The sequence below is a fragment of the Bos grunniens genome, chromosome 5, assembly GCF_055505025.1.
Source record: "Bos grunniens cultivar Pamir isolate PY7600 chromosome 5, Bosgru_T2T1.0, whole genome shotgun sequence".
NCBI lineage: Eukaryota > Metazoa > Chordata > Mammalia > Artiodactyla > Bovidae > Bos > Bos grunniens.
The window spans coordinates 6,250,149-6,312,267 of NC_141169.1; the positions used below are offsets into that span (position 1 = coordinate 6,250,149).

A 62,119-nucleotide genomic window follows, 5' to 3' on the forward strand; every position below is an offset into this window, starting at 1 on the left:
TTGAGAATCCCAGGCCATGCTTAAAATTTGGAAACAACAGTGCCAGAATTAATTATGTAACTTGAATAAAACCAGACTTAATTCTTCCTTTGCACTTGACCCCCATCACAGGCTCATTAGTAAGGACAGAAATCCACCCCCAAGTGAATTAAATGTATGAAGGGTTATTCGGCATTCTTGGGGGATGAATGGTGAGTCTCCCTGTCCCACCCCCAGTATCTAAGGGCACTGAATACATCGATAGCTATGGTCCAAGGAGAGAAAACTCCTTGGACAGGAAAACTGTTTTTTCCTCTGTCTTGGCCCGACTGGTGTTGAACAGCAGGGACCAAGTTCTTGGTCACAAGCATGGCCCTTAACCCCCAGGGGAACACTGACTGGCTTGACCGGCGTGTAGTCAGCCCTCTTGGGTGAGCAGACAGAAATTGCCTGTACTGGAGAGAATAGAGCACACCACATGAAGTCCACAGTCATAGGTGACTTTGGAAAAGATACGAACTATGTTTTTAACATATGCTGGACTGCAAGGAGATCCAACCAGTCCATTCTAAAGGAGATCAGCCCTGGGATTTCTTCGGAAGGAATGATGCTAAAGCTGAAACTCCAGTACTTTGGCCACCTCATGCGAAGAGTTGACTCATTGGAAAAGACTCTGATGCTGGGAGGGATTGGGGGCAGGAGGAGAAGGGGACGACAGAGGATGAGATGGCTGGATGGCATCACTGACTCGAGGGACGTGAGTCTGAGTGAACTCTGGGAGTTGGTGATAGACAGGGAGGCCTGGCGTGCTGCGATTCATGGGGTCGCAAAGAGTCAGACACTACTGAGCGACTGAACTGATCTGAACTGAACAAAACTCTAACCTGTGAGCCAGACAAGCCAAAGCTGTCAGAAGAATCTGATGCGAACAGTGAATTCAAAGCCTTCTTTACTGCCCCCTCTTCCCAGTGGAAGCAATAATCTGCAACATTCACTCACTCAGTAGATATTTATTGAGAGGCTACTATACAAGAGACATCCTTCCAGGACCTGGGCAGCAGTGAACAGGACAACAGCAACGACAGAAAGATTCTTTGTCTTCCGTATTACTAATATATGCTTATTTAAGAAAAATCATAAAATGGAGATAAATTGAAAGGAGAAACCACTTGAATTCTCCTAATCAGAAAAAAAAAAAAAAAAACCTGTTAACTTTGTGGGCTATATATTCTATTCAATCTATTTTCAGTGTACATGACCCATAAGTATATCCTATTCTTCCCACAATAATACTAAAATGTACATAATATTGTTAATGGCCGCTCTTTTCCACCTGTCCCGTCTGTGCGTGCTCAGCCATGTCCCGCTCTTTGTGACCCGAGGGCTGTAGCCCGCCAGGCTCCCCATTTGCCCTAGTGTTACATACTTCCCTATGCTACAGTTTGATGAGAGGCTAATTTCCTCATTTCAAAAGCAAGAGTAAAAGCATTTTTTAGGAGATTCCAACCAGTGAGCTAGACTCCACAGACATGAGGAAGAGAAAAAGGAAGAGTAAAGGGAGCCCCTCGCCTTGCCCTCCCCTGGGTCGCTGGCAAGAGAGAGCGAGCGCTGCCGCCCGCACAGTGCCACACTGGCTGTAGGGCGGCGGGCGGGCCAGCTCCTAGTGGCAAGACCTGCAGGTCCCGGCCCCGGCCAGGTGGGACGGCAGTGCCATCAGCGGGTGTGACAGCACCGCAGTCTGGAATGTTTGGCCTTGCATCAGGTTTTACCCGAGAGGGTGGCTAAAGTTGACCAGGGTGCGGTCAGGACCCAGCGAGAACAGCAGGGCAGGCGTGGGCTACTTGGCCACGTGTAAGTAACCTGCAATTCCTTCCATGTTGTGCGCGCGTGTGTGTGCGCGTGCGCGCGTGCGCTAAGCCCCCTGAGTCGTGGCCCTATAGAGTGTAGCCCACCAGGCTCCTCTGTCCATGGGGATTCTCCAGGCAAAAACAGTGGAGTGGGTTGCTGCGCCCTCTTTCAGGGGATCTTCCCGATCCAAGGATCGAACCCCTTGTCTCCTGCGTCTCCTGCATTGGCAGGCGGTTTTTTATCGCCAGCACACCTGGGAAGCCCTTCTTCCATGTTCTTTGTTACTAAAAGCCAATCAGTCCTATTCAGCTTAGCACTTACACCTAAATTTAATCTACTGTACTTTGGCAAAGTTGCAAACTTAAGGTCTAAATCACTAAGCAATTGAAGAGAAGTCTTGAGTTTCTCAGTGGTCTAGTAGTTAAGGATCCGCCTGCCAGTGCAGGGGACAGGGGTTCAATCCCCAGTCTGGGAAGATCCCACAGGCCACAGTGAAGCCTGTGTGCCACAAGTACGGAGCCAACGCCCTCGTGCTCACGCTCCAAAGGGAGAGAAGCCACTGAAATGAGAAGCCCCGCACCGCAGTGAAGAGCAGCTGCTGCTCCCTGCAGCTAGAGAAGGCCCGTCGGCAGCAGCGAAGACCCTGCACAGCCAAATCCATAACTCTTAGAAACAAAAATGTCCAGTGCCAAAGAAAGAAAGCTTCCTCTCAAGGTAGGATTTGCTTGTGCGCACCAGACCCGCACAAAGGGGACCGATCCCAGGAACCACCCACAGCATCACTATCTCCTATTCCACTGTATCAGTACACCAAAGTTTATTTTATCAACTAACTGGCTTTTTTTGAAAACAATTTTTTTTTAATCTCCTAGTTTTCTACCTTAACATTCCTGCAATGAACATCTGGCTGTTAATTGTTCATTCACTTGCTTTATTATAACCTTTAGGAGAAATTCTTTAAGTAGAATTGTCAATTCAAAGGATATATTTATTTTTATGACTTTTGCAACCAAATTACCAGACTGCTCCCTCAGAGAAGTTGTAGCAATCTTTATTCTCACTAGTCTTGTGTGGAGGTGTTTGACTTCCTATAACTTTCTCTACACTCTGTATTACCATAAAACAAAATTGTTAACTTGATATGTGAAAAAATAATGTCACTGTGTTCCTTTATATCCCTCTATTACTAGTGAAGCTAAAGATATTTTTATATCTATGTTTGCTAATCACTTGTTTTACAAATTTACTATTCATATGCCTTGTAAGTGTCCTTTATACAGTAAGAATATTAACCTTTTTTATGTATCGACTTAGCAAAGAATGAACTTTTATAATTAACATATGTAGATGCCTGATTTTTGTCCTCTTTGCTCTGTTATTTAAATGATATCTTTCTTGTTGGCTGCATTTATGATTTTCCTCATTACGTGCTAAAAAGCCACACATTTTGAAAGAGCTCAATATATAATCCATGTTGTAGAGAAGTCACAAAATTGCAACACACACAACTCTTTTCAATTTGTATTTTTAGTCTCCTGATTTTCTTTCTTTGTTTCTTGAGTGCAGTTGAAATAAGATATCTTACATTGTGATGCAGGATAACGTTTCTGAGTTTATATGTTAATGGGCACATCTAAGCATGTAAGCAAATATACACAGTATATAACGTATACACATACATCAATAATACAAGCAAAAGTTTTATAGAACAACGCTACCCTTAATACCTGCCATGTGCACTGCCATTTTCCCTTTTTTCTTAGCCTCGGTGAGACCCAATTAAATTTATTTCATAAACCATTAATAAGGTCTAACCTACAACTGGAGAAATACTATAATAATTGAAAATGTTCTGGAACCTAATATGGCCAACCCTTCCCCTAGAAGACTCATCCTTATTGCTTTTGAGTCCAATTAATTAACAGTAATGATTATCATTATCAGGGCATTCTTCGATGCTTACTATGTGCTTATTACGTGTTTTACACATAAACCCTCACACTTTTTCATAAGGTAGGGATTGTTACCATCTCCATTTGACAGAAGAGAAAACTCAGGCAAAGAGATTAAGAAACCCACACAAACTCCCACGGCTAGTACGTGGTAGATTCAGATTTTGAACTGAGCAGACCAATTTGAGAAACCCTTATTTTCACTCTTCTGGCCTTCCACTCACTCTGCTGCAGCTGGATTGAGTCCAGGAACACTGACTGTTAAGAGTGGAAGAAAACGAAATGCAAAGTTTTGCACCAAAGCTGCGGAAACGTTCATTTGTTCTATTAAACTATAAAAGACTGGGAAAGGAAATAAGATCAGATAAAAAGAGAATAAAAGGTAAGCAAGTTTACATCATCCAGGTCATCAAGGATAGTTTCCAAAGAGCCTGTTGTGTTGCACAATCTTTTTTCTCCTTGCCCAAGGAAGAGTAGGTGGATGAAACATGAAGCCCACATAAACCAACTGCAGAAGCAGTCTTAGGACATCGGGGTTGGCTGACGTATCGGCACTAGATGGAAATCTGAAGTGAAACTCCACTCCAAACGTGTGTGTGTAGATAGCTGCCTCTCCTAATTTTAAAGATTTGGAGCCTATAACTTTTATTGGAACATGCAGATGAGGGTCGAGGGAAAGGGAGCTGAAGTCTGAACTTGTGAATAGAAGCAGCATCAAGTGCTACACGTGGGACTTCCCCGCAGTCCAGTGGTTAGGACTCTGCCCTTCCACTGCAGGGGGCAAGGGTTCCATCCCTGGTGGGGGAACTAAAAGTTTAAAAGAAAATTTTAAAACATTTTTTTAAATTAAAAAAACAAAACAACAACAACAACAAAAAAAGCAGAGAGGATTAAAAAAAAAAAAGGCTACCATGTGAAAAAAAAATGTTCTTTATAGTGTTATTGAGACATCAACACCCTGAAGAGTCACCCAGAATTTGGGTTTTCTTAGGTCACACATTCCAACTCTCTTCTTGTCTCCTTTAATACTTTACTATTTGTGCTTAAGTCCAAGATTTAGCTTGTGCTACTGCGGGAGGAGGATGGTTTGGTTTGGTGGTGAAAAACGCTCCATCAAAGTGACAGGAAAGACCTCAACCTGCAAGTTTTTAAAAACTGACACAGTAATTTAGTCCATCATTTAATCACCCCCCAACCAGGAAGTCCATTTTTAGATCTAATCTACATCCATCTTGCTGAAATTTATAAATAAACTTTGGCTTCCCACCCCAGGTCCAGAGTGCTGGATGCCCATGGAAATTTTAAACCAGATATTGAGTGCCTACCAAGCGCAGGAGAGCTCGTTAATTTGCATACAATGCATTGTGATCCTCAGATAAAAGGTGTCCCATTTAAACAAAGCCTCATTTTTTTTTTTCACAAATTAGTCCCATAATTAAACTCCTGCTAATAGTAATTGCAAATACTTACTTCATTACAAAGTAATTCCTATTCAGAAAAGAAAAATGCAGCTCATTTACTTATTTTATTGCTGGATGGATGTGTACAATGGATTTTTATCTAAAGACCCAGGGCACTGAGCTCTTGCTGAGATAAATCAGGAACAATGCTTTCAGATCCTCTGCACCACAGGAAAATGGGCTTTGGCTTCCCAGGTGTGGGTCAGAGGTGGGAGGACCGGGTTTTGTGGTTGCATATTAACTCTCTGACCTCCTCTAGATAGCCAGGTGACAGCTGCTGGGAGCTTGCTTTGAAGCATGACATTCTTGCGGTACTTCAAAGGGCACTGGCCTCTGGGGCTGGTTTGTTTGCAGGCCACACCTGGTACCTGCCAGCCCCAGCACAGCAGCTGGCCGGCAGGAAGCCCCAGAGAACCAGCCCAGGGTCTCTCTAAGGAAATGCCTCCAACTGATAACCGAAGAGAGAAAGCAGGGGGAGGGGGTGTTGCCCTGAGATGAATGAACAGCTTGAGCTCTGGCCTTCTCAGAAAACCTAATAACTTCTCGGCCCAGGTCAGTTCCTCCCAGCTCAGAAGGCAGCGAGTATGAAATTTTGCCTGGAAAATGCCCTTTGTGGAAATTCAACCTGATTCACACAGAGGAGAGGTCTGAGCTGGGGGGTTTAATCAAAAGTGTAAGGTGAAGGGCTTCCCTGGTGGCTCAGTGGTAAAGAATCCGCCTGCCAGTGCAGGAGACACGGGTTCGATTCCTGGTCCAGGAAGATGCCACATGCTGTGGAGGAACTAAGTCTCTGAGACACAAGTACTGAGCCTGTGCTCTAGAGTCCAGAAGTCACAGCAAGAGCAGCCCACACACCACAACCAGAGAGAAGCCCCGTCTCACTGCAACTAGAGGAAAAAAGCCTGAGAAGCAATGAAGACCCAGCACAGCCAAAAATAAACAAAAATCAATTTTTTAAAAAAGTGCAAGGTGAAGGACTTCCCTGTGGGTCCAGTGGCTAAGACTCTGCACTCCCAATGCCAGGGGCCCAGGTTTGATCCCTGGTCAGGGAACTAGATCCCACATGCCACAACGGAAGATCCAACACGCTGTAAGGAAAATTGAAGACCTTGCCGTGCCGCAGCTAAGACCCGGCACAGCCAAAGAGCGTGCTGTGCTTAGTCTTTTCAGTCCTGTCCCTCTGTGACCCCCTGGACTAGAGCCGGCCAGGCTCCTCTGTCCATGGGATTCTCCAGGCAAGAATACTGGAGTGGGTTGCCATGCCCTTCTCCAGGCAAATAAATAATATATAAATAAAAATAAATATAGAAACAAACAAAAAGTGAAAGGTGAGCAGAGTGCTAAGGCCATAAACTCTGCTGGGAAAGCTGATGGGGAAGCCACCCCAACCACTGAAGCCAGCTGGCCAAAGGGGCATATGGTAGTCAGATTCAGACCGGAAGTAAGCCCGGTCTCAGCCCCAGTGGGTTATGCAGCACTTAGCACATACATTATGCTCCACGCCATTGCCAGTCACCCGAAGCAAGCAGATTTCCGCAGTCCCACTGAGCACCAAGAATTAGAGTCCCTACTACATACGTATGTGTGTTGCGAAGGGGACGGAAACACAGAGTCCGCAAAGACGTTACAGCCTAGTGAGACTGTCAGCTGCAGAACTCCTTTTTGGTCATCTGGCCTCTGAAAACAAACATCCTTAGGTCTGAATCAGAGCCCTTGCATTTGCTTCCTGTGAGACCCCGGGCAAAGGCCCTGACGTTTCTGAGTTCCACCCTCAGATGGTAGCTGTGATGATTCAGTGAGCAAATGCAGGGCCCGCCGCTAGGATGGTGCCCGCACTTCGCAACCGCTCAGCAAATAGCTGACAGTCTCAGCGCTGTGGCAGGAGCAGAGGTCATAAGGTGGGATAGGGCCCACAGAAAGCATGTCCCACCCAGCTTACGGGTCTCGCTGATGAGCAATGAGCTGTGTCCGCACTCCCAGCTCACTGGCTTCTGGGGGAGGAAAGGGCGGACACCAGCTGTTTGTGGTCAGGCGGAGGACGCTGAACTGAGTAAGCATCCCGAGTCCTGGTGTAATTTTCTTGCTACATCCGGCCTGGAGGCCAGTGCAGCGGCCCCCACCCCAGTGAGGCCAGGCAGTGCGCTAGGAAGGTGCCGCGCTGATCCCAGCCCACTGCACAGCGCGCTCAGCCCACGGCCTTGTTCTTTGTTTAATAATTCTATTTATTTATTTTTTTGGTGGCACTGGGTCTTCGTTGCTTGCTCTGAGAGGGCTTTCTCTAGTTGCAGCGAGAGGAGGCGACTCTTCCTTGTGGCCCTTGGGCTTCTCGTGGCAGCGGCTTCTCTTGCTTTGGAGAGCAGGCTTCAGTGGTTGCAGCACACGGGCTCGGTAGTTGCAGCTTTCCAGCTCTGGGGCACAGGCTTAGCCGTTGTGGCATTCGGGCTTAGTTGTCCTGCTGCATGTAGCATCTTCCCAGACCAGGGATTGAACCAGTGTCCCCTGCATTGGCAGGTGAATTCCTATCCACTGCATCACCAGGAAAGTCCTCATGAGTTTGTTGTGAGGATTAAATGAGATCATAGATGTGATGCTGTTAGCAGAGTGACTGGTACACATTAAGGACTCCATGTTCACCGCTCTTAATGAGCTAAGGTACAGCCATCGTTCCTGGAACAGCAAGTGATTGCTTTCCCTCACTTCCCTCCTTCCCGTCACCGAGCCAGCCGGCCAGTCACTGTAGAGGGAAGAAGACAAAGGCAGAGAGTAGGGGCTGGTTGGGCTCTGAACCCTCACAGGCATTGCAGAGGACTAGAAAGAGCACTGGTTGGAATCCAGGAAGACCCAAGGGCCCAACCAAGCCACTTAACCCTACCAGGCCTCAGTTTTCCTATCTATACATTGGGGAGAGGTGTTGGAAAAATTAGACATAAAGTATGCAAAATCCACAGCCCGATGCCTGGTTTACCATGGCTAAAGAGATACACTGGGGGTACCCAGTTTCTCTAGGTGTTCTCTCTTCATGCATTTTATCTATTCCCTCTGAGCAATTGCTTTGTCAGTTGTAAAGGCCATGAAGACTGGCTCCAAACATAGAGCCAGATCACATTACAGCAAACATCATCATTTTTCATCAGAAGAATGAGTACACATCACACGGAAAAACCCATGTGTCAACAGCATCAGCCATGCTTCCCATAGGCAATGCCGTGGGTGAGGCTGGAACCAGACAGAAGAAAAGAAGAGCAGGAATTTAATGAACACACACCCTTCCCTTTCTCCCCACTACCTCCTCCCATGACTTTCCTGTCTCTATTGCCAACCAGGCAATGCCCTCCAGGCCTTTAACATACACACATGCCACACCAAGTCTTCACCTTGGACCTAGCCCCTCTTCTTCATATAAGTAGGCATTCGTGACACAGGGTGCCAAAAGCGGCCTGAGCTTTGAGGCCAGACGCATCTGTGACTTCCCAAATGCCAAACTCCTGTTCACACTGGCTCAGTTCTTCTAAGACCCCAGCTTAGCCATTTCTACCTTCTTTGCCAGACCAAAGCATGTAAGGTCTCTATTCTAAGCCTCTTGAAACACCCTCCGTGGGGACTCTTCCCCTCCAGGACGATTCTCCTGTTGACCCTCTCAATGGCTGCTGCCAGAACATGTACCCCATCATTTACTTCCTTCCTGAAAAGCAACCCTATGCTGTGAGCATGGAACTATTAATGTTAATACCGCCGCTACCACTATCATGATAAGGTCTCTTTACTAAGGCATTGTACTGAGCACTACAGATATATTAGATTGCTTTATTTCTTCCAACTACAAAGTAATTATTGTTTTCCAGTTTTGTAAATAAGAAGACTGAGAATCAGAGAGCTGGGGTCACCTGCACAGGGCCATAGAGCTAAAGCAGAGCAACTCTGGGATTTCCAGCAGCTTGGTTCATTCATTCACACGTGTGTGCATGCTCAGTGGCTCAGCGTGGCTGACTCTATGACTCCATGGACTGTAAGCCACCAGGCTCCTCTCCCCATGGAGGCAAGAATACTGGAGTGGGTTGCCATTTCCTCCTCCAGGGGATCTTCCTGACCCAGGGATTAAACCCCAGTCTCCTGAGTCTCCTGCATTGGCAGTTGGAGTCTTTACCACTTAGCCACGTGGGAAGCCCTGCCTTCTTTCATCCACCCATCCATCCATTCCCTCAACATTCAAAGAAGAATTACTGAGCGTATACTCTGTGCCAGGAACAGAGACAGATGTTGGTACATCAACAAATAGGACGGGTGCCATTCCTGCCCTAGAGGGACTTCTGCCTTCACTGTGACACCAAACCCTGTTTTTCTTTTTAACCATTACATGGATGCCTCTCAAATTAGAGACCACACTGTTGTCCTGATGAAATACAGTTCTGTATGTCCTACCCTGGAAAGGGACTGGTAAGCTGACTTACCTGCCTGATACACCAAATCATCACCTGGGACAAGCAAAGGGAAGACCTTCTACCTAGTTCTGGAAAACCCAGCCTGTACTGCGGAAGTTCCACTCTAGACAGCTGAGATCTCTCAGCTCCAGTTTTGCTCAACTGGACTCCAGCCCTCACCCAGGGGCCCTCACCCCCGTCTCCAGCACTGGGTTCCATCCTGCCTGAGAGAAGGCATCTCTAACAAGTGCTTCAGCCCACTTCCTGGTCAGGCCGGCTCAGCCGCGCTTCTGGGATTGCTTCTCTATCTCTTCCGTACACAGCCAGTCCAGACAGGCAGGCTCCAAGTTAGTGTTTACCGTGATTTAGAAACACTGAGACGCTAACACCACAATCTCTTTCTCTGGGGCCTCTGTGCCGCCCATTGCTCAGAGTACAGAGAATATGACATAACAGATGCACTTGGATGAAAGACACCCACAAAACACAATTAATTCCTTATATGTCCCGAATGCCCCCAATTGCACCAGCCTTATGGGCTTCCCTGATAGCTCAGTTGGTAAAGAATCCTCCAGCAATGCAGGAGACCTCAGTTCGATCCCTGGTTTGGGAAGACCCCCTGGAGAAGGGAAAGGCTACCCACTCCAGTATCCTGGCCTGGAGCATTCCACGGACTATACAGTCCTTGGGGTCGCAAAGAGTCAGACAGGACTGAGTGACTTTTACTTTCACTTTTCCTTCCACATCCAGTAAGAATATTTTAAAGGCAAATACTTTTTTTTTTTTTTTAGAGAGAGATTTTTTTTTTTCTTTTATTTTTTATTTATTCATCTGTTGGCTGCCCTGGGTCTTCATGGCTGCACACGGGCCCTCTCTAGTTGTGGCAAGCGGGGCCTCCTCTCTAGGTGCCGTGCTCAGGCTTCACTGAGGTGGCTTTTCTTAGAGCACAAGCTCTAGAGGGAGCTTTCAGGCTCTTGAGTGTGGGCTCAGTAGCTGAGGGGCTTAGTTGCCCCTCAGCACGTGGGATTTTCCCAGACCAGGAATCAGACCAGCGTCCTCTACACTGCAAGGTGACTCTCAGCCACTGGGCCACCAGGGAGTCCCCAAAACACTCTTCTAAAAGGTCACATTCACCGCGAGGGTGGGAGTTTTAGGGGAGGGAGGGCAGACTTCCTCATGGCAGCCAGGACTGAAGGAGAGTTTGGAGCATAGGGGGATAGTACTGAGGATGCGGGGAGCTACTTGGCCCACGTCAGAGTCCAGTACCAAATCTGGCCCCATTTTCAACATCACAAGCCCCTCAAATCAAGGGTCAGTTAAGTGAAACGTAAGATCTGCTTTCTTTTCCTCTTCTTCCCTCATAACATTTCTCTGTAGATAAACATCTGACATATTTTAGAGGAAAAAAACAATCTCCATAGTACCAAACCATCATATATTTTATAGTTTTCAGATGATTTATTACAGTGCACTGACATAGCATTTTGAGGAGACGGCTCAAGTTTTAGAAAAGAGGCCTTCCACATACATGTCCATAAGAAAATACAGTCTGTCTTCCACAAATAAGATGGGTTTCATTTAATATTCATTAAAGGGTAACTTGCTTTCAGCTCATAAATCTTGAAAACAGACTCTGCCCCACCCTCCTCCATGTACTGTTTTCATTGGCTAAGTTACTTTTTCTTTCCTTTGACACTTTACAATTTGTGTTTAAATATGAGACACAGCTGGTTTTGCCAGTAGGGTTTCTGGTTTGGCTTTATGAGAAAACACAGAACAAAATCCTCAAAGATTTACAACAGGTGTTCTGTTTTCTCCTCGCAGTGAAATAGTACATTGTGTGGCTACGAAAGGGGGATTAAAAAGGCAAGACGGTGAAATAACCTGCTAGAATGCAGGGTAGAAAATGTATGAGACTGGGCTGATTGGCAATTTCAGAGCAGCCACTGTATTTGAAAGGGTAGGTCTACATCTCTGGTGGCGCTAGTGGTAAAGAACCGCCCTGCCAATGCAGGAGACATAAGAGATATGGGTTGATTCCCTGGGTCAAGAAGATCCCTTGGAGAAGGCCATGTCAACCCACTCCAATATTTTTGCTTGGAGAATCCCACAGACAGGGGAGCCTGGCAGGATACAGTCCATAGGGTCGCAAAGAGTCAGGCATGACTGAAGCGACTTAAACACACATCCACTACATCTCTGTAGATGTGCCTACTCTATCTGTTCCCTTGAAAGAAATTGCCAGTGCTGAGGATATAAAAACTTTACAAAGGATGTCCAGATTCACAAAGTGGAGAGAGACTCTATGTGACAGAGTTCAGGGTGGGTGGTGATGGCAACGGAATTCTTAACAGATAGACTATTCTGAGGAGGTATGCACCATTTTCCTTTTTGCTCAGATGGCAAAAATGGAACAACAGTATACTATGTGGCCTAATAACTGACCAAGCCAAGTTCCTGTCAAGCCAGTGGAGTGGAATAGCCAAGCATTTGTCCGTAAAAACACACTACTGTCAGAAGCAGCCTGGTCTTGACATGTGAGTGATGCCCTGCTGCTGCTGCTGCTGCTAAGTCGCTTCAGTCGTGTCCACTCTGTGCGACCCCATAGACGGCAGCCCACCAGGCTCCGCCGTCCCTGGGATTCTCCAGGCAAGAACACTGGAGTGGGTTGCCATTTCCTTCTCCAATGCATGAAAGTGAAAAGTGAAAGGGAAGTTGCTCAGTCGTGTCCGACTCTTAGCGACCCCATGGACTGCAGCCCACCAGGCTCCTCCATCCATGGGATTTTCCAGGCAAGAGTACTGGAGTGGGGTGCCACTGATGGGGCCTAATTGTCAGAGAGCTCTTTAACTAAGGGAAATGATAAAAAGAAGAATGATGGGAACGACGATGATAACTAAGGTTTACAGGCCACCTAATATGGATCAGGCACTGTTCTTAGCACTTAGTGTAATTCACTTAATCCTGGTAACGACCCTGTGTGCAGGTACAATGACCGTCACCATTATATGTATTAGGAAACTGAGGCCCAGGGATTTAAGTGACTGGATCTTGGTCACACAAGCAGCAAGGAATGAACCAGAAAAAAGCTGCTAAAGACAAAAGGACTCATGACTAGATACCATGATGAATACCATCTACTCTCTTGTTTTATGTCCTCTGTAATCAGGTGGCAGGAAACACAAGCAATTTGGCCATCCAGGAAATCTTGAAAGGTCTTCAGAAATGTTTAACCTATTCCAAACTTTCCAATTCCTCTGCCACACTAACCACTAACTATAGAAAGTGCACAATAAATTTATCTGCATTCTTGTTCCTGTTCTCAGTGCTCTAATAAATGTATCGTTGTTGTTGTTACTGAGTCACTAAGTCATGTTCAACTCTTTGCAACCCCATGGACTGCAGCACACCAGGCTCCTCTGTCCGTGGGATTCTCCAGGCAAGAATGCTGGAGTGGGTTGCCAGTACAGATTTCTAGGTCATAGCAACCTGAAAAATTCCAATTTAGTAAGTCTGAGATGGGATCTAGCAGTCTGTTCTATAATCTACTTTCTAAGGTCCGATGTTTTTTCTCTGTGTTTATTTATTTATTCTTGCCTGTGCTGGGTCTTCATTGCTGCATGCAGGCTCTCTCTAATTATGGTGCATGGGCTTCTCATCGCAGCAGCTTCTCTTGTTGCAGAGCACGGGCTCTAGGCGCGTGGGCTTCAGGAGTTGTGGTGCATGGGCCTCGCTGTTTCAAGGCATGTGGGATCTTTCTGGCCCAGAGTTCAGACCCATGTCTCCTGCATTGGCAGGCAGATTCTTAACCTCTGAACTACCAGGAAAGTCCTCTAACTTCCAATTTTGAAATAATTTGAGATTACCAAAAAGTTGTGAAAATGGTACACAGAGTTCCATATCATTTACCCAGTTTTCCCCAATGCTAACATCTGTGTAACCATAATGCAATTATCAAGACTAAGAAATTAACATTTATCCAATGCTGTCCTTACTTGGAGTCATACTTCTTTGGTTTCCACCAGTTTCTCACAAACATCCTCTTTCTTCTCTAGGATTCCACATTGCATTGAGTTGTCATGGCCCCTTGGGCTCCTCCAAACTGTGACAGGTAGTCAAGGTTTTCCTTGGCTTCCAGGGCCTTGACACTTTCAAAGAGCAGTGCTAGATAACTGGTAACATGTTCCTTAATTTGTATTTGTCGGGTATTTTCTCGTGATAAAACTGATGTTATACAAGATGTTATACAAGGTGAAACTGACGTTGAGCAAGAATTCCACAAAAGCAGAAGTTCCTTTCCAGTGCATCATATCAGGGGCACAAGACACTGTTGTATCTTATTACTGATGATGATAAGCTTGATCGCTTAGTTGGGGTGGTGTTTGCTGCATTACCATTAATATTAATACTAAAGTGACATTTTTCCTTTTTTACTTAATAAATACTTTGAGGAAGGTACTTTGAGATCCTGCAAATATTTTCTTATATATATATATATATATGTCTCAATATATCCTGCAAATATTTGTCCTCAAACTTTCATGCACTAATACTTGCAATAATTATTACTCTGGGGTCCTAGTGGTAATTTTCTATTTCCTTCATCCCCTTTCTGTTTATGAACTGGAATCCTTGTGTAAGGAGAATTATTCCTTCCTTTCAATTCATTTATTTATTCAATTATTTACTGATTCACTATGGACTTGTGATATTAATCTTATTCTGAGTTTTAATTCAATGCTGTTAGTTTCTTTTGTTGCTCAAGATAATCTAGCTTTTCAATATTTACTTATTTAATTGTTTTTATTTTGGCTGAGTCAGGTCCCAGGAGGCAGAACCTCTCATTGGAGCACAGAGATTCTCCAATTGTGGCTCGTGGGCTTAGTTGTTCCGTGGCATGCGGGATCTTTGATCCCTGAGCAGGGATCAAACCCCTGTCCCCTGCATTGCAAGGTGGGTTCTTAACCACTGGACCAGCAGGGACAACCCAAAATAATCTTCCTTCTGAAGGCTGGTAAGGGAACCATTAACTTGGCCTCTCTCATCTGTTTTCTTATATGCAAGTTGAAAATGATAATAACGCTAGTCTTACAGTGTTGTGAGGATTTAAAATATCATATATCTAAAGCCCTCAGCTCATGGCTTAGCATACAGTAGACTCTCATATGTATTAGTCATATCATCGCTATGGCCATCACATTAATATATGTGTCAGATACAAAGAGGAGCCGGTGACACCATGAAGCTTGGTCAGTTGTGGAACAGATGTGAGAGAGTCAAATCAGGCAGGAACTCAATTCTGGGGACAGAAGAGCAGGACCAGCTGCCACTACCCAGTCGGTGATGTTGGGCCAATCGTATGCCCACCTCTTCGTGGATAAACACTCGAGGTCCCATTCAGTTCTAACATCATGTGATACTACACAATCTCAGATGTATGGAGAGATTTGATAACTCACACAAAGTCAGGAACAGTACCCCTCACAGTAACTTCACAAATTCAAAATCACAAAATGAAATCCACAAAAATTCACAAAAACAGGGACTTCCCAGGTGGTCCAGAAGCTAAGACTTTGCTACCAAAGCAGGGGGCCTGTGTTCAAGCCCTGGCCCACAGGACACCACTGAGAGAGGCCGCAGGCTGCAGCTAAGGCCTGGGGCAGCCAAGGAAGGAATCTAAAAAGCTCACAACAGCAAAACCCAAGACCTGCTGCCAGGATAGAAAGAGCGAGGAGAACGAGGAAGATGCCACAGGCAGCTATTTCCTTGTCAGGCTCAGGCTTCGTCTCTCAGTAAAAGCCCTCATTATCCCCTGATGTGCAACACTGGTCTCAGGGCCACCTTCGGCCTTGTTTCCTATCATTCCTATGATAAACTAGGGACATGTTTTCATAGCACTTGTAATTACATCACTGTATGCTAAAAGTTCATTTTAAAAAATGAACACTTTTTTAATTAACTTATTTTTTATTGAAGGATAATTGCTTTACAGAATTTTGTTGTTTTCTGTCAAAGCTCAACACGAATCACCGTAGGTATACATATATCCCCTCCCTTTTGACCCTCCCTCCCATCTCCCTCCCATCCCACCCTCTAGGTTGATACAGAGCCCCTGTTTGAGTTTCCTGAGCCATACAGCAAATTCCCGTTGGCTATCTATTTTACATATGGTGATGTAAGTTTCCATGTTACTCTCTCCATACATCTCACCCTCTCCTCCCCTCTCCCCATGGTCATAAGTCTGTTCTCTATGTCTGTTTCTCCATTGCTGCCCTGTAGATAAATTCTTCAGTACCATTTTTCTAGATTCTGTGTATATGCTTTAGAATACGATATTTATCTTTCTCTTTCTGACTTACTTCAATAAGTTCTAGGTTCATCCACCTCATTAGAACTGACTCAAATGTGTTCCTTTTTATGGCTGAGTAATATTCCATTGCATATATGTACCACAATTTCTTTATCCATTCATCTGTCAGTGGACATCTAGGTTGCTTCCATGTTCTAGCTATTGTAAACAATGCTCCAGTGAACAGTGGGATACATGTGTCTTTTTCAATTTTGGTTTCCTCTAGGTATATGCCTAGAGTGGGATTGCTGGATCATATGGTGGTCTTATTCCTAGTTTCTTAAGGAATCTCCATACCATCTTCCACAGTGGCTGTATCAGTTTACATTCCCACCAACAGTGCAGGAGCATTCCCTTTTCTCCACACCCTCTCCAGCATTTATTGTTTGTAGACTTTTTGATGATGGCCATTCTGACTGGTGTGAGATGATATCTCATTGTGGTTTTGATTTGCATTTCTCTAATAATGAGTGATGCTGAGCATCTTTTCATGTGTTTGTTAGCCATCTGTATGTCTTCTTTGGAGAAATGTCTGTTTAGGTCTTTTTCCCACTTTTGATTTGGTTGTTTTTCTGGCATTGAGTTGTATGAGTAGCTTGTATATTTTGGAAATTAATCCTTTGTCAGTTTTTTCATTTGCTATTATTTTCTTCCATTCTGAGGGTTGTCTTTTCACCTTGCTTACAGTTTCCTTTGCTGTGCAAAAGCTTTTAAGTTTGATCAGGTCCCACTTGTTTACTTTTGTTTTTATTTCTGTTACTCTAGGAGGTGGGTCATAGAGGATCTTGCTTTGATTTATGTCATCAATTGTTCTGCCTATGTTTTCCTCTAAGAATTTTATAGTTTCTGGTCTTACATTTAGGTCTTTAATCCATTTTGAGTTTATCTTTGTGTATGGTTTTAGGAAGTGTTCTAATTTCATTCTAAAAAAAATGAACACTTTTAAGAAGGAAATAAATGGTGCCATTCATCTGTCTAGTTCATTTGTGCATTATCAGGATCTAAGACAGCATCTTCATGTGAGCTCAAAAATCATGTGTTGATTATTAAATGAGCGAATCAAGAATGAACAAATCATTCAACATACATATTAGAAAAGTAGGGGGAAGCATTTCTTGAGAGGATAACAATAATAGATCACTTTGGAGAGTAGAGCCGGGATCAGGGACAAGAAAAATTATCCCTCATCTCACCCAGGTTAAAAGGGCCCAGAAGTGTGTTGATATGGGAGCTGCCACCACTGCTTTCTCTCCAACTTCCTTCTCTGAAAAAAGACCCTTTAACACTGGGTCCTGAAACTTACATGGTGAATGACAGACACAGGTCCAAGGTCCTGGCCCCAGTGACAGGCTCGGAGCCCTGTTCAGGATCCACATTCAACTCAGATGCTTCTCCCTCCCAAAGTGAAGGACAATTCATAAGCACCTCTGAAGATAACTCCAACATGCGCCATTAATACCATCTCCAGGCATACTCCAAAATTAAATCCCCGCCTTGTCTTTTTAACTGACCACACTGTTTCATACAAGCATTTAACCTGCTTGACTCTGGCGGGGAAACACTGGCTACAGGACCCACACTGGGGAACCGCCTCACAGCCAAGACACAAGTTCATGTCCATTGAATCGGTGATGCCGCAATGCAGAGATTAGCTAACTGTTAACATTCAGGATTACATAGAACTAGGCACTACCAGGATCCCAAGGTCTGATTCTAAACCCAAGTTCTGACTTCTTTATCAAACTGCCTCTCACTTCGTTTGTGGGCCTTCCGTGTCCACATCCTGGGTAAGATGCAGGATGGAGAGGCTCTACACAAAATTGTACCCTATGGTGAGCAGTTATGGCATAGTCGATGTTTCTGGGGTGATCCCAGTCCACGTCATCTTTGATGTCTTCTGGTTGGCTTTTCTCATGTTAAGCACATAAAGGCATCTACAGGCCACAGGTACCAGATCAGAGAGATAGCCTGACCTGAGCTGTCAGGAAGCACAGAAATTGGCACTGAATCGAAAGAGAGTTTCAAAGACTGACCAGCCTTCCTCCAGCCACAAGGGAACTACGATAACCTGAAGCCCATCATCCTGCAGGTAATCAAGCCTAAGCTCTCAAGAAGAAAAATGTTTGGAACCTTGAATCCATTACTACTAATAAACCCATGAACTTTTCATTCTAATAGAAATGGAAGCACTTTAAAAAGTGGTTACCAAGGGCACTCAAAGGTCATCAAGCAAATGAAGTGAGAGGCAGTTTGATAAAGAAGTCAGAACTTGGGTTTAGAATCAGATGTTTGGATCCTGGTAGTGCCTAGTTCTATGTAATCCTGAATGTTAACAGTTACCTAACCTCTGCATTGTGGCATCACTGATTCAATGGACATGAACTTGGGCAAACTCCAGGAGATGGTGAGGGACAGGGGAGCCTGGCATGCTGCAGTCCATGGGGTCACGAAGAGTCGGACATGACCTGGCAACTGAACAGCAACAAATCTCTGCAACTCAGTGGTCTCCATCACAAAATGGAGAAAATAAATAATTATCCCACAGCATTGTTAGTATTCAATAAGATAATGGACTCAAAAGCATAGCACAAACTGGGAATACAATAAAGGTTAGCTTTCCGTCCACAAACCTGCCTGAGCCAATCAAGGAAATAGAGGAAGACAATGTAAGAAAAACGTTAAGAATGAGGTTTTAAGCCCCATTCCCACTTACCTTTGTTTCTAGCTCAACAGAGAATATGTCAGAACAAAGAAAGTCAAAGAATCCATGGCGTGAGTTGCAATGAAGAGTGTGATGAAGTATTTGCAATGGCACGGCTGTTCTCATAGAAGGAAGCAAAGGGCAGGGGGTAGTCCAGGACAAAGTAACTGGGTATTTTTCATGCCCAAGTTCTGCATATTTTAGAACTTTCTGGGCTATTTCCCAGGGAAATTAAAGAGGAAATTTCCTATTTCCCATCACAAAATTATTTAACTCTACTTTCCTTCCAGGTGGCACCAGTGGTAAAGGACATGCCTGCCAGTGCAGGAGAAGTTAAGAGACATCGGTTCAGTCCCTGGTGGGGAAGAGCCCCTGGAGGAGGGCATGGGAGCCCACTCCAGTATTCTTGCCTGGAGAATCCCACGGACAAAGGTGCCTGGAGGGCTACCGTCCATGGGGTCGCAAAGAGCCACAACCAAAGCACATGGGCAGGCAGTTCAGAAAACCCAGAATGTGGGAGAATGGCCACGGGGAGGTTCATGCTGGCTTTACCTCTCCGCTGTCATTGTTTCAAACATGTGCATACCAGAATGTTGCTAGTTCATGACACAGAAAACACAGATCAGCAGGTCTTGGGGGTTTGCGGGTAAGGAAGAGAAGAGGGTGTATACACTCCAGCCTGGTGTCATCCTGTGGTCATTACTTACAACAAATGAACGACCCAGTGCCGCGGGCAGAAGATAGAAGTGATATTGCTTTAGAAAATAATAACCTGACAAAACAGGTGGTCAGAAAAGCCAGGAAGAGATTATCACAAAAGCCAGGCTGGAGGTGACTTCTAGAAGGGAGGGAGGGAGTGTGGTCTGGAAGGCAAACAAAGGAGGGGCTTCGGGTCTGGCCCTGTTCCCTTCCTTGATTGAGGGGTGTTCACTTTGTAATTACTGATTATACTACATTTCTGTTTTCTGTTTATATAGTCTATTTCATAATTTTCAGAAGGTTAAAGAAAGAAAATATAACCCGCCCTTCATTGAGGAAAAGACACCTTACTGCAGAGTAGGCTTTTAAACGTTGTTCTCTGTTGAGCTCTATGTTCTTGCCATAGATTGTTATTCTGGAAGAAAGAGAGGAGCAAGGATTTTTGAGGCGGCATGGGAGACTGCGGTTGATGCTCCAGTACAGACGGCATACCAGAGATTCTTTAAATACTGGAGTATGTTTGGGGTATATTTTTTTAAGAGAGTAACTATTCTAAAGTCAGAAATCAGTTGGAATTCACAAGACACCAGAAAGTTCTCCCTGGAGTAGGCAGTGTTCACAAATCAGTCATCAGACACAAAGACAGGGGCTGCAAACGAGGTTATGAACTCATCAGAATAAATGCGAAGTTTTAAGATGATATTAAGAACTCAGTTCTAGTTCAGGGCATAGCGGAGCCTCGGGGCCTCTATGTGAAGAAAATCCCTCCTGTGTTTGGCATCTGAGTGACTCACCCAGAAAACCATCCGCTGCGTGCAGCAAAAAGGAAATGAATCATGGAAGTTTCTGACCTTTGCCCTTGTCATCCCAGTACAGGGAAACCACCCACAGACAGTCTCAACAGAGCTGGAGACAGGGCAGCCACACGGGGCACAATAATGATGTAAATCTACTGGCAGAGGACAGTGAGACAACCAGGTCTGGATAGTGAGGCTCAGGAGCTGAGAATACGGATAAACACTCATTTCCTGATACAAAAAACCTGGCAGTGATACACTGAAAATGAATAACCAACAACAGCATGGCACGGCGAACTCTGCTCAGTGTTATGTGGCAGCCTGGATGGGAGGGGAGTTTGGGGGAAATGGATACATATGGCTGAGTCCCTTTGCTGTCAACCTGAAACTCTCACAACATTGCTAATCAGCTATGCTCCAATATATTAAATAAAAAGTTAAAAAAATATAGCAGTTGAACTGGCATTGAAGACAGTCAGGCAGGATCCACTGGCCTCTGCTGTCAGCAGTTATCAGAACCCCTCCCACCAGTTGCTGGGGTTGGGTAGGAGGGGTAGAATAGAGGAGAGCAATGATCTGGACGCCCCCTAGAATCTCCATCGTAAGTTTGATATTCGGAGAATTTGCTTTACTTGCTTAGAAGTAGGCCAAACTCATGTGAGTATGACAGTTGCAATGAGTTTGACAGAATCATTTACAATGAAGAAGGTGGGAGCCCAGTGTCTGCATTCAGAAAGGCAGAGAGTTTATAATAACTGGCAGAGAAGTCTCAACACAATCTAAAGAATGATCTAGTCCAATACATCAGGTGGTGATTTCATTCTTCAACCTACTCAGGATGCTTCAAAATGTTAATCAAAGAGCTAAATAGAGTTCATCCAAAAACATGAACAAAGTAGAAAGAAAAAGATGCACACAAAAGGAAAAAAAAATCCCTGTAAGGGACCCGAAGGAACGCGTCTAATGGCCTACATTACTCATCAAAAGTGCATTCGAGGACTATACTTGGAAGCGAGATTGCTCTCAGCCTCTCTGCTCACCCACCAAAGGCAAGGGAATAGGTGAGCTGTAAAGTTCAAAGTCCTCAGTTCCCTGCTGAGCTGTAAAGTTCAAAGTCCCCACTTCCCTCCACTCCCGGTGAGCTTTCTAGTGCAATTTTTCTCATAAGGGTCTAAGAAAGGTAGTACAGCTTCTATATACCTTATCACAAGAGAATATACCATCCCTCCAAAAAGCATCACCCAAGCTTTTACCCCCAGGATGAACTCAGCTACGAAACCTTGCCCTGGCTGGTTAGGAGAGTGGGAATCAGGCACTCATAGGCCACACAGCTTAAAGCAGAACTCTGACCTGTGCTTGGTGACTCAAGTTGATGGAGGACATTGGATACCAAATGGTGGTCCAGTCACAGGTCATGAATGCAGATTGGAGCTGACCTTAAAGCCTTTCCTCTCCTTTCCAGCTCCAACTTACTCCGACTCTGGCCACTGTGACATTCTCACCCACTCCAGCAGAATCCAGCTTCATTGCAGAAAGGAGATTAGTCACTACCAGGTAGACAGGATTTCTTGGACCGCGCCCTGTTACTGCCTTCAGTATTTACTGATGGATATGGAAGTGATTCAGCCTTCTCTCAGAGCACAGACTTAAAAGATGATCCTTTGCGCACTATTAAATGATTTACATACAATTGGTGTCAGGGCATCCGAGTACTAACTTCCCACTCCCTTTATGAACTTCTATCCCCATTTCTTCGGGGCTTCCCAGGTGGCACAGTGGGAAAGAAACTGCTTGCCATTGCAGGAGATGTCAGTTTGATCCCTGGGTCAGGATGGTCCCCAGGAGAAAGAAATGACAACGCACTTCAGTATTCTTGCCTAGGAAATCCCATGGGCAGAGGAGCCTGGCAGGCTACTGTCCATGGGATTGCAAAGAGTCAGATGCTACTGAGCAACTGAGCAACTGAGCACAGAGAAACCCCATTTCTTCAGTAATTTCAACGAAAAAACGAGTATCTTTTCTGTGATAATAATAATAACAATAATAAACTTTTAAATAGCTCCCATCTATTCAATACCCACCACATGCTAAGGTTTTACAAACATTCGTCCTTTGAATTTTCACTGTAATCATATTATAATAGGTACTATTTTCATCCCTACTTTATACATGGAAAACCACAAATTAGACAGGTTGTGTCACTTGCCCAAATCAAGCTAGGATCTGATTTTGGACCAAGCAAAGTAAGTCACCAGGATTTAAGCCCAGAGCCGTTCAACTTCAGAATCTGAGCTCTTCATCATCACACTCTAAGTCCTAGGAGACCGAGGTAGAAGAAGAAAAAGTGAATTGTATTTGTTGCCCCATTAATTTTTCTCACCTGTCCCTTCCATTCAGGTAGATGGCAGGCAGCAGAGGGGAAATATAATAAAGTCTTATTTCCGTGTGGACATCCCATCTGTCATCTATAAGTTTTTTGGTTGTTTTTTTTTTTTTATGTGTAAGAAATGAGAAAGGAAGAAAACTAATAGCGGAAGCCGTAGAGTTTCTAGCTTGATTTCCCTGCTCCTTGATAATGGGGATTTTGACCTTTCTGAAAAGATGATTTTTCAAGCTTGACCAATAAAAGCCCCATCAGAAATACCTCATCAAGCACATGCTGAAAGGAACCAATTGAGTTTAGCTTCTCATTTGGAATTCATGGTCTGACTTTTGCTGGGAGCAACAGGAAAGGGAAGCAAATGACCTCTGATCTTCTACCTCCATGTTTAACCCGAGCTAACCTCGCAACACGGTGCTATGTGTCTGGCATATGCTTTAGGATTCTAACAATCACTGTGTAGCAATCATAGAAGAATTAGATAGTTTGTCTCTAATGAGTACCTGTTCGCCAGAGCTTGGCATTTAATAGCTATTTTTGTCTGTTGCTGATGTACAGGACAGCTGGTTTCTGATTTAGGACTTCACGATGTTCAAAACAATATTTTCTTTTAATTAGCAGCTTAGAGCTTTGGAATTTCTTTTGGCTAATCAGGGTTCTAACTATGGGAATAGAGAAAAAGTATTGCCAAAAGAATCTTAACTTTTAGATTTCAACTGAGTATCCCAGTAGTTGGAAATAGTCTAGAGAAACTAAAATCTTTGGGGGAAGAGAGAAAGAATTATCTTGATTCTCTTCTGATTTGGTTTAAACTCCATATTGTATCAGAAGTTTTGTCCTTAACACAGGTTTTAGAATCAGACAGAGCTGGTTCAAATCCTGGTTTTCCACACTTATCAGCTCTAACTTAGGCAAGTTATTTCTCTCTGTGTGGACTGATCTCCACTTATAAAATGAGTTATGACAACTAAATGCATCTTCTGTGACAAAGATCCAGCACAGTGCCTGGCACAGATTAAGAACTTAATGCAGGGCAGCTTACACAGGAAGGGAAGGGAGGGCGGAGGAAGGGAGGGAAGGAAGGGAGAGAAGGAGAGAGGAGGGAAGAGGGGAGAGGAAGGGAGCGGGGCAGAGAGAAGAAAAGGAGGGAGGGAGGGAGGGAGGAAGAAGTCTATACTATTTCTCCAGCCAACCAGGTTGAAAACTGTAGATGCCAAAGACAGTATGACCTCTGCAGCCAGGTGAGGCACAGCAGCATAAGATTCACCTCAAAACACTGGCTACAGAGCAGACTTGGCTCCAAGAAAAGCCTCGTTAGGACCCGTTCACAGTAGCCTTAGAGATTTTCAAGGCATTTCTTTCCAAGAAAAACTCACTCATATCACATTCCCATGGACTGGAAAGGGGACACCAGAGGCCAAAGACAGAACTCGCCCCTTCATTGAGCGGTAGAGGGAGAATTTGCTAAGATAACCAACAATAACTGGCATCGAAGAAAAAGGCTTTTGAATCCAAACCCAGCTAATTGGCAGAAAGAGAGGATTGAACAAAGGGAGCCCAAGAAGCTTGCAGAACTAGAGTGTGAGTTCCATTTAAGCCAGAGCCATTAGACAACTTAAATGAAGTGACTTGAACCATGTAGGTCTCCCACACCCAGATCTCTGGGTCAAATAACTTCTTCCCCAAATAAAACCGGTGGGAAACTCTTGCGTGGAGTTTGATAATCTTGAAACAAAATAGTAATGGCAATTTTTATATATTTGATTCCAGCTGGCAGTCTCATCATGGACTTGGCGAAGGGAGAATCACCAAGACTTGCCCAAATGAAGTTTCATCATTAGGGATGCATAACTGATTTCTGAATGAAATTTAGAAACCCACAAGTACCGTAATGAAGGTTAAAGCACATATACACACAAAAAAAGACCCATTCTGAACCTTGTTGATTAGAGTGAGAACAAAAATGCAAACCAAATTTCAGTATATAACAAGCCATAAGTAATGAAACTGGGGAGGGGCAGGGGGTGGGGGGAAAGTCACAAAATGAGCCAAAGAGAAATTGCCAAGTTCTCACAGAATGTACAGAGAATGGGAGGGGAAAGCAGAGTGGCTGGGAGAAAAAGATTCAAGAAGGAAACTGTGGGAAAATGTGAAAGTGCCTTGAGGAGGAGCCAAGTTTTAGTGGGTGGGAGAGATGAATGATAGCGTCTACTGGCCACCTCAGCTCTGACCAGCTCTGACCTGAAGGATCAGGAGCCCCCTGAAGACCCTGAAGGAAGGAGCCAGGCTGTGGGCAGCAAGAGCCTCAGTCATCTCAGAGCCACGGGCCAAGGACATGATTGTGAATGCCAATAACGACAACAATTAACGTAATAATATTTCTTCAATCCCTCCATTGTTATTGTTGCTGTGCCTGACTCTGCGACCCCTTGGACTGCAGCTTACCAGGCTTCCCTGTCCTTTACTATTTTCTGGAGTTTCCTCAAACTCATGTCCTTTGAGTGCCATGGAGGGCTTTTTTCTTCTCAGGTCCTTTGTAGAAAGAGTATATGTTCAGTTACTCAGTCATGTCCAGGTCTTTGTGACTCCACAGCCTGCAGCCCGCCAGGCTCCTCTGCCCGTGGGAGTTCCCAGGCAGGAACACTGGCGTGGGTGGCCACTTCCTTCTCTAAGGGATCTTTTCAACTCAGGGATCAAACCGGAGTCTCCTGCACTGGCAGGTGGATTCTTTACCACTGAGCCACCAGGGAAGTCCGTGGAAAGAGTAACTCCCATCTGTTCTTCTCACAGTTCCTGTGTTCTGAGGGGAAGTGGCAGGAAGGGCTCACACCCCGGGCTGCAGCAGACGGAGGTGGAGGAGGCATTTAGCCACTCAGCTGGACCTCAGCAGCTGGAAGCGTGGAGCCGCGACACGCCGCTCAGCCCCTCCATCTGCCATCTGCCACGTGAGGCTCTGTCTTCCCCTGGGATTCAAGGATTGCCACATACTGGCAGCTGCCCGGGTTATCAGCTCCCTAGGATGACTGCAATCCCCAGTCAAGTCCTCCAAAGCAGGGCAAAGAACGTCGGTTTCTTCTGAACAGCCTTTCCTCACCCATTCCTCACCCTTGCTTTCATTTCCCTTTTCACTTGGGTGAAAGGGTACAGTTCCAGACCTTGCTATTTGAAAAGGCCTATCTCACTGCTGACTTGACAGTTTCACCCGGATGACTGAGAGATATCACGGACTGAACTCAACCACAAAGGACTCACAGTCCTCCCCTCCCCTGCTCCACCTTCACATCCCAACTTCATTTAACTCAGCCCCTTCCCTTTGGCCGGCACCCCGCCCTATCCCTCAGCAGATGCTGCCAGTTTCCTATCAGAAGAGACCCAGGCGCTCACTGCCTCTCCCTCCAAACTGGCCCCTGAGCTTCTGCCCGCTCTGACTGGTTCTGTTCAGTTTTAATAAAGGTCACAGCACCCCTATGTTCAGACCCTCCGATGATGGCCAGTCTCAGCTGGAGTAAAAGGTCAAGTTCTCACAGTGGCCAAAGGCCCAGCACACTCTGGTGCCCAGAGCCACTCTTCCTTGGTGGGTTTCTCCTTTCTCCCTTTCTGCCTCCACTCCAACCATCGGCTTCCTGTTGCTGCTTCAAATATGGGAGGTAGTCTGGGGTTGCCAGATTTAAAGACACTTTTACATTTTTTTCTTTTCTTTTTTAAAAAATGTATTCACTACTATTTGGGGCTGGGCTGGGTCTCTGCTGCTGCGAGGGCTTTTCTCTGGTTGCAGCGAGCAGGGCTACCCTCTAGTTGCCGTGCACAGGCTTCTCACTGCAGTAGCTTGCTTCTCTTGTCTCAGAGCGTGGGCTCTGGGGCTCGCAGCAACAGTAGTTGTGGCTCTAGGGCACAGGCTCAGTAGCTGTGGCACACGGGCTTAGGTGCTCTGCAGCATGTAGTATCTTCCCGGACTGGGGGTCGAAACCGTGTCTGCTACATTGGCAGGCAGATTCTTAAACCACTGAGCCACCAGGGAAGCCCGAATAGCCAGATTTAAGAAACAAAAATAAAAGACACCATTTTTTTTTCAGTATCATTATGCCTCCCAAATTGCATGGCACATACTTGTATTTTTAAGTTATATATAAGTGGTATGGAATTCACATTTCCTGAATTTTCTCTGGCAACCCCAGGTGCACCCCCACCTTAGTACTGCTTGTCCCCATGCCTGGATACCCTTCCTCTGATACACATGCGACTCACTCGCTCACCTTCTGCAATCCTTTGCTCAAATTCCACCTTGGGGAGGCTTCACTAGTCACATGAAAAATTACAGTCTGGTTCTTCCTACCCTCTTTCTTCTCTTTCACTTTCTCTAAAACATCCTTTATGCTTTATAGTATTGGTATCCCCCAACTGAAACATAAAAACCCCAGGAGGGCAGGCTTGTTTTTCGTTTCCGTACTGCTTTGTTCACTGCTGTGTCCCTAGCACCTAGAACGTTACCCGACACCTCGAAGACTGGCAATGGATAGTGTTTGAATGAATGAACAAATGAATGAACCTCCAAAGCTGCTGAGAATAAAGTGGCCAAGGTCAAATTGCCACTGATTCAAGGATTTTTATACTCTAACCCCCATTCATTTTGAGATGACAAAAAAGAAGCCCACCTCACTCCCAACTGAGCAACCTCAGACTAAATCACCTTTCTTGACTCCCCACAATAAGGATTGTCTCATTTGATATCAATTTTGACTCCCCTGGTGGCTCAGATGGTAAATCGTCTGCCTACAATGTGGGAGACCCAGGTTCAATCCCTGGGTTGGGAAGATCTCCTGGAGAAGGAAATAGCAACCCACTCCAGTACTCTTGCCTCGAAAATCCCATGGATGGAGGAGCCCATGGGGTCGTAAAGAGTCGGACACGACTGAGGGACTTCACTTCTTTAAGTCTGAAAACACCAGACATCACAGAATTCATGTAAGGCATTAGCTTACCTTGTTTAGTACTTTACAAAATACCTTCAGTACATAAACACCTTACAAAGGCCTTAAATACTATAGAACCAAATTCAAGAGAGAGAAAGATTTTCACAAGGGGAAAATGTGGTTTCCATCATAATGATTATCTCTGCAAGGACAGTAATACTCAACCCAATGTAAAATACTTCAGTACAATCTCTGTCTTACTAGGCTGCTGAAAATGTCCTCTTTAGAATCCAACTGAAACTGTTAATGTGATCATAAATAACTTGTGAAGATGTATTATAACAGAAGCTGTTATCTCAATGGATAACAGCTTGGCTTTGTATGTTGTGTGTGTGATTTTAAGAGACCTACAGCCTGCATCGCCCGTCCCGAATAAGGCAAGCTCAGTTAGTTATGGAACGTGTGACGGTTTTATAATCATCAAAGTCTCTTTGGTATTTATGTTACAGCATGTGAAAAGACGTATGCATTGCTCTGTGCTCCAGGGTGAACCAGCGTACAGCCTCTCTAATTTTCAAATAGAGAGGAAAAAAGCCACTTAGGAACTTAACTCATTCACACACTGCAAGCCACTTTTCTTGAGTCCTTCTGGAAGAAGCTGGTGAACATAGGTGTGTGCCTTGGGCTGTCAGTGCAGTGGTTCATAGCCTCGGCTACACCTTGGAATCACCTGGGGAGCGTTAATTACTCACTGATTCCCCAGACCCTATCCCAGAGTATCTTATATAATTGATCCTGGGTGTAGCCTGAACCCTAGGAGTTTTTAAAAAAACTTTCCAGGTGAGTCCAAAAAACAGCCAAGGGAATTCTCTGGCAGTCCAGTGGTTGGAACTCTGCATTTCCACTGAGGGGTTCAATCCCTGGTCAGGGAACTAAGATCCTGAAAGCCATGTGGTACAGCCAATAATAATAAATAAAAATTAAAAACAGCCAAGGCTTGAGAACTACTGTTTTAAAGTTTCCTATAAATGCACAGTGAAAAAAACCTTTTTCAGTTTGGATGAGAACCCATGTTTCCAGGTTTTCAAAGTTTCTTTCCAGTGTATAGTGAAGTATGTGAATTGGAAGGGGACAAAAAAAAAACTCTCTCAGATTTTATCTAAAATCAATGTGTACTGTGTGAGGGGGAAAAAAATTATCCAGGGTTTAATATAAACAAAGAAAGTTTCAGTTCAGCAGCCCTGGGAAACTCCCCAATTTAACGTAGCTTTTCAATGAGTCTCCAATTCTCACGTGCCATAACTGTGGCAGCAGAAAGAAGAACTGACAATGTGTTCTTTATTCACACCAAACACGCCAGTGGACTTCAAAAGAAAATCAACATTTACAGTTTAATTACTGTTTATTCCCTGTATTCAAATCAGCTTTCTGTGGCTGCCCCTTTCTAAATGTTCAGAAGGGGATTTAATCATCTGATCTAATTCTTACAAAGAATAGAAAGTTATCATTATGACAGCACACTGAAAAAAATCATTAAACACATGCAGACTAAACTGGATGAAGCATAACCACATTGGCTATAAAAAAAAGAAAGAAACTCTGTAAGATAAATCAAATCATTTCTTAATAAAAATCTAGAAGTTAAAAAAGCTTGATTCCAACTTCCTGAGTTTCAACCTATTTCATCTATACTAGCAGAATGAAATGTATCAGTGAAAAATATTAATGTTTATAGTCAAAGTAGTACCATCCAAAGCAGTGCTATCCAATAGAAATATAATGCAAGCCACTTCTGTAATTTGAATTTACTAGTATAGGTATTAAAAAGGGAACAGGTGACATTAATTTTAATGATTTATTTAGCATTTACCCCCAAATAACCAAAATACTATTGCTTCAATGAAATAAATATTTTAAAAATCATCAGTAAGATAGTCTACATTTTTTACTACATTTTTTGTACTAAAAAAATATAGACTCCAGTGTGCATTTTATATGCATAGCTCATTGGAAAAGACCCTGATGCTGGGAAAGATTGAGGGCAGGAGGAAAAGAGGGTAACAGAGGATGAATGGTTAGACAGCATCAGCGACTCAATGGACATGAGTTCGAGCAAACTTTGGAAGATAGTGAAGGACAAGGAAGCCTGAAGTGCTGCAGTCCATGGGGTCACAAAGAGTCGAACACAACTTAGCAACTGAATAACAGCAAGCATGTGTCAGGTGCTAAATGGGACCATGTGGGTCCATGGGGCTCCTATAGTGGAAAGTATGGGTCTGAATCAACCCAATAGCCTGAAAATTAAAGTGAAGATGTTCTCTTCTGGTTTTTACTTTTTGCCAAAGCACCTTTGTGACTCTGTGACCCCAGCGACAGTAGCCCACCAGGCTCCTCGGTCCGTGGAGAATCTCCAGGCAAGAATACTGGAGTGGATTGCCATGCCCTCCCCCAAAGCACCAGGGCTTCCCTGATAGCTCAGTTGGTAAAGAATCCGCCTGCAATGCAGGAGACCCTGGTTCGATTCCTGGGTCGGGAAGATCCGCTGGAGAAGGGACAGGCTATCCACTCCAGTATTCTTGGGCTTCCCTTGTGGCTCAGCTGGTAAAGAATCTGCCCACAATGTGGGAGACCTGGCTTCAATCCCTGGGTTGGGAAGATCCCCTGGAGACAGGAAAGGCTACCCACTCCAGTGTTCTGGCCTGGAGAATTCCACGGACTGTATAGGCCATGGGGTCTCAAAGAGTCGGACACAACTGAGTGACTTTCACTTCAAAGCACCTTTAGCTGTGCTCAATAGAAGTCTAGGCTTCATGACAAATGACCCATGCTGAGCACTTTCTACCTATTAAATATTCTTTGGCGGCTTTGCTAGAAATGAAAAATATAGTTCGGTCCTTTTCTGCACTATCATAATTCATGTCAGCTTTCCATTAGACAAAAAAGGAGAAATCTGATTGAGTTTGGTCTCAATAATCCCAGAAAATTAATAGCAACTTTCACCAACATATGGCCTATCCAGGCAGACACTTGTTTTAAGACCTTCTTTCCCTTTGTTAGTAATATTTATTGATTAAATTCAGACGACTCACTCTACTTTTATTAACTGCAATATTTGAAAAATGTTTACCTAGGAAGTAAGTACAAGCATTTTTCAAATCCTGGGATTCTAAATTTTATTACAAGATCCTTGTAGCAGAGTCAGCCTCTCATATAGTGTAAAGGACTACCATTGTAGACAATGTTTTTACAACACCCAAGACACTTAAGCTTATTCTTAACTTTCAATGACCTATCCAACAGGACTTGTTTAAATTTAACCTAAGTCAACTTCCCATAATATCTAGAAGAGATGCATGCAATCTTTATCTAGGCCTCTTTCCTTACCCTCTTTGAAGTTACATTATTTCTTAATCACTCTTCAGCCATTGGTAAATACACTGCCTTCTCCAAATCAAACAAAAAGTCTCCATGTTCTCCAGCTAGTAGATGATGTCAGAAGAAAAAAGTGAAGGAAACATTTATATTTATGCCACGAGTCAATGCATCATGACCTTTGCCTCTGCCTTTCAAAAAAGCAAATCAGATAACGAAAAATGGCATTGAGTTTATCACAGGAATGAATTTCAAGAACCCAGTTATCAGTTTTGTCATTTACTAAGAGCACTGGAGTGCAGTCATAATGTGCTGGGCAAACATAATTTGTCTTCTTTGCAATGGCTTCATTTGTCCATGCGTGAAGCTGTACATTTTAAAGAATCTTTGCACGTAACAGAGTCCCTATAAAAAGGAATGGGGAATTCTGAAGGTTGAAAGGTGTATTTTTTCCTCTCTTCCGAAGGATACAATCTCACCATTGGAAAGGATTTCTGTTTTGATATATGCTGCTGCTGCTGCTGTTGCATTGCTTCAGTCATGTCTGACTCTGTTCGACCCCATAGACGGCAGCCCACCAGGCTCCCCCGTCCCTGGGATTCTCCAGGCAAGAACACTGGACTGGGTTGCCATTTCCTTCTCCAATGCATGAAAATGAAAAGTGTAAGTGAAGTTGCTCAGTCGTGTCCGACTCTTCGCGACCCCATGGACTGCAGCCCACTAGGCTCCTCTGTCCACGGGATTTTCCAGGCAAGAGTACTGGAGTGGGGTGCCATTGCCTTCTCCATTGATATATGCAGTATCCAAAAAACCAGAATTTCCCATGAAAGTCTATTACTTACATCAATACACCAAATCCCTCCACAGCCTAACCTCACACAATACATCACTTCATCTCACTAGTGGCTTTTGTGTACTGTTCCCGTCTTTCAGGATGGTTTCTTTACTGCCCCTTCCACCCCTCAACACCACATACTTATTTTTATCCGCTTGTCTTTACCCATTGCTTTCCACACACCTGGAGTATCTTCAATGCCCAAGTGAACCCACAAACCAATATCGATAAAAGTACTGCACTCTGTACCTTATCACTTCTAGGTTTCGATTTGCAAGACTAAAATTCCCAAGGCTCCTTTATCGCCCATCATAGTAAGCATTGCCTGGCTTGACACTATAATCTAATTAACCAGGATTCTCACAAGAATGCTTGACTAAATCCGACAAAACACCTTTTATTCTCAATTATGCATTACAAGGAAAGGAATATTTATCCAAGGAAAAACTTATTGCATATGCCTGTGTTTTTTATGTGACAAGTCTGGGGTTTTTTATTCTGCTAAGATATGCATATTATAAAATTGACCACTGAAACCATTTCTAAGAGTACAGTTCAGTGGCATTGTGTGTTGATACAATCACCTTGTTATACAACCATTACCACCATTCATCGCCAGAGCTTCATCTTCCTAAACTGAAACCACCCATGAATCAGTAACTCTCCCATTCTGCTTTCTGTCTCTGTATGTTTGACTACTCTGCTGCTGCTGCTGCTGCTGCTAAGTCGCTTCAGTCGTGTCCAACTCTGTGCGACCCCATAGACGGCAGCCTGCCAGGCTCTGCCATCCCTGGGATTCTCCAGGCAAGAACACCGGAGTGGGTTGCCGTTTCCTTCTCCAATGCATGAAAGTGAAAAGTGAAAGTGAAGTCGCTCAGTCGTGTCCTACTCTTAGCGACCCCATGGACTGCCGCCTACCAGGCTCCTCCATCCATGGGATTTTCCAGGCAAGAGTACTGGAGTGGGGTACCATTGCCTTCTCTGTTGACTACTCTAGATACCTCACATAAGAGGAATCACACAATGTCCTTCTGTGTCTGACTTTTTTCATTTAGCATAGTATCCTCAAGTTTCATTCATGTTACAGACTATATCACAATATCCTGCCTTCTAACACTCCATTGCATGTGCCCACCACACTTTGCTTACTCGTTATCCATTGATGGACTCTTGGGTGGTTCTCCCTTTTGCCCTTGTGAACATGGTTGCTATGAACATGGGAGTACAAATATCTGATCAAGTCCCTGTTTCAGTTCTTTCGTGTGTACACCCAGAAGTGGAGCTGCTGGCTTGTATGGTAAGCCTACGTTCAATTTTGTAAGGAACTGACGTACTGTTTTCCACCGTGTCTGCCTCACCTTACTTTCCCACCAGCATATGCATAGATTTTCTAATTATAGCAAGATACAGAGAAGTAGAAATGTAGGGTTCCACTAAAAGACACTTTTAATATTTTCAACCATTATTTAATTTCACTCTAATATTACCAAGAGATGGTGAAAACAAAACTTTGCCCCTAATCCTGAGCATTTTTGAGAACTTTGGGTCTTTCATATTACACGCATAACTTTGGTCTAGAAGGGGCTCAGGGTATTTTAGCATGAAACACTTGTATCAAACTCACTTGCAAACAGTTTCCTTTGGTCTTTGTTTTTTTTATTTCCTCCCCTCCCCCTTTTTTTTAGAAGAAAGCAACTTTATCTGAGACAAACTATCAAAGGAAACGCTTCATTTGCCCTTTGAAGCTTCTGAATAACCTCTCATTCCCATGTCCCTCATGGCAAAATGAAAATTCCCATAATTTATTTTTTTTTAAAAATCAGAAGTAGGTCTTTTGAAAATTTGGAAAGTATTCTATTTCCCTACCTCAGCTGTCTCCTACTCTGATCTCACTTGCATCTACAAACAATGAATTAAATTCTGTTTTAAATCCTAGACACATTGACTGCTCCTGCTCACCTCTGGTACAGGACTAGGGTGTTACTGAAATACCAGTTGGTGACAGAAATTAATTTCTTAAATCACAAGGAAAAAAACAAAACACTAAAGTCATATAAAGAGGAGTCTTGAAATACCTGACCTGATCACTTCCGAATTAGATTGTCTCTCTTCTTTAACCGATGTTTACTATTATTGCCATTATTTGTATTATTTTAGAGCCTTCCAAGACACACAGCACTTAATCCCATTCCATATTATCACCGCCTTGATTTTCGTGCTGTCTTTCTGTCCTCCCAGCTACAGTGCGTGTGTGTGTGCTAAATCGCTCCAGTCGCGTCTGACTCTCTGCAACCCCATGGACTGTAGCCCACCAGGCTCCTCTGTCCATGGAATTCTCCAGGCAAGAATACTGGAGTGGATTGCCACTTCCTCCTCCAGGGGATCCTCTCGACCCAGGAATCGAACTTGCATCTTCTACGTCTCCTGCGTTGGCAGCAGGATTCTTGACCACTAGCACCATCTGAGAAGCCCCCAGCTACAGTGTAAATTCCTTCAAAGGTGGCTCTGGATCTTCTATTTCTTTTTATTCCCAAACTTTTCCTTAACATGGCACTCATTCATGGCTCCAAAGAAAATACTTGTCTGACTGTTTTATTGCCTGAGGACTATGTCAGTTCACACTGTGGGCTCCCAATAAAATATTAACCAACAATCTCTTTCTCTGTGAGTTCAAATGAATCATATCTGAATTTCACACTTTCTCTGAAGTTCCTGACTCACTAACTCCAATATCTAACCGGTGATCTGACCATACTGGGATTGACCAAACAAGGGCACAGGTGAGGCATGCGTCTTGCTGTCTGACACTTTGGGCGTGCTGCATTCCTGAAATGATTTAACTAGATTTCACCATCTTAAAATCACCAGACAACAAACAGTCAGCAAGTGGACAGCCAAGGAGAGGGGAGACACTTGGAAATACCAGAAATTCTGCAGGGAGGGACCCAGTTTTAAGTGAGGAATAAGTCTTCAATAAGTCCACTTCATGGACAAGAAAAGAGGCAGCGAATGCCAAAGCACACAGGACTGAAGTGAAGGGAAACTGTGCGCGTTTTCATGGCATAATCTACTTGCCCCCATGTGGTCAGACAGCCCATCGTAAATGGAAAAGGGCTCTTTACTCACAGGAAAGGATGACGACAACCTGACAAGTGACAGTGGTGATCATAGCAACAGCTGAGCACTGAATTTGTACTTAAGCAATTGCTAAGTCACTTTTTTAACAACATCCCTGCAAGTCAGGTATTAAAATACCTACTCTAAGGTGAGGTTATTTAGATTAACTATCACACCCACTTACTTAAACTGCCCTGGTATTTAGTCCTAAAGCTGCTGGACTCCAAAGTGAGTGCCACATACATATTTTATCAGTCAGACTAAGCCAAACGGGCCTGGAGAATGTGCTCTAACTTCCACTTCTCCTCGGAAGAGAGGTTGGCACTGGCCTAATAACCTTGAACACTCTGCTTTACAGCCTGGTATGTCAAGAGTTTGTCTAAAGTACCACGAGAACAGCACATAACCTGACTATATAATTTGTCACCCAAACCAGATCTCTGTGTCCTGGGACAAATGTTTAATCAACTGGATCACCAGGAAAACAAGCACTACCTTGGACGATCCAAAGCAAACTAGGATATAACTACGTCCTACCCTCTCCTGCCTGACACAGCTATTTCTGATGGCAACACTGTAAATTAGTGACCAACTGTTTGAAGTATTGAATAGCTGAAGTAGTTTTAGGGACTTCCCTGGTGGTCGAGAGACTGAGATTCTGTACTTATACCTTGGGGGTGTGGCTTTGACACCTGGTGGGAGAACTAGGATCCCATAGGCGGTACAGCATGGACACAAATTTTTTTTAGAAAAAGTATTTTTAAAGCTAGGTCAACTGAACTATAATTTACATACAGTAAAAATTGACTATAGTAAGCATACAGTTCTATGAATCTGAACAATCATGAGTTGTATAACCACCATAACAATCCAGAATAGATTGTTTACACTGCCAAATTTAGAGCTAATCCTCTCTCTGATCCCAGTCTGACCCTATAGTCTTCCTTTCCTGAAGCATTGTATTGAAGGAAACCTAGAACATAGCTTTGGAGCCCGGCTTCCGTCAGCCTAACACACCTGAGATTTATCCATGTTGTTGCATGGACCAGTAGTCCATTCTTTTTTAGGTAGTTTCCATAGTATGAATGTACTCCAGTTCGTCCATCTATTCATCAGTGGATAGATATTTGGGCTGTCTTCAGTTTTGGGGTGATTTTGAATGAAGCTGTTAGTAAACATTCACACATAGGTTACTGTGTGGACATGCGTCATCATTTCCCTCATGTAAATATCCAGGAATCGGAATGATGGATTATGTTGGCAAGTGTTGGCTAATATGTAAGAAACCAACAACTAGTTTTTCAAAGCATCTGTCGTTTTCTGAGTTTCCACTGGCACAGTATGAGTCCCATTAACTCTAGTCAGGGCCAGCAATGGAGAAGGCAATGGCACCCCACTCCAGTACTCTTGCCTGGAAAATCCCATGGATGGAGGAGCCTGGTGGGCTGCAGTCCATGGGATCGCTGAGGGTCGGACACGACTGAGCGACTTCACTTTCACTTTTCACTCTCATGCATTGGAGAAGGAAATGGCAACCCACTCCAGTGTTCTTGCCTGGAGAATCCCAGGGACGGGGGAGCCTGGTGGGCTGCCGTCTATGGGGTCACACAGAGTCGGACACGACTGAAGCGACTCAGCAGCAGCAGCAGCAGGGCCAGCACGCTAGAGAAACACTATTGGCATTTGCAGTTGCACCCTTCTCGGCGCGTCGTATCGAGTTCCTTCAGTTTTCAAGGTGAAGACCCTGAGGATCCTAGGAGGGTACACAGTTGATAGGTGGTAAAACTTGGGTGTGAAAACAGGAACTCGCTTTTGACTCTGTTACTTGCTGCCTCTGTACCAGACTGGAGTGAGAAACACTTGGAAAGACTGTGTGGAAGGCAGTAGGGGAGGCTCCGGAAGGTCGAACAGGTGAATTAGGGTGTTATTCTGCAGGGATCGGGTAAATATCAAAAGATTCTGAGCAAGATGGTAAGATGTCAAAAGCAGTATCTGGGATAGATTAATTGGACCACAATATAAAGAAGAAGGCTTAGAGTCAGGTGAGTGAGCAAGCCTTTATCTAATGAGAAGCCCAACACAAGCTGATGAAGTTCCCCCAGCTTCCCTCCAGATGTGGTCCAAGGAGCAGCCACAGCAGAACCAGAATCAGGCTGGGTTTTTTTTCTTTTTTTTTTTTTGGTAAGGGGGCCATGGGCCTTGCAGGATTTAATTCCCCAACCAGGGACTGAACCTGAACCCTGGCAATGAAAGTGACAAGTTCTAACCACTGGACTGCCAGGAATTTCCACATTAGGCTTTTATTATGCGTAGATGCCTGGGCCGCATGGAGACCTCTGTTGAACCAGAATCTCTTAAGTGTAGGCCCAACTGTTGACATTTTAAACATAGTCTCTGGGTAGTTCTTGAACACATTAATGATTTAAAGAATTAAGAAAGCAAGATCAGGGCTTCCCTGGTGGACCAGTGATGAGGAGTCTGCCTGCCAATGCAAGAGACGCAGTTTTGATCCCCGGTCTGGGAAGATTCCACACGCCACGAAGCAACTAAACCTGTGGGCCACAGCTACTGAGTCTGTGCTCTGGAGCCAGAGAGCCACAGCTGCTGAGCCCCGAGCTGCCACCGCCGAAGCCTGTGCATCCGGGACCCGTGCACCAGCGCTCTGGTGCCACGAGAGCACTGCCGCTCGCCACAACCAGAGCAGAGCTCGTGTGGCAACAAAAGCCCAGCACCGCCGAAAATAAAATAGATACAATTAGTTTTTAAAAGAGAAAGCAACTTCAGCTAAATCAGGTATCAGAAAACTTTTTCTATAAAGAGGACTTTTCAGGCCATACAGTCTGCCTGAACCAGCTATATGATTTGTGGGGCTCACTGAAATTTGAAAATGCAGAGTCCCTCGTTCAAAAATTGTTAATAACTTCAAGATGGATACAGCAGAATATTAAACCAAGAACCAGACCCTTCTACCTGGGTCTCGCTGCAACTGCTCAAGTGACTCGCCCAGGATGCTGCCGTGTCTGTCAGAACTAGTCAACTCTACAATACAATTGACCCTTGAACATGGGTTTGAAATGCACAGTCCACTTACACATGGGTTTTTTCCCCAATAAATATGAGCTACACTACTATACAATCCACAGTCCCCTGTATCTGAGGATTTGATATCCAAAATACGGAGGACGAAATATGACACGTGAGCATCCATGGATTTTGGTATTCACCGTGGGTCCTGGAACCAGTGACTGTAGATACTAAGGGATGGGATGACTTCTTTGTCTCTGCCACCATAACACAGAAGCAACCACAGATGACAACGAAATAGACATCTATGGAATAAGCACAATTCCATCTGGAGGTGAATTTGGCTAGGTAAATCTTCAAGTGAATTTCGTTTGTACCGACAGTCTTACTTAATACAAAGGAATGAACAAGTTGCACTGACTGGGTTAACAAACAAGGGAGCTCAGACACCAAAAGAACATTCTGTGCCCCAGGACTTCTCTTAGGCAAGCACTGTTCATGGCTTGTCTGCAATCTCTACACCGTAAGTCAGCTAAAATCCACTTCAAACAAAGTTCTAATCTGTTCAATTCTATAAGATTATCCAAAAAGTAAAGACAGTTTTTGTGTCTGTGTCAGAAACCAGATTACAGCAATACGGGCTTTTCTGTCAAAGTAGACCAGTACTCTTGCCTGGAAAATCCCATGGACGGAGGAGCCTGGTGGGCTGCAGTCCATGGGGTCGCACAGAGTCGGACACGATGGATCGACTTCACTTTCACTTTTCACTTTCATGCATTGGAGAAGGAAATGGCAACCCACTCCAGTGTTCTTGCCTGGAGAATCCCAGGGACGGGGGAGCCTGGTGGGCTGCCGTCTATGGGGTTGCACAGAGTTGGACATGACTGAAGCGACTTAGCAGCAGCAGCAGCAGCAGACCAAGAATATTTAGAACTCAGTTGAAATTGCAACTCCCGTCTCGACAACATTTAACCAGCTTTTTCCTGGATGTAACAATCCACTAAGTGTTAGATGTATCCTACTTCTCTGACTTCACATTACTCTCTCCTGCCACACAGCATTTCAGACCTTAGCCACTCTCTCCACTAATAAAATTAGAACCACTCTTAAAAACCAAGATGATATATCTATCTGAGATAACATTTGTGAAAAGCAACTAGCTCAGATACACAGTAGGTGCTCAAAAAATATTTGCTCTTTTCTGATGATAAAATCATACAACACCAAAAAATGAAAGAAAAACAGTATAATTTCACCAGAAGAGGGGGGGAAAAATGTTGGCATATTTTCTAGTCTTAATTGTTCTGGTGCCCGTGGCCATGACTGTTTTAGGAAAACATATGCTGCACAGCTGCAGATGCAGACCTGATTACCTCTAAATTAATAACGTGGAGGAGGGAACACTTGCAGCTGTGACAGCGAGAGTGCCAAGGAGAACCCCAGTGCAATACAATCCTGTTCACATTTGTAACTGTTTATTTTATCATAAATATCTTTAAATAATCATAATAAAAATCCAACCCCTGGAGGAGAGGAAGCACAACAAAAGCAATCAAACTTACCACAGCCACTTCGTTGCTCTGGACCAGCCACTTGGGGGTCATTGTCATCAGAGTCCCAGCTGGTTTTCTTTCTTGGGCCTCTGGCTCTGGGGATGTGGAATATTTCAGCAGCTAAAGGGATCACAGAGGGAAGACTGCATGTACCTTTCAGCGGTCAAGGAGCTAGCATTCACCATCTACACAGCTCGAGTCAAATACGGGAAGTTGGAGAAGAAAAATCACAGCTGGGAATTTCTGCTTAAGGTTCATCTTTCAAGAGCAAAACTAATGTAAATACCACATATGGGAGGACTTGGGGAGAGGAGTTGGGAAGGCTTTGAGCAAAGTGCACATATGCTTCCTTAAGACACAGTGTTTCCCTAAACAGGCACCAAGGGGAAGAAAAGAAGGAAGTTTGTTGGTAACTTAGGGTCTGAGCAATCTTGGGTTCAGTCAGTTCAGTTGATCAGTTGTATTCGACTATTTGGGACCCCACGGACTGCAGTGCACCAGGCCTCCCTGTCCATCACCAACTCCCAGAGCTTACTCAGACTCATGTCCATCAAGGCGATGATGCCATCCAATCATCTCATCCTCTGCCATCCCCTTCTCTTCCTGCCTTCTATCTTTCCCAGCATCAGGGTCTTTTCCAATGAGTCAGTTATTCGCATCAGGTGGCAGAAGTATTGGAGCTTCAGCTTCAGCATCAGTCCTTCCAATGAATATTCAGGACTGATTTCCTTTAGAATTGACCGGTTTGCTCTCCTTGCAGTCCAAGGGACTCTCAAGAGTCTTCTCCAACACCACAGTTCAAAAGCATCAATTCTTCGGTGCTCAGCTTTCTTTATAGTTCTACTCTCACATCCATACCTGACCACTGGAAAAACCATAGCTTTGACTAGACGGACTTTATTGGCAAAGTAATGTCTCTGCTTTCTAATACACTGTGGAGGTTTGTCATAGCTTTTCTTCCAAGGAGCAAGCATCTTTTCATTTCATGGCTACAGTCACCATCCAAATTTTGGAGCCCAAGAAAATAAAGTCTGTCACTCTTTCCATTGTTTCCCCATCTTTTTGTCTTGAAGTGATGGGACTGGCTGCCATGATCTTAGTTTTTTGAATGTTGAGTTTTAAGTCGGCTTTTTCACTCTCCTCTTTTACTTTCATCAAGAGGCTCTTTAGTTTTTCTTCGCTTTCTGACATAGGGTGGTATCATCTGCATATCTGAGGTTATTGATATTTCTCTTGGCAATCTTGATTCCAGCTTGTGCTTCATCCAGCCTGACATTTCGCATGATGTACTGTGGATATAGGTTAAATAAGCAGGGTGACAATATACAGCCTTGACATACTCCTTCCCCAATTTGGAACCAGTCTGCTGTTTCATGTCTGGTTCTAACTGTTGCTTCTTGACCCGCATACAGATTTCTCAGGAGGCAGATCAGGTGATCTGGTATTCCATCTCTTTAAGAATTTTCCACATTTTGTTGTGATCCACACAGTCAAAGGCTTTGGCATAGTCAATAAAGCAGAAATAGATGTTTTTCTGGAACTCTCTTGCTTTTTCAATGATCCACTGGACGTTGGCAGTTTGATCTCTGGTTCCTCTGCCTTTTCTAAATCCAGCTTGAACATCTGGAAGTTCTCGTTTCACATACTGTTGAAGCCTGGCTTGAAGAATTTTGAGTATTACTCTGCTAGCATGTGAGATATGTGCAATTGTGTGGTAGTTTGAACATTATTTGGCATTGCCTTTCTTTGGGATTGGAGTGAAAACTGACCTTTTCCAGTTTTGTGGCCACTGCTGAGTTTTCCAAATTTGCTGGCATACTGAGTGCAGCACTTTCACAGCATCATCTTTCAGGATTTGAAATAGCCCAACTGGAATTCCATCACCTCCACTAGCTTTGTTTGTAGTGATGCTTCCTAAGGCCCACTTGACTTCACATTCCAGGATGTCTGGCTCTAGGTGAGTGATCACACCATCATGGTTATCTGGGTCATGAAGATCTTTTTTGTACAGTTCTTCTGTGTATTCTTGCCACCTCTTCTTAATATCTTCTGCTTCTGTTAGGTCCATACCATTTCTGTCCTTTATTGAGCCCATGTTTGTATGAAATGTTCCCTTGGTATCTCTAATTTTCTTGAAGAGATCTTTAGTCTTTCCCATTCTATTGTTTTCCTCTATTTCTTTGCACTGATCACTGAGGAAGGTTTTCTTATCTCTCCTTGCTATTCTTTGGAACTCTGCATTCAGATGGGTATATCTTTCCTTTTCTCCTTTGCCTTTAGCTGATCCTGGGTTAGCTAAAGATTATCCTGGAGTGTAGCCTGCCAGGTTCCTCCGTCCATGGGATTTTCCAGCAAGAATACTAGAATCAGTTGCTATTTCCTTCTCTAGGGGATCTACCTGACCCAGGGATTGAACCTGGGTCTCTCATACTGCAGGCAGTCTCTTTACCATCTGAGCTACCAGGGAAGCCCAATGTTGGTTTAATCCTGGATAAAGGCTAACACCCACATTATCAAGATTAATTAGCAAATTCATCGGTAAGAGTTTTGTTAAAGTCAAATAATCCTGACATTCCCCATTCCTATGTAAGAACACTTAAAGGATCTGAAAAACAAACAGAGTCCCACGTTTGACCTGGAAGTTTTAACTCCATTTTTATTGGAAAAGAAAGGTGTGTTCTTATGAAATCAGGAGGATTGAGTACTAACCAATTTGGTAAAGAATCTAAATGCTATGGGATTGGAAGAAAGAGGAGAGTAGTTGGCAAAGTGTGACTTTATCTCTCTGAGTTCAGATTCCTTCCTCATAAATTGAATACTGCTTGCGGCATAGGTTTGTAAATATAATCGTAAAAAAACCGTATGCCTGGCATGCAGTAGCCCCATGTCATCAGCTAAACCTGAGTCTGAAGGAAATGCATGGAGGGTCTGGTAGGAAAGGACCTGAGTCTGTGAACAGGACACTTGTATTAGGCAGCAAGGGAACCTGGGCCAAAAAACAGCAAACGGTTTGTGTTCGGCTCTGGGTACCCTGAGGTTGGAAGACAACCGTGGTCATGGAGCCGGGTCATGAGGTTTGTAGCTGGCCCTGAAGGCAGCAGAACTCACTTGGTATTTGAGGTGGTGTGGCAGAGACCACCAGCTCGGCTCCCACCTCCACCGTCTCTTCATCTGGGCACAGGCAGCCCACCTTCCCAGACTCCTTTGCAGCTACATGTGGCCATACAGTTGAGAACCAGCCAACAAAACCTATGTGGAGATTAGGTGTCCCACTTCAAGACCCAGCCCATGGAACACCTTTATGCCTGTTCTTCCTTGCACTCCTCCTCTTCCACTTGATTTGGAAATGCTCAGTGACTTTGCCCAGTAGAGCCCCATCTCCAATCTAGAAGCATCCTGGACTATTATGGAAAGTTTTTTTTTTTTCCATTATACTGATACATTTAGGTTTTTTTGTTACCATAGTTTAAAGTGACAATCCTAGCTAATCTAGCTGGATAGCTGAATTGCTTTAACAAAATGGCATACCTGGGATCAAAGAAGGAATAATAAAATAAGAACTACCATGAAAGTATTAGTCACTCAGTCGTGTCCAACTCCTTGCAACCCCATGGACTGTAGTCTGCCAGGCTCCTCTGTCCATGGAATTCTCCAGGCAAAAGTACAGAAATACTGGAGTGGGTTGCCATTCCCTTCTCCAGGGGATCTTCCCAACCCAGGGATTGAACCCAGGTCTGCCGCTTTGCAGGAAGATTCTTTACTGTCTGAATCACAAGGAAGCCCTAAGAACTACCATAGTGAATGCTGTATGTGATAATAATAAGTTATGAAATGTTTAATATATGCCAGTAATTGTTTAAAAGCACTTTGTATATATTATGTGTATCCACTAATTTTAATTTTCTGAACTCTCTTAGATCAACAGTACTATTATCCACAATTCACAAACTAATAAACTGAGGCATAAAATATTTAAACACTTTGCCCACAATTACATAGCTGTACATAAGATCTCATTTGGTTCTTCCATTAACTGATTCTCTGAGGTAAGTAGTATTATCCCCAGAGAACTGAGACTGAGAAGTCAAAATATATTTGAGAATACATGATCAGCAAGTTGGAGATGCTGGACTTGGCCCCAAGAACCTTCAGAGCTCATATCCCATCACCCAGCCTCTCTCCCCAGAGTCTGGAACTCAGGAAATCAGCTTGGTGTCTTCTTGAGACCCAAAGAAGCTGAGGGAAAACTTTATTGGTGCTTTATTGTCAGAGCTAATTATTCAGTGGGTTGATCTATCTCTCCGCCTCTCGTTAGACTCAGTACTATCTTTCAGTAAAATAAACAACAAGCTTGAATTTCTCCAGTCTGTGCAAATCCCATACATGTTACATTTCCTGAAGGGATTCTAGACTTCTTTTAGCTTTCTTCTATGAGAGCCGCTGTGATTGAAATTGAGGGCCTCCTCAGGCAATGGATTAATAGAGTGATAGGTTGATTAACAAATCCTTTAGAAGCTACTCAGAGTAAATTGCCTGTTTGTTTTCTTTTTTTTAATTTGAATGGAAACTGGAGCCAGCAACACAAAAGGATGTTGCAGCCAGCCAGGATCAGAAAGTCCCCTGAGAGCTGCCCCTTTGCAGGCGGACAGAGACTCTGAGGCACCAGTGGGAGACGTGCCTTCTCCTCAGGCCTCTTCTCTGTGCTTTCGCCGCCTCTCCTTCAGTCATCCTTCTCCATCTCCTTCCTCACCCTGTACCTTGGATTTCAGTGTCAGCCACACTGACTGAGTACACACTAACCTGAGTGCATTTCAACCCATCACTGCAGCATTTGTATTTTATAAGGTGTTTATCCAATTCTAATTTGGGGGGCGGGCGGGAATCCATGGTTTGCTATAAACTGAATTCCATGCCGCCTTCCGACAGGTAGAGAGCTACCTACCTCAAGAGCCTATATCAGACCCTTCAAGTGGCATTTATTTGCTTATTTACTTGTCAGTGAGTTTATTCAGTTTTTATTCACTCAGGTTTTTAGCACAGATCTCATCAAAGTTCCTGGTCAGTAGGAAACATCCAATAAATGTTTGTTGAATAAATGAAATATTGATTAATATGTACTCAATGGGCTTCCTTGGTGGCTCAGATGGTAAAGAATCTGCCTGTCATGCAGAAGATCCCCTGGAGAAAGGAATGACTACCCACTCTAGTATTCTTGCCTGGAGAATCCCATGGACAGAGGAGCCTGGCGGGTTACAATCCATGGAGTCGCAAAGAGTCAGGCACAACTTAGCAACTAACAACGTGTATTGAATGAATATGAAAAATGAATAAATGAAAGGGGAAAGAGACGAGAGACTAAAACCACACAATGGTGGTCGTCTGACCCTCAAGTACTCTCAACCACACATGTGCACACTTATACACACCACCGTCACCCATCATCACAAGCCTTTCCTAAGGCTTGGCCCGGAATAGCGACGAGAGACCACTGCGCGGGGTAAGTGGTGACAAGAGCCACTAGTCCTTGTCGCTAAATTCTTTCAGCAGCAGCCAGATTAGGAATCCTCCCATCTTCTCCCCTTCCTGATGGGGACAGGGGACCGCTTCATCCCCTGTCTCCCTGAGCCTCAAGTCAGCTCCAAACTCAAGACTCCCCGAAAGAGATTTTGTTTTTACTGCACTTAAATTCCTTCCAGTTAGGACTGAAAGTCTGGCTAGCTCTTACTTCTGTCATCCTAAATTAAACACTGCTACCTTCTCTCTTACCCTCTCCTCTGCTAATGGAGTCTCTAACAAGGTATTGTGAAAATCCACTGTGTAATTAATAGAGGTATTGTGGTAGCCTTCACAATCAAACTAACGATGTCCCACATAAATAACAAAGCAAGAGCAGCAGGCGGTATGTTTTAAGCCATTACCAGATGCTAGGTTTTATGTGCACCTCCTTTTTGAATTCTCTCAACAACTCTTTGAGATAATATTATTTTTTTTTATTATCCCCTTTTATAGATAGGGAGGGCACTTCCCAGGTGGCACAGTGGTAAAGAATCTGCCTGCCCATGCAGGAGACATAGGAGACTCAGACTTGATCCCTGGGTCGGGAAGATCCCCCGAAGTAGGAAATGGCAGCCCACTCCAGTATTCTTGCCTGGAAAATTCCATGGACAGAGGAGTCTGGTGGGATATGGCTCATGGGGTCGCAAAGAATCGGACACGGCTGAGCACACACACACAGATGAGGAAACTGAGTCTTAGAGGCATAGAATTGCCCCTAATCACACAACAGGGAGGCTGAGACTAAAAGCCAATTACAACCAAGTAAATGTTCTTACAAACCAGTTTACCAGGCTTCCCGATGTCTCAGCTGGTAAAGAATGCTCCCACGGTTCAGGAGATGCAGGTTCGATTCCTGGGTCAGGAAGGTCTCCCGGAGGAGGAAATGGAAACCTGTATCAGTATTCTTGCCTAAAAAATCCTATGGACAGAGGAGCCTGGCGGGCTACAATCCACTGGGTCGCAAAGAGTCAAACAACTGAGCAAATGAGCACACACCAGTATACCAGTTATTCCTAATACGCCGATCATCTAGGATAGCAGGGTGAATACTGGAGAAACCGTGGTTTGAATCCTAACTGTACTACTGTGCTCTGGGCAGTAGTTAATAATAACTAATTTACAGGTTGACTGTGAGAACTGAAAGACGGAAAACACAGGAAGCCTATCACCAGAGTATCTGGTGCCGGCAATGGATTAACAAATATCTCCTTCATGTTTTCCACCCCACCATTTGTAGCCCTCATCCAGTGATTAGATGTCAAAGTAGAATGCATTAAATCCTCTCTGTATCCCAAGAAAAGTAGATCACCTCAACCTGCTAGCCAGACAGAATGATTTAAAAACAGAGGCAAATTTTTCTATCGGGAAAGCACACAGCAGATCATCTTTACCAGACGCCCCACAGGGAAGCCGGCAGAGAGCTGCGGTGTTTATCCCACACAGACATCCCCCTCCGGGCTGGCTGGTGCACCCCGCTGAGAGCTTTTCATTCCACTGGGCACTCTCCCACTTCTCAGTTAGACTGAGGTGCTCAGTATGAGAATCATCAAAGCTACAGATTCCCCCAACAAAGTGGCCCACAGTATAGCAACAGCTAGTGCCTTTAGGGACCTCCCTGGTGGCCCAGTGGTTAAGACCCCACCCTCCCAGTGCAGGGGACCTGGGTTCGCCCCCTGGTCAGGGAACTAGATCCCGCCTGCCACAAATGAGTTCACATGCCAAACATCCCTCACACCACAACCAAGACCTGGCACAGCCAAATAAACAAGATGTTTATGCAAATAAATAATTTAAAAGCTAATGCTTTGAGCTTCCTCATCAATATGGCCTAGGACAGGAAATGTTTCCTTTCTGCTTATTAAAGACCCCAGGAATTTTGGTTCATGTACGAGGCCATCTTCTTTAGAAGCACAGTTGAGAAAGATTACATCAGATAGTAAAATAATTTAAACAGCTGATACCTAATACGCAGGTTTCAATTACTCGACTGTTTACTTAAAGTAGTGTTTATTCTACTCTGTTTTGTTTTAATCTTTTAATCCCTAGGTTTTTAATCTAGTCCATAGAGCCAACTGTCTTAATTCTTATATCCATATAGAAGTTTAAAACAGTCAAGATCAACACCTACCAAAATACAATATTGTTTCTTGGCTCAAGTACACATTGCTTGTGAAATATTGAGTTAATTTCAGGTCAGCAAATGCAAACAGAAACGTCAATCTATTCAAACCTTCCTTCCCTAGCGATATTCTTATTTAACTAAATTGCTATATAGCAGCACTCTACTGTATTAAGAATTACTGGGCTTTTTCAAAAGTTTTACATCCAAAAAATATATGTATTCACAGTGTTTAACCCAATACCCAGCATATGGTAAGCACTCACTAACCAGCTGCTATTTTACAATACTTGCAGAAGTATTAGAAGTGGTAATAATAATAGTAGTATCTATCTCCTATGTGCCAGACACCAAAATATCTTCATTTATATATATTTATAATCTCAAAATAAAGCCTATCTATGAGTTAGGAATCATCACTCCCATTTTACAGATGAGAAAAGAGTTGCAATAAATTATCAAGTCTACTGAGTGGTAGAGCTGAGTATTGACTCTGCTGCTGCTGCTGCTAAGTCGCTTCAGTCGTGTCCAACTCTGTGCAACCCCATAGACGGCAGCCCACCAGGCTCCCCCGTCCCTGGGATTCTCCAGGCAAGAACACTGGAGTGGGGTGCCATTGCCTTCTCCGGAGTATTTCCTTCTCCAATGCATGAAAGTGAAAAGTGGAAGTGAAGTCGCTCAGTCATGTCTGACTCTTCGCAACCCCATGGACTGCAGCCTACCAGGCTCCTCCGCCCATGGGATTTTCCAGGCAAGAGTACTGGAGTGGGGTGCCATTGCCTTCTCCGGAGTATTGACTCTAGGATTATCTAATTCCAAAGCCCAGGCATGCCTGGATCTGTGAGACCACATCATGGCCACCAGAAATCTGCCTTGCGTGGAATTTAGAGGGGATCCAGTAACCCTGCCGCTTTAGCCTACATTCCCTTTTCTCACGTCCCTGCCATCTCTCTTCTTTCCAACCTCAGGGAAGGCTGGTGGAGAAATAGAACACGCTAGGGAAGGCTGCTGTGGAGGCTGGCGGTGGTGTTTAGATGTGGCCCCAGGCAACAGACGGCACGCGTTTGCTTGGTTCACCTTGGAATGCCCTGGCATCAGGGGCGCTATGAGCTGACCAAAGCCAGGAGGGCATTTTTCTGATTGCCGTCTGTAGAATGCTATTCTTTGAAGCTCTTCTGCTTTGTTTATAGTTATGCCCTAATCATTAGCCAGCAGGGACTTTGGGAGTTGAGTGTTCTGGGAATACTTCCTGTCAGGTTTTTCCCAGCCTCTCTCTGGAATGCCTCTGCAATCCTCTCTGCAACTCTGGGGGTGGTCCAACGTGCCCAGAGGGACTCTGACTTGTGTGGCTCAAAAGGATTCCCAGCACTCAACCTCAAAAATAGCTCAGGGCCCAAGGAGACTTCCCTGAAATGTTTCTGCTTAAAAACACGAGTCCAGCCTGGTCTCTACATGTCACCGGTAGAGAAGTCCTCTGCTGCTTACCTTTAAAATTGCATGTCACTGAAGGGTATTGATCTGTGTGCTGATTTTGGAAACTCAGAAATGGGACAGGCTACCAGCGTTCAGCTACCTGTGAGAAGAAACTCTAAACGCCCCCAGAAGAAATCAGCACAGGGACTTTGGCCTTGGCAGTGAGACACCTGGGAGACGGGAACTAACCCTCCTGAGCCAAATGGGGCCAAAGGCTGCCCTGATTTCCTGGAAGAGTGGAGGCGGCAGTAAGAAGGAAGATGAACTGAGAGGCTGGGGGAGGGCAGTCCGGGGCAGGTCCTGTGTGCAGCCCTGGCTATCATACGCACTGTCCAATGACGCCGGGCCCCACCCGAGGAAGCCTTTCCAAGGTCCTCAGTGAAGGACTCAGCTCTGGGGACCTCACAAGACCTGGGGGTCACTGGAGGGACACTGAGGTGGCTATGGCCATCATGCTGATAAAGGCTTTGACTGAGGTCCAACACTAAGCTGCTAACGATGCAGCTAGACCTTCTAGGAAAGAAGATGAGGAGACAAAGGGGAGTGGGCGGGGGCCAAGCCAGACACCACTGTTGCCCACGCTGAAGTTGTCTCCATGGTCAGGAGGACCTAGGGACGCGGTTTCTCATTGGTGCCATGCCACCCATGAGGCCCAGATCAGCTCTTCTCCCCTTCCTGCCACCTGTGCTGACTCCCACCTGCGTTCCCCACCAGGACCTGGTCTCATCTCAGCCATTTGTGACTCTGATTGTCCACTAAAGCTTGTCTCCATCCCCAGCTGCTTTCTTTGCTCCAGGTGCGCTATCACACACTCCGGCAGTTCACGCTGGCTGCCAAGGAAACCGGAGCTGCTCCGCTCCTGGAAACCCAACCCTCTCAAGTCCCAGGCATTCCACGATATAAGCCTTATTCTGGAAAGTGCCCTGAGCACCTCATGGTAAGCGGTCAGACGTGCAAGGAGGGCTGATGGTGTGCAGCGGGCCAGGGGAGGCACCGGCTGTGGGCAAGGGTCAGAGATGAACGTCCTTATCCAACAGCAGGGGGACTGTCCAGATGCCAAGGGCGAGGCCTCGGGGAGGTGAGGGTGAGGCGGACCAAGGTTGGGGGCAACGGGGACTACAGAAACTCAGAGCTTATAAAGATGCTCTCTGCTGAGTCACACCACCACCCACCCCAGAAGCCACGGAGAGAAGCAAGTAAAAATGCGAATGTTTCCTTGTTACTCTTCTCAGCTATTCATCCTTAATCCTCTCTTGGTGACAGCTGAGCTTTGCACCTGTGCTCAAAATCTCCCATCTTTCCTTCCCAGCAAAGTCTGTCTTGATTTTCACATCTCTGCCCTTTCTATAACTTCTACATTCCTTAGAAAACTCGTCCTCCTGAGAAAATGTCTTCCACATCCCCTACCTCCTACCAAGGGGAGATAGGAGGGGTCCTTAAGGACAAGCAGGGGGCTCTCACACCTGAAGAGCAAGCTCGATCCCAAAGCTTTTTTCTGCCATCTGCCTGCAGACTGAGCGGCAACTCTGAGCCCAGGCTCTGCAGAGTCCCTACAGGCAACAGAGACCCGAACCCAGAGGGAGACAGGTCTGGGCCCCCACGCTGAGCCTCAGCGCTCCGGTACGGGGGGCAGCTCTGCCTTCACCCCTGGGGCCCTGAGGATTGGGCCTGGACCTGGGCAGGAAGGAGTTGGAGGAAACTGACCTCAGAGGTCTCGAAGTGACATCACCGCAGCTGCAGCACCAGCCTGTGGGTGGGAGGCAGGCGATGAGAGCCAGAGAAGGAGGGGCTGCATGACAGCATCGCTTCTGTGACGCCACAAAGCCCCTCAACGTGCCTGTTTTCCTGGGAAGAAGCAAGCGGGCCAGAGGCGTACGTGCGTGCTAATTTGCTTCAGTTGTGTCCAACTCTTTGTGAACCTAGGGACCATAGCCCACCAGGCTCCTCTGACCATGGGGATTCTCCAGGCGAGAATACTGGAGTGGGTTGCCATGCCTTCCTCCAGGGGATCATCTCTGACCCAGGGATCGAACCTGAGCCTCTTACATCTCTTACCGAATTGGCAGGAGGGTTCTTTACTAGCACCACCTAGGAAGCCCAGGGCCTGGGGGTGTCTCTGATAAATTACATATTTTAAAAATCCAATATTTTTACCACCTGATTCAAAGAGCTGACTCATTGGAAAAGACCCTGATGCGAAGGCAGGAGGAGAAGGGGACAACAGAGGATGAGATGGTTAGATGGCATCACCGATTTAAAGGACATGAGTTTGAGTGAACTCCAGAAGATAGTAAAGGACAGGGAAGCCTTGCACGCTGCGGTCCATGGGGTCACAAAGAGTCAGACACGACTGACCTACGAACAACAACAATCAAGGGATGGTAAGAACTAGGTGAAGGCTGAGGGGTGAGTAGACCAGCTCATGAGGGTCTATCCCCCTGCCTCTGAGCTCCTTTCTGCTTGGGTTCCATGCCAGTATCCTCACCCCACTGGCTGGACACCAAGCTTCCCATTCACCATGATTCATGTGTTTTCCTCGGATAAGACCCAAGGTTGAGCCTCAGCAAGGTGGGGGGTCTCTGGGTGGACAAGATGTTCTCATTAATTCCCCAGGAAGTGATCCTTGTCGTTGCCGTTGGAAAGCAAGTCATCCATTCCATGCCTTATAAAGACATGTGTTTTTCTTGAGTAAATGCTCAGTGAAACTAGTCCTTACGTTCTTTCCCCTTGGTCCACAACCTCATCATTCCTTAAATAAAATGATGCCTTCAAAGCACACAGACTGCTTTTCTGGGTGGTCTGGGGAGAGACTCTGGACACTGTGGGATGGCCTATGACACGGCACTCTCCTCCGGAAAGGCACAGAGGTGACACAGCCGCCCTGCGCCAGGCCCTGCTCTCCCTGAGAGTCCACCCTGCTGTGCTCGGCCTGCCTTGTCCCTCTGAAGAGCTGGAAGGTGTGCAAGGCGCAGGGCCTCCAGAGTCTCCCAGCTCTGCATCCCTGTCTGCTGATCTGGGGGACTTATTGAACTTCTGGAAGCTTCTGTTTTCTTTCTTTTTTTTATTAATTAACTCTTGTTTTTTAACATTTTCGGGTGCACTGGGTCTCCATTGCCACGCATGGGCTTTCTCTAGCTGCGGCGAGAAAGGGCGGCTCTTGGGTGTGCACACGGGCTTCCCACCGCCGTGCATGGCTCCTCTTGATGCAGAGCACGGGCTCCAGGTGCGCAGGCTTCAGTGGCTGCAGCTCGCAGGCCTAACTGCTTTGCAACACGTGGGATCTTTCCAGCCGAGGCATCGAACCCCTATCCCCCGCTCCTGCAGGCAAATTCTTTTTCACTATACATCAGAGAAGCCCCAAGCAGCTACTGTTTTCTTATCAGTAAAAGGGCCATTTAACAATATCCACACCTCATAGCACTGTCATGGTAAAGAAACCTGTCATAAAGTAAATGCTCAGAAAACAGCAAATATTACTGTTCAGTCTGTATTATTTCCTCCATCTTTATTCTCCCTGGTTACATTATTGAAGTAAAACACAGCTCACAAGTGTGTTCAAGGTAATAGAGGATTCAGCTTAAATACATTTTCTGCCTACAGTAAGTCTTTCAGAAATACCCATTTTTGAGGACTTACCTGGTAGTCCAGTGGCTAAGAGTCCCAATGCAGGGGACCTGGGTTCAATTCCTGGTCAGAGAACTAGATCCCACATGCTGCAAACAAGAGTTCGTGTGCTGCAAGTAAAGATTTCTCCAGGCCTCAGCTAAGGCCTAGAGCAGCCAAATAACTATTTAAAAAAGAAGAAGAAGAAGCACACATTTTCATTTCAAGCCGTGGAACAGAAAATAATTCTAGATCATGTAAGAATACATTCCAACCTTAGCAAAGAATCAGGTAGTTGGACCATTTAGCATCTGTCATCACACTGATGAGTAGACCTCATTGTCTCGTTGGATACTCATTGGAGAGGAGGTTGAGTTGAAGGTGTGTTGGACTGTCAGAACCCCACAGAATAGCATGCCTTATTGGAGTTTTCTTCTTTTACCTAAATGAAGGAAAGGAGTAAAACACAGAATAAAAACAGATGGCTTTGTGAGTTAGAGGTTTTTGCTGGCTATGGCTCCAGCGGACTGAAATGAAGAGGTCACGAGACAGGGATGCTCTTTAGCAGACAGTGGAAACAAACTCTTCCTAGGTGTTCTGCCTGAATAGACATGGGTTCCCAGTGGGGGAAGAGGTCTTTGATGTTGTATCTAAACTCGTTCGATGAACTGAAGAGACCATATTTTGATTTCTGGGTGTAAACTGTAAACCCCTTCCTCTCTCATTGCAGAAAACATACAAACTCGGTCTCCCTCTCCCTTTCCCTTGTTTTGGTATAAAGTAGATATTCAACATTAAGAACAAAAAGGAAGACCTTGCTTGCTTGCTTAATCGCTTCAGTCATGTCCGACTCTGTGCGACCCCATAGATGGCAGCCCACCAGGCTTCCCCGTCCCTGGGATTCTCCAGGCAAGAACACTGGAGTGGGTTGCCATTTCCTTCTCCAACGCGTGAAAGTAAAGTCACTCAGTCGTGTCCGACTCTTAGTGACCCCATGGACTGCAGCCTACCTGGCTCCTCCATCCATGGATTTTCCAGGCAAGAATACTAAGAACAAAAAGGAAGACCTAGGATGGGTTAATGACATATCTCTTGATCATATTTAGTGATCCTCTGCAAAATGCTTTCACATAGATTATTTATTACAATCCTCACAATAGTTCTATGGGACTGGTTTCATTATTCCCATACAAAAGGTGAGGAAGCTGAAGTTCAAAAGCCTTAGGTGACTCGTGCAAAGTCACACAGCTTATGAGGGACTGAGAGTCAAACACATCCTCCACATGCAAAGTCTGTACTCTTTTCCAAAGGCAACTAAGGATAAAAATATCTAAGGATTGTGAAAAATTATAGTTAAAAAGCAAGCTATTGAAGACATCTCTACTTGAAAGATGAGGAAACTAAAATTCTTACTATATATAAAATAGATAAACAACAAGGTCCTACTGTAGACCATAGGGAGCTATATTTAATATCCTGTAATAAATCATAATGAAAAAGAACATGAAAAAGAAATGTATTTTCTTTCAATATTGTATATCAACTATACTTCAATAAAAAACATTTTTAAAGAAATACTGAAGTCCAAAGCGGCAAAATCATCTTCTTAGGCTCTCAGAGCTTGTTAGCAGCAAATCAAGAATCTAGAATTCTTTCTACTACTCTTTGCTGACGCGTGAAGGAACTGCCTAAAGAACAGAAGAAGCTTTCAGAGTAGAATGAACACTGAAGCTCTCCTCCTGTTGTGCATGAATAAGAAGCACTCAGTTCTTCTGTTTCTCTGACTGGCGTTTTGTCAGGGGATCTACAGACGGCTGCTGGACACCACTACTGGGAGACGCTTAGTTTTAGTGCTCCAGATTCCTCTGAGAGCCTCGTGTGTCTTAGTGCTCAGTTGTGTCCAACTCTTTGCGACCCCATGGACTGCAGCCTGCCAGGCTCCTCTGTCCACGGGATTTTCCAGGCAAGAGTACTGGAGTGGGTTGCCATTTCCTCCTCCATGGGATTTCTTTCCCCAACCAGGGATCAAACCCTTGTCTCCTGTATCTTCTGTATTGGTAGGTGGATTCTCTATCACTGTGCAACCTTAGCAGATACCCAGTGAATGTTAGTTGTTGCTCCTGCTATTACTAATAAAGAGATGGGAATACCAGACCACGTTACCTGCCTCCTGAGAAATCTGTATGCAGGTTAAGAAGCAACTGTTAGAGCCAGACATGGAACAGACTGGTTCCAAATCAGGAAAGGAGTATGTCAAGGCTGTATATTGCCATCCTGCTTATTTAACTTACATGCAGAGAACATCATGCAAAATGCTGGGCTGGATGAAGCACAAGCTGGAATCAAGATTGTCAGGAGAAAAAACCTTAGGTATGATGACACCACCCTTATGGCAGAAATTGAAGAGCAACTAAAGAGCCTCTTGATGAAAGTGAAAGAGGAGAGTGAAAAAGCCGGCTTAAAACTCAACATTCAGAACACTAATATTATGGCATCTGGTCCCATCACTTCATGACAAACAGATGGTGAAAAATGGAAGCCATCACTTCATGAAAAATAGATGAGTAAACAATGGAAACCATGACAAACTTTACTTTCTTGAGCTCCAAAATCACTGCAGATGGTGACTGCAGCCATGAAATGAAAAGATGCTTGCTCCTTGGAAGAAAAGCTATGACCAACCTGGACAGCATATTAAAAAGCGGAGACATTACTTTGCCGACAAAGGTCCGTCTAGTCAAGGCTATGGTTTTTCCAGTGGTCTTGTATGGATGTAAGAGTTGGACCATAAAGAAAGCGGAGCACCAAAGAATTGATGCTTTTGAACTTTGTGTTGGAGAAGACTCTTGACAGTCCCTTGGACTGCAAGGAGATCCAACCAGTCCATCCTAAAGGAAATCAGTCCTGAATATTCATTGGAAGGACTGATGCTGAAGCTGAAGCTCCAATACTTTGGCCACCTGATGCGAAGAGCTGATCATTTGAAAAGACCCTGATGTTGGGAAAGATTGAGGGCAGGAGGAGAAGGGGACGACAGAGGATGAGATGGTTGGATGGCATCACCGACTTGATGGACATGAATTTGAGCAAGCTCTGGGAGTTGGTGAGGGACAGGGAAGCCTGGCATGCTGCAGTGCATGGGGTTGCAAAGAGTTAGCCATAACCAACCGACTGAACAGAACTGAACTATTACTAATAAGTTGTGAAGTACTTATGATGGTACTACGCCACCGATAGGATTATGTCTCATCCTCCCCCTTTCTTCAAATGTAGTTTCTTGGAGACCTTACAGTTTACTCTTGCTTTGCATCCCTATAGGCTTGCCACTGTGCATGCGCATGATATCTTTTAAAGTATCTTCTACTTGTAGAAAAAATAGTTTTAAGTTTTGTTTTTTGGTTAGATCTGCTGAGTGCAATCAGGCTTATTAATATCTGACAAAATCTGAAGGAACAGTTCTGATTTTTACATAAGTGTACTTCTTAATTCTCATTTTAAAGTATATATTGTTTTATTTATATTTGAATTAGCAATGAGTTTTGCTAAAGTATATTATTAATAAAACATTATCTTTTTTTAAAAAAAAAGTACCAAAAAAAAAAAAGCATGTAAAGCCCAGCCTCTGGAGCCAAACAACCTTCCACACACCATCAGGCCTCCACCTCGCTGTTAGCGTTGGAGCCATCCTCTACGGAGCAGCTACTATGGACTTGGCACGAGGCTAAGCACTTTATGTACCTTGCCTAAATTAATTGTTAACATCATTCCTGAGGAAGAGGTAGGATTTCTTTATGCCCTACACTCCTTATTGCAGAATTACGATCCAGGAGGAAATAGAATAATGAATGTTAGGTTTTCAAACTCAAATTACAGAAAAATGGTTAAGAGATCTGAGCCTACAGAAAACCCACAGAAGTTTCACTTTATTCTGTGCTAATTTCCTTTTTCAGAGACTCACAGGAGAAACAAAGTCTTCAAAAGAGAGAAGAAAGCTTAATTCTTCACTCCCCCCATTTTTAAAAAAGTAGTGCTCTTAATTACTTGTGAAAAGGCAAACAAAACCTTCAAGGTCCATAGGAACTTTGCATCCTGAGAAAAAGGGAAACTTTGATTGGTACCTGGGGAAAGCAAGAATTAAAGACATTTTTCCGAAGAACATATTCCCTTTCCCTCCATTTTCTTGCAAGATCTCTTCCCTTCCCAGGCCTGCCTGCCTGGATCCCCCATCCTTGCCCATTAGGAAGGTAGAATCCTCTTGCCCATTCTGACAACTCACATTCCCATTTCAGACCTGATTCTTTCTGTGAATCAAAGTCCCAAACACTGTTTGTCTCTAATCCCTATTCCATATGTCAATTTCTATGCAGTAAATTTGAAGTTTCGATTTTCTCTTTTAAGTATAACTGATTCATAACATTGTATCAGTTTGAGGTGTGCAACATAATGATTCAATTGTTTTATAGATTATAATCCATTTAGTTATTAAAATAATCGCTATATTTCCCTGTTCTATATTGTATATCCATATTGCTTATTTATTTTATACACAGAAGTTTGTATTAATACCTCTTAAAACCATACCCTTATCTTGTACCTCCACCCTTTCCTCTCCCTACTGGCAACCACTGGTTCACTCTGTATATCTGTGAGTCTATTTCTCTTTGTTATATACATTCCTTTCTTTTAATTTTAGGTTCCACATGTAAATGATAACATATTGTTCTTTTTTCTGTCTGGCTTATTTCACTAAGCTTAATATCCTCTAGGTCCATCCACATTTTACAAGTGGCAGAATTTCGTTCTTTTTATGGCTGAGTAGAGTTTTGATTTTCTGTGTCAAGTTAAATGCATATAAATAAGAGTGCCCTTTTTATGACACTACCATCATTATGCATTTGTTTAGGGGCATCAAGAGTTAGCTAATTCCACAAAAGCTGCTCCGTGGACCTATCTGACACAGTCATTTGGTTCAACTGGATATTGTTTTTTAAAGCCACATTGAAATCGAAGTGTTTTCCCAGGCTCTCGGAGTGCCCGGGTCAGGAATGCTGACAATCTGCTGTCCGAGAGGGGCTGTCAGCATCAGCCCCTATCAAGCGCTCCCAGTCATCACTTGCCCAAGAGCAAGCAGGCACCCCGCTGCCTTGTGACAAATGCTGTGACTCCAGGAGGGAGCCAAGAGCTATGAATGAAGCCTGGTGAAAGGTCATTTTATGTAAGAGGAAGTAATGGCATCACCTGGGGTGCACACACAGTTGTGAATTAAAAACCTATTTACTGGATGCTGGAGAACGTACACTTAGGGACCCTTCTCCTTTTTTCTCCCCTTTCATCTCATTAAAAGTTACAAATTCTGAAATCTTCTCCAATTTGTCTAGTTTGGGGTGTTTTGTGTCCTCGGTGGGTCATAAACTGTTATTTATGACTGCATTCACATCGTTCTCTGTAAGGGCAACAAGTTTCACCACCGCACCTACTAGCTTTCCGTGGGTGCCTATGAAATCTACTACCCTCCACCAACCTTTTCTAGGGGATATTTCTCCTGACACCTACACAGAGAGGCTAGAAAAGTCAGTTAGCTATTTCCTCAAGTAAATAACTGTCTAAACACTCAAATCAACTTTTCAACTCCAGAGATGACTTCAAGATCTGGGGAGGGGTATGAGGGCGGGGAAAGACTAGTGACACCAGAAATATTCCATGAATATTTTAGGAGTCAGATGATAAAATCGACTCCAAGCAGCTTCTTGACCCAGTTCCTAAATAAGTGGTTTTCAACAAATTTTTGAAGAAAAAATATAATCCTACAACTGTATTTTTTAAATGTCCATTTCAGAATATACGTCTGCTTTCTTTCGTGAATTTTCTTCTTGCTTAAGGTTCTGTTAACCCATGTGGATTTTATTTGGAAAGACTAAGTCACAAGTCACCTTTTATTTATTTATTTATTTTTTTTTACAAGTCACCTTTTAAAACAGTAGAATTAAACAATTTATTTTCAATATCTATAAAGCTCTTAAGACAGTTCATATAATTTAAGTAAAAATTCACATTTTCGGGGGGAAAGGATGTGATGTCTGAATATTTCAAGTGATTACTGGTAAGAATAACAACACCTTGAATTTATGTAAGTTATCTTCCAAGTCTTACAAAGTAATGTCACAGTGGAAGGCACGTTAATTAAGAATCAAGGGAACTGGATTTGAGTTCTAATCCTGTTTTTGACTTTAACTGACCATGTGACCGGTGGCAGATCAGTGGCCCTCTTACTTTGATTTTTTTCCCTCTGCAGAAAGGGAAGAGATGAATGAGACATTATTTAAATTCCTAAAATTCTATTTTCAGCTCTGATCTCAACTCGTCATTTATACAGGCAAAGGAAAAGTATTGTTGCCTACCATTGTATAGAAAGCAAATACAGACCAGGGTCCACACGCTGCTGAGACAGCCACGCAGCTCAGGTCTTGTGGCAGCTACGTGGCACTTTTTACAGGCATCAGGGGTTTTAATTAGAACCTTTGGGAACAATTACAATTATTCCATACTGAGCCAGTGCATTGTGGCAAGGATTAGATTCACTGTCACACCTGCAAACACTACTCATACAGTTATCCACCTTAAGAGTCTTCTTTGCCATCAGAAACTTACAACAGGAACTCAATGAATCATTCTCCCACGGAGACCAGAGCCATTCCCGCCGGCGATGGTGTTGAAACACAGCAACAGGAAATCACAAAGGGGATATGGCACCACTACACACCACCGCTTTGTAATAGGGGTTCAGACATGGTTGGGCTAACAATCAAAACTCCAAGGAAGCCTGCTAGGTGCAGGGTCAAATCCTTCAGATGTCAAGTTCTGCAACAGAAAATTGACCATCCCACCTTCAAAGGACATGAAGTTTCTAGCAAGAAAAGTGTATGTGTACATATACACACATATATACACATACTGGGCTTCCCTGGTGGCTCAGCCAGTAAAGAATCCGCCTGCAAAGTGGGAGGCCTGGGTTCAGTCCCTGGGTTGGGAAGATCCCCTGGACAAGGGAAAGGCTACCCACTCCAGTATTCCGGCCTGGAGAATTCCATGGACTGCACAGTCCGCGGGGTCGCAAAGAGCTGGACATGACCGAGCGACTTCCACTTCACTCAGACATACACACACACAAATGAATATATACTGGGAATTATCTGGAGGAATTGTTAAAGGCAGGTATGTGCTTAAAAAATTACAACCAAGGCTTGTAAAACTGAACATCTCTCCCACAGCTAAAAACTAGAAACTAAAACTGTTACAAGTTTGGCTTCTTTGACTGTGATGACTCACAAAGCCAGTCTGCTCTTTCCTGGTGATGAGTCAGCCCTGACAGAGTAAGCTACACCACCCAGGAGAATTTGTTACAGCAAGGTTCAGAATGCTGGCAAAATAACTGAACTGAATGAACTATCCACTTCAAGAGAAAGCCGATGAAGGATAGTGACATAATGAAAACTCTGAAACTTCTCAGGAGTCATTTCCTGTTTCCTTCTAAGCAAGAGTTGAATACTCATTTACCAGTTGCTTTGGGAGCACATGTCGTTAGGCCTTATGAAAAGGACTGTGGAGCGTGTTCGCTCACTCTGTTAGAAATGACTTTGGCGGGGTTTGAGAGCATGCCACATAACCACACTATTTTTTTCAAGTTCTTGTTTCCAGCCTCTAGCTAATCATCCGGGGCTTCGGGCGGATGCCCCAGGCAGAGTGACGGAGCACACAGGCACACACCGATGTCGAAGGACTAGAGTCAGAACTAGGACTCAAACCCAGGTTGTTTTCAATATGATGTACACATGAAGAGCCTTGCTGCAGGAGTGCTGACAGCAGCGTAGAAGTGAAACTCACCAAATGACAACAGACAAATGAATGAAATAATATACCAGCTCAATGGGATTTGATGCTGTCATTAACATCACCCGTTTAAGGGACTTCCCTGATGGTCCAGTGGCCAGGACTCCAAGCTCCTGAAGCAGGGGGCCCAGGGTTGGACCCCCTAGATCCCAATTGCGAGTTTGCAAGCCACCACTAAATATCCCTCATGTCGCAACAAAGATGGAAGACCCTGCAGGCCACAACTAAGACTTGGGCAGCCAAATTAATTAATTGATTATTCTAAACCACCACTTTAAATAATGATGCTGCTAGCTCCCGTGTATTGAAAGCCTATGCTGTGGCAGGAAGAGTGACAGCTCATTTATGTGAGCCGGCTAATTTGGGTTCACAACTCCATGTGAAGTGAAAGTCTCAACTAAGAGTGTCCAGCTCTTTATGACCCAAAGACTATACGGTCCATGGAATTCTCCAGGCCAGAATACTGGAGTGGGTAGCCATTCCCTTCTCCAGGGGATCTTCCCACCCCAGGGATTGAACCCAGGTCTCCTGCCTTGCAGGTGGATTCTTTACCAGCTGAGCTATCAGGGAAGCCCATGAGGCAGGTACAATCATTGTCTGCATTTTACACATGAAAACTGAGGTTAAAATAAATTAAATCACTTGCCCAAGGGACTTCAGCTAATAAGATCAAGACTTTTCAACTTAAAGCAGGGTTTCTCAACCTTGGCACTACTGACATTTGGGGCTGGGTAATTTTTTGCTGTGGAGGACTGTCCTGTGCATTGTAGGATATTCAGTAGCACACCTGACCTCTACCACCAGTTGTGAAAGCCAGTAACCTCTCCACTGTCAAATGCCTCCTGGGGGAGAAAATTCTCTGCAGGCTGTGAGCAACTATTCCAAAGTATAAGGTGAATCGTTATGCTACAGACCCACTTTCAACACCACCAGTCTTTCTACAGAAACATGGTGGTAGAAATGTATGTATATTCACGCACACACACATGCACGCACACACACGCACGCATACACACACACGCATACACACACAGGCATACACACAAACACACGCGCATACACACACACACGCACATACACACACAGAGTCATAAACAAGATTACCTTGGGAAACAGGTTCTGAGACTCTGGTGTTTGTGTACAGGTCTGGAGCAGGGGGATGTTCTCGGGAACCTCACCTGAGAAGGACCGAGAGAAACAGGACTGGGCAGAGGGAGAGCCACCGACAGGCCCGTATCTGGGAACCGAGTACTCTCTGTCCTCAGGTGGGAATCTGAGTGGCGCACTGCAGCGTCCTCTCCAGACACATATATGAGTATTTTGATTGTTTCTTTGTAACTCACTTGACAAACATAAGCATGTAAACCAAGACTGGAAAGTGATAAGCAAATGACAATAATAGTACTCTAAATAATGGCTTTTTTTCTTCTTTTTTGTGTTGAAAACATGGATATTGCCATTAAACTGTTCTTACCATTTAAAAGATATGCTGAGGTCTCAGAAAATATAATTCATAGCTTTAAAACACCATGTATTATATATTCATGTCGTTATAAATGATCCCCAAACTTGCTTATCTGCCTTGAAACACAGGGAGCTTCCTTTCGTAGCTATGCCAGGTACTGTTGTAAGCACTATTATGTGTACTAACTTATTATAATACATCTTCTCAATAACCAGAGGGTGGGGACCTTTATTAACTCCATTTTACAGAAAAGGAAATTGAGTTTCCAAGAGTTTAAGTAACTCAAGATCTATATGACCTAGAAGTGGTAGAACTGGGACTTGAACCCGTGTACTCACAAATCATGGCTCTTACCAACCCTGCTTGACCACCATTCATCCATTTATTTCACATCGTACCCCTGATGTTCTCTCACAATGGCAGTAATTTGTCTTCTCAGATGTTTTTCTTTAAAAACAAGACCAAACAGAGGAGGAATCAAGATGGTGGAGAAGTAGGGCATGGCACTCACCTCCACCCACATGTACATCAAAAGTACACCCACAAGTAGAACAATTAACACAGATCATCTACTGAGCACTGGTGGAAGCCCTCAGACTGTCCAAAGGACAAGAAAACCTCT

At 44.4% G+C, this 62,119-nt stretch overlaps 1 long non-coding RNA gene across 2 annotated transcripts; it reads right to left on the minus strand.

The window, feature by feature from the left end:
* Nucleotides 1-974: 974 nt before the first annotated feature.
* On the minus strand, nucleotides 975-50,497 carry LOC147371273 (uncharacterized). 2 transcript variants are annotated; one of them, XR_015163411.1, is made up of 3 exons: nucleotides 50,247-50,497; nucleotides 39,404-39,514; nucleotides 975-7,973 (listed from the first exon to the last, which is right to left on the minus strand). It is a non-coding gene; the product is annotated as an uncharacterized LOC147371273 (long non-coding RNA). The 2 variants fall into 2 exon arrangements; XR_015163410.1 differs by lacking the exon at nucleotides 50,247-50,497 and adding an exon at nucleotides 39,930-40,139.
* Between the last annotated feature and the right edge of the window lie 11,622 nt (nucleotides 50,498-62,119).